The sequence below is a fragment of the Protopterus annectens genome, chromosome 1.part1 (genome assembly GCF_019279795.1).
Source record: "Protopterus annectens isolate FY-2018-M chromosome 1.part1, PAN1.0, whole genome shotgun sequence".
NCBI lineage: Eukaryota > Metazoa > Chordata > Ceratodontiformes > Protopteridae > Protopterus > Protopterus annectens.
Genome location: NC_056726.1, coordinates 1,394,066,713 through 1,394,138,801, shown reverse-complemented (window position 1 = coordinate 1,394,138,801; position 72,089 = coordinate 1,394,066,713).

Here is a 72,089-nt window from a genome sequence, read left to right as displayed (position 1 = left end):
CATCACCAACATTCCTAAGGTTACATATAGGAAACTGTACTAAGACCTGTAGGGTATATATATCTGCAGCTACTAGAGATGTACAGCATATGTATAGGTAGTTGAAGTTGTTAATGAAATATTTCTTCACCCTACCCTATATTCACAAATAATGCCATTCCACAACAAACTGGGTATGTGTATTCACAATTAATACCTATGGACATTTGTCCTGTTGGTTCAAACATATTTACACATACGTTGATGTATGTGCCCTGTTCACATATCCAAACCTGATGGCCTGTTGCCATCAATCAACCCTGCATGCTGTTGGATTGTGTACTGTTGTTCAAAATATGCATGTGTTATGCTTGCTGTTCATTGTTTGGAATTCATGGGTGTTTGGTTAATGGGAATACTGATGCATGCTGTTACAACTAATTTTGAATGGTATTGTTTGTTACTAACCCAAAATGTCATAAAATATTGCTAAACATAGGACAACAGGGAAGGCGGGTTCCAGCGGACCCACCTCTCCCACCTCAGCTGGCGAGTGCACCTGGCACTAGTGCCCAGGCCGGAACCTCCTCCGGTGGCCCTGTGCCACCTTCGGGTGGAAGCGCTGCAGGGGATGGGACTCGTCCCCCCTCTGCAAGCATGGCTGGAGGAGACCGTCCACTCACCCTCCAAAGTGTCCGGTCTGTGGTCCGTAGCGAGATCAGGCATTCTGTGCTTGAACCCCTACGCCAGCTTGAGGCTCGGGTGGCGCAACTCACAGGTGTGCCTGCTGCTCATCCTACACAGCCCCCAGCACAGCCCCGTCCTGGGCTGTGAAGGCGCAGTGGCAACTGCCCATGGGTGGGGATCTCAGTTCCACTATTGCCATCTGTGGACTCATGGGCTCGCGATATCCAAACATCTGTCCCCGTCAATTGTGTTTTCCTCCCACATGTGTCATACTCAGCCCCTGTATGCATCTTGTTTGTCTTGTCTGTTAACCTCCCCTACCTACCTCCCCAAATATACCTACTTCCTGTACCTCACATTCCACTCTCACCTGAAAAAAAAAAAAAGGGCACTCTGTTCCCGCAAAAAATTATGCCCCATACATAGCTGCCCATTTTGCAGACATGTCTGCTGGACATGTGAACTGGTAATTACAATTGGCTGTACAACATATTTTGTTGTCCTCACCCCTCTCTCAGGGGTGGAAAGTTTCAAATTTTACACCAAATTACACACATATGCACAGCTGTTGCTGATAAAGAAATGGGCAGCTATGGGCCTTTCCTACATCCTTCCTGCAAATCCCGAGCTTGTTTTCCTACTATCCTACCCTCTTTGTGCCCCCTTTTTCACCACTTTCCTATCTCCCCATTTTCTTTTCTTTCAAAGAAATTAACGCGGGTGTGCACGAGAGTAAGCACTTTTAAGCAGTAGTAAGCAGGTGTGCGCTTGTGTGTGCTTAGCTAAGCATGTGTGCACGAAGCTAAGCGACAGTGCGCATGCGTGAGGTCCGCGCAAACCAGCGCTAACCCGCTTACAACTGCTTAAAAGTGCCTTAGTCACTCTGAATGACAAGGCCTGTAGTCTGCTCAGCAGCAAAATAAAATTCCTCTGTCAGTCTCGAACCCAGGACCTTGGAGACACTAGTCTACATGACTTATCACTAAGCCATGACTGATATACAAGAACTTTGTGCTAAAAGCAATATATCATGAAATAGTAGGACTGAATGTAAAGGGAATATAGGAAGGCTATTACACAAAGCTTTTCTTGTATCTTTACTGGCAATTCTTGTGGATTTGTATAACATTAGAGTGAGAAGAGAAACAGCCATGCTAGTCGGTAGCTAGTAGGTAATAATGTGACAGTAGCACCTTGCAAACCACACACACTATCAGAGCAGGATAAACACTGCCATATTTGAATAGGTAAGAGGCCAGACCTCGCAACTGTGACTGATTTACAGGGATGTCCCTGATTTGAAAACAAATGTTAACTGTGCCCCACTGACTCCCTGTGAAATGTACTAACAGTAGGCAGAAAGGTGTTTTATCCCACATAATGGTAACTGTCAATTACTGAAAGTATGCACTACTTGCATGTCAGAAATGGTGTAGTAATACATATGCTCAAAATATCCCACAGTCACAACTGCAGAATATCTGAAATATATCATGGGTTTATCCCACTGATATGTACCATTCCCTGAGGCTGATAAAAGATACAACTGAGAGTATCTGAGGCCTGCAAGTGTCACAAACTCACAGGCATATCATTCTGCCTGCTGTCACACACTCTGTGAATAGCTGTAGAACAGCTTTCACAAGCACACCCACATGTAGGTGTACAACCCACAAATATCAAAGGATGTAGCCAACTAATAAAATAAGGACAGTATAGCAGTTTACAAGCGCTGCATGTGCCTGCTATCCATAACTGTTAGTACAAAGTACAAGGCCCCACTACTGTTCAGCAGCAAAATAAAATACCCTTGTAGGTGTCAAGCCCCACACCTTGGCCAGACCAGACTACATGCAGTACCGCCAAACCACAACAAACATATAAGGAATTGCTGCTGAAAGAAATATAGCAAGCATTACAAGGAGTGAATGTAAATGGAAAATAGGAAAGCCATAGCAACACATTCCAGTAAAGACACCTAGCAGGCATTCATGGAGTGAATGTAAAGGCCAAATAGTGAAACCATAGCAACAAATTGCAACAGCCACTGCTGTATACCAGTTACTCCACAAGTCCCACAGGAAAGCACATACTCCCATTTAAACAGTATTACTATTATTAGGTGTCAGTTAACATACACACTGAGAAGAATAAACTGGAGGAAGCAATAGTCAGGTTTCAGTACAACATGCATTTCAGTGCCTACAACACAGCCTGAAATATGAGAGACATACCAACCTTTACACTCACAGAACAATGTCCACAGCATACCAGCATGGTCCCCACCTTGAAAATCTGAAAGGGCTACGGCTACCTAACCTAACATTTTATAGCACTGTCCTGAAATTACAGTGAGAACTGCAACTACCACACAGCAGGCTGCATGCAATTAGTAAATGCTGGCTAACAATTGGTGCAGAGGCCATCACATGCACATGTGCATATACCTACAAAAGCAGCCTGTACTCCCAGTCCACACATGTAATACTTTCATTGCAACATCCGGAGGGAGAGACAGAGAGAGAGAGATACAAAGAGACAAAGAGACAAAGAGACACAGAGAGAGGCACCAAAAAAAAAAAACAATAAAACCAGCAAGCTAACCAGCAGCAGGCCACCAAGCAGCAAGCCATCACAAACAGCAGTGACAAACAAAGGTAATGTAAACTAATAATCTAATAGTCTACATACTGTGAACCCTCCATATGTGTTAGCAGTCTGTATCTATATACATATGAAGATGTGCATAGGGCAGGGGACATACTGCAACTGTTAGTGAAGGCTGGACATACATATGTATTTGAAGGTTGCTATGTACACATATCAATGTAGGTTGTAGTGCAACGTACAATGTAGGTTGTACAGTAATGGATGTTTAGCAGTATGTTAGTGTGTGTATTCGTATGTGTAAATAAAAAGGTATAAATATATATATATATATATATATATATATATATATATATATATATACATATATGTATACTTAGATAGAGAGGGATGTATAAATAGATAGACATATATAGATAGATAGATAGAATATGTATATACATATATATGTAATGGACACATACATATATAGATATATATATAGATACATACACATATACAGACAGATATGAATGTCTAGAGATATGTATGTATATGAATATCTCTCTCTCTCTCTCTCTCCCCCTCTCCCCCCTCTCTCTCTCTCTATATATATATATATATATATATATATATATATATATATATATATCTACTGAAAGAGGCACATGTGTGCAGATGTATTGCAACAGGTACCTGGTGACAAAGGCATGGACTGAACACCAGTGTGGATACTGGAGTACCATACCCCATTCCAAAACACTTACACCACTAACCACCACAAAGGTGGTTGCCTGCCTACTACTGGATGTGTCAGGAGGGAACATGGGAAACAAGTGTACAATAGCCTCCCTTTTGATATTCACAGTGGCACATTAGTCTTGTAATACCTGTACATGGTACGTGTCAGCACAAATAGCATGTCAGCTAGGGAAATGTAGGTCACTGTACCCCTGTACACCTCACAATGTCCTACACGGTATGTACCTCCCATGACAACTACAGAAAGGGAGAAGGACACAGTCATAAAAATTGTGTTTTGCTTTTTTAAATTGTCTCATGATGTATATTACGCTTGCTATTTTTTATGAATGTATAAATCTTACTCTTGTATTTCATCTCATTCATTATGTAACCTTCTTTGTATTTTGTAACCTTTATTGTACTGTATTGCACATGGAGCTTTTCTTCCCGGGCCTCCACTGAAAATGGGCACTTCTTGGCCCAGTGGACTTCCCCGGTAATCAAACTGAAAATAAAAAATAAAATAAATAAAATAATACCTAACAAACAGTGATAATGCCCTCAAACACATTACCTATGCAGAGTGACTGACAAAACCACAGATAGAATGCCTTTCATACTACCTACACAGAGGTTACCACTGCTGGCTATACATAGTTAAGTCACACCCATAACAGTTGTCTAACAACCATGGTAACACCTCACAATATCCCCAGCCTAAATGACCTATGTCTGTCATCCTTGGCACCGCAGTAAAGAGCACATGGTGGAGGTACAGGTTCCTACCCACAAATAAGCCATACCCTGGAGTAAACCACCCAGCATTAAGAAGCAAGGCTCCTCATTAGTAGATGTCAGACATACCCCTGTTGAATGTTATGCAGATAGGTAATATGCCATCTGAGTCACCCTGTGTAACTGTTTGACAAGGGGTAGGGTAGCATAACAGTATGCTGCTGTAGGCCCAGGGCCAATAGCATACTACCTACCTATGACACAATGCACACACACATGTACTCATTGCAATACCAACTATGTGAGGTGGAATGAGTGTGCCACTGACTGTGTGCAAGGTCTGTAATGGTGTGATTGCTCAGCATGACTTTGTGTCTGTCATGGTAGTGTGTGTCCTTGGTGTGAGGCCAGAGAAAGATGTGTCAGGTATTGGGATACAAACATACTACATTGCCATATGTTGTGCTGTGGTTCCCTGTATGTGACTGCGGTGTAGGTAGGGGTATAGCAACAAAAACTAGGGTGCATTACCAGTGAAATTTTTACTGTGCATTGCATGCATTGCATGGGTTGACAATGTTCCCCATCCATTACCTTGATACAAACCCCCAGTGTGAGGTTGTGCATTGGACCTCAAACAGTGTGCCGACTGCTGGAGTATACTAGTTTGTTGTATGGAGTGTGCCAGGCACTGTCACACAGTTGTTGGCTGAGCACTGTTATGTGGTCATTTACATGTGTATCCCCCAATAGACAGGCAGATGCTATATATGGCATTTCAATGATATCACTACAGTAGAGTATTATGTGTGCCATATCACTTGCTCACATATTTTTCTTTTCCTTCCAGGGTGATGGTGCATCAGCGCAACCCCACGTACTCTGCTGCAGAGGAAGAGGAGATACACCAGAGCCTGGTGCGGGATTTTGCCACACTCTTTTCCCACACCAGCCAGAACCAGCAGGAAAGGTCTGCACTGTGGGAAGACCTTGTCCGTCGGGTAAATGACATAGGCATGCATAACCGGAGATATGAGCAGGTATGCCATCACTGCAGTGATTTAATTAGAAATGTCCGTCAGCGTGCGTCTGATATCCACAGGCAACAGCTTGCCACAGGTGGTGGGGTGGCTATACACCCCCCCTCACCAGACTGGAGGGGCTCCTCCTAAGTTTTGTGGCTCCAGTCCAACAACAACAACATCCGCAGACATGTGTAATGATGGAGGCTGGAGCCACCCAGCATGTGGACTTGGAGCGTGCAGGTAACATGCCATATCTATAGTTGACTGTTCTCTACACTGGTAGTTTATGCATGTGTGAGGTGTGTACTGTGTTTGTAGCTGTTATCCTGGTAATTATTGTGCAAGAGTGATGTTCTCAATATCAGCAGTAGACCTGTGAAAGCCAACTGTTGTACTACTGAACTGTATCATACTCACAGTATCAATGGCACAGTTGTGCCCACTAACAATAAATGTGTTATTTGTGCAGGTCCCTCTGGTGTAACAGCAAGGCAGCCAATCCATGCTGGTGAGTGTGCAATAACAATACTTTTAATACTAATGATAATAATAGTAATAATACCCTCAAACAGTATTGCTATGTGTTTGATTGCAGATGTTTTGTGTCTGTGTGTTTGTATCTCATGTACTGAGGAGTGTGCATGTGTGCATGTGCCCATGTGTGCATGTATGCATGTGCCCATGTGTGCATGTGTGCATGTGCCCATGTGCATGTGTGCATGTGCCCATGTGCCCATGTGTGCATGTGTGCATGTGCCCATGTGTGCATGTGTGCATGTGTGCATGTGCCCGTGTGCATCTGTGGTAACATTGTGTACACATTGTAAACTGTGTTTCCTGTCTTCCTCTCACAGGTTCTGGTGTTGCTCTGGTGGTGTGCAGCAGGGAACCTGAATCCACTGCTGGGGATAGTGATAATGATGATACCTGTGTAATAGCACAGGGAGGTGTGCCAGGGTCTGTTGTTGGTCAGCCAATCGACAGTACACAGCAGTCAACCCCATCAATGCGCACAGTCATCCTGCCAATACATCCATTGTCACCAATGTCCCTAGGTGATGGACAGCATACAGTGGGCATTGACCAGGGTAATGTAGTATCAGTGGCACATGCATCCCCTCACAGCAGCCAGAGCCAGAGTCCTGACATGGTAATACACAGGCAGATGTCCAGGGGTTCTCGTGGGAGCATCCGTGGTCGTACTGCCCCTGTCAGACGTGCCCACAGAGGTTTTTCAACCTCAGCTATGTTCCGGGCTGTAATGCAGGCACAGTCACGTATGGAATGGTACACCAGACAGGGTCTGAGGGAGCTGAGAGCACATCGCACTGCTATAAATGACACTGTGCGTGACGTTGCGGCTGCCATCCGTAATTTCACCGAGGTCATTGACAGACGTTGGGGGGACACATTAGATCTGTTCCACAACTACATGTCCATGAGCCAGGGCAATGCAGGCTGGTTGAGGCGTCAACGTGGACGTATGCCAGCAACATCAGCAGCTGGCAATCATCGTGGACGACAACAAACCTGCGGCCGCTCCCATAGTGCCAGTACCAGCCCCAGCAATGCTGGGTCTGTGCTGTCATCAGACCGCCCTAGGAGACCACGTGCACATGGCTCTGGACAGTCCCAGCAGGGACATGTCTCCAGTCATCAACCAACTACTTCTGATGACAGTACCCAGTCTGGCTTAGTACCTGATACTGTCCGTAGCACCCCTGCCAGGCACAGGTACCGTGTCTGTGGCCAGAGACAGTGATCTGTATGACCTGGCAGGTACAGTCTGTGGCTGTCCACAAACACCCGTATATGGCAGCCACGAGGTGGAACTGTGTGCATGCATAAACACATGCATAATGCTAACACCTAGGGCTAACACATACACGCACACACCGCATCAACATTGCCCCATCTTGTACTGTTGTCCCTCACTAACACACACACACATACATGTCGATTGGTTGTATCAGTGGCAGACTCAGGCATACCAAGTATACACCCTGTGCATATGATGAAAGTGTGCCACCTCCTGCAATCTGTAACACTGATGCAGGAACAGGTTAACATGGTGCTGATGCACAGGGTGACTACATAGAAGTGTAGTAATATTATCATGTTGTCAACAGTACAGTGTAATGATATAATTGTGGGTATATCCCAGCATGCCGTGGTATACATTTTTTTGTGTAATGTCTTTATTAACAATATGTCTATCTGTCTTGCTTATGTTATGTGTGGAGCTTTTCTCCCCAGGCCTCTACTGAAAATGGACATATATCCAGCTAGACTAGCCCGGTCAACAAATGTAAAATAAAATAAAATAAATAAAATAAATAATGCCTGATGCATTAACAGTATGATTGTCATTGTATTGTTTGGTACACCCCTATTAATTACCACAGTGTAATGTCTGCACATCTTTGCATTCTGGTGGTAAGGCTGAAAACAGAAGGCCACCTATATAGGTAGCACAGGGGATAAGAAAATGGAAGTAATGATACTCAATGATGGACATGTAAACCGCAAGATGCATGCAGTCCAAACTCTACTCTGCATGGAGAATGTTGATATCTGTGCAGTAATAGGCAACAGGTTCAAGACTCCCAAGAGCACCCTAGCACTACCAGGTTACACCTCATACCATGCTTGACAGCCCCAAAACACAGAACTAACTATGACAGGAGGGTGAGTCTCATTAAATGTCAAGGATACTGTGGTGGTAGGACAGGAAGCTTACATCCTACTAAGTTGGGAACTGCTGATTGAGGGCTCAGTGTCTGTTATTATAAATGTGTATTAGTTCTGGTTTAAGCACTTGGGCTTCAGACCAGTTATTTTACATTATGATGGTTCATGGTCTGCACTCTTGTAGGAGGAGAGGCTGGACTCTACCTTTCTGAGCTGGGAATTTCTGGCTAAAGGCTTATAGTGCCTGCATATTTGAACTGTTTCTTACTGAAATTGGTACACCTTGTTTGCTGTAGCATAGACTAGATCCAGGCCTGCTGAATGTAGCTTTGTTTGTATGCTTGTTTGCTTGTTATTTCCCTGAAACACTAATTCCACCTGAAACCCAGTTTTACAGCACCTCTGTGGATCCCTAGTGACATCTGCATTGCTTACTGTACTTATTTCCTTGTTTCACTTGAAAGAAAGTTACTGTTTGTCATTTTTGCATTTAAGTTACCTGTAACACATTGCATTTGAGTTACCTGGCACTTGCTCACTAAAGCATTTATATATGCCAGTACTAACAAATTAAAAGCACTACACCCTTACAAACTCACCTTGAGTACCTTGTTCCCCATTGGCCCTTTTTGTTGTCAATTATAAAGGAATTCCCAATACTATTCTAGCATGTCCAAAGGTCAGTTGTCAATCTCCTCTCTGGTCCAGCTGGTGAATCTGGGAATCTTGAGGCAATGTTACAACTGCCTCATGTACACAGACAACCCTCTCCTCCTCCCAACAAATTCCAACACATGTGAGAGATGCAACCATATAGCCAAACTGGAGGCTAAGCTCTCTCAACTCAGTACTGGCGAAACCTGTCAGGAGGAGAAAGAAACCATAGTCACTACAATTCCAGTCTCACATAGACCTACCACGACAGCAATCCAAACACATAAACACACAAAAACATACTCGGAGTCTCTAAATAAAAATCTGCCTAAGCAGCAGACACCTCCAAAGCAGACACATAAGCAACCGCTACCCCAGAACAGAACACGTGCAACACATAGCTCACAAAGCCAGTGTGCCGAACAGTCACAGCCCTTAAGGCTAAACAACACACCTGATACACTTGTAATAGGTGCCTCTATCATCAGGCACACTGACGTCCCGCTCACCAGGCTGAACAAGGAGAAGGTCACGGTGAGATGCCTGTCGGGCGCTATGATCCGCCATATAACACAAGCACACAGGTCACTCCAAGGCATGTACAAATATGACTCAGTCATTGTCCATGCCAGTGTGAATGACCTGAGATGTACCTCCCTGGACTACATGATAAGAGACATAGAGGAGCTCTCTGAGCATGTGGCCCAGGCTGGGATGACCCTGACCTTGAGTAGCATCTTACCCTCACCAAGAATGATACCACAATATGAAGACAAGATGATCAATTTCAACAATTGGCTTAAGTTTTGGTGTCATTCAAAGGGGATCCAATGCCTGTCAGCCTGGGATGACATGCTCGACAAGCCACGATGCTTTGCTAGGGATGGCTTGCACCTGTCACCCCTGGGTTTTCGGATATTGGAAAAGGCTCTTGCTACCCCCATAGTGCCTTTTTTAGGCAAGGCTCAAAAGACAAAACCACCTCCATAGGTATCACAAGGGATAGGAAACTAATAGTAATGCTATTCAATGCCAGCAGTGTAAACCTCAAGATGCATGCACTGGAAACTGTCCTTAGCATGGAGAACATCAATATCTGTGCAGTAACAGAATCCTGGTTCAAGGCTCCTGAGAGCACCCCAGCACTGCCAGGTTATACCTCATACCATGCTTGTCGGCCCCAAAACTTGCACCAAACCAGAACAGGAGGGGGAGTATCAATATTCGTCAAAGATACACACCTCCAGGTTGGTGGCACAGCACGAAGGATCAGAGACTATCCATGTGCAACTAACAGTGGGTAAAACTGCATTCCAGTTCATAGCCTGGCACACACCACCCTCTCAAACCCAGGAACCCCACTTGGCCTTCCTGAGAACACTGGAAATATGAAGGTCTCTCCAAACACCATTATACTGGTGGACTGCAACTACCCAAACATAGACTGGGAGCATTACTCTAGCTCCAACACCCTAGCTCAAAGGTTCCTAGCATTTATACACTCAAATGCTATGGAACAACTTCTTACCACTCCCACAAGAGGGGGAAACATACAGGACCTGTTCATCACCAACATGGGGACTCTATGCTCCAGACCAGAAGTGTACCCCTCACTGGTAAGATCAGACCATAAACTAATCTCACTGGATATTCACATCCTAACCCTATCCCCTGCCCACAAAAGCACAGTGTAAAACTTCTCTACAGCAAATTCCGCACCCCTCAAAACTGAGGTGGAATCCTTCAAAGCCCCCGGGCCTGTGGAAAATACGGCCCAGACCACAGAATCCTTTATAAATGCATTCTATGAACACCTTCAGGAATGCATGGATCATGCAATCCCAAATAAAAACAAGACCCAATCCTACAAAGGCAAACGTCCTGTCTGGTGGACCACAGCCATAAACAAACTATACAATAGAAGGAGGAAGCTACTACAGCTACTACATGATAGAGCAAAATCCCAAAAAGGGGAGGCATCTCTGTTCAGTGTTAGCAAAATACTACGGGTACTCATAAAATCGTCTAAGGCCAGCTTCGAGAGAAGAAATGCACAGGACACTAAGGATAATCACAAGGCTTTCTTTAGTTATGTTAGGAACATGGGTGGGAATTCCCAGATATGCTCAGAATTAGTCCAAAATGACAAAAAACTACACCGAACCCACAGACATTGCCAACATCCTAGCTGACAGGTTCAGCACAAACTCCCCCCCCCCACCAGAAGGGCAAATATCTATCCCAGCAGAGTGCTGCCCCCCTGACATCTCAGATGCTCAGATAAGAGCCGCCCTCTCCAAAGCAAATAACACAGCATCAATGGGACCAGACTGTGCCAGGTTATGTTTTATACCATGCTTCGTGACCAGAGGACCTGTAACACACAACACAACCAGTTCAGACCACCCCTCCCATATCCAGGAAACACACTTTGCTTCCCTGGGAACAGTGTAGGATATGAAGGTGTTCACATACACCATTACAGTGATTAACTTCAGGTACAGGTATATTGTGTGGGGTAACTACTCAGGCCTCAACAACATCTCCCTACAGCCACTACAATTTGTGAATCCATGTGCTATGGCAGGACCACTCACCACAGCCACAAGGAGGAATACATATTGGACCTGACCATCTGCAACATGGGGACTCTATGTTCCACACCAGAGGTAGACCACCATTGTTAATATCTGACCATACCCAACTTTCCCTGGACATCCATATCCCATCCCCACCCCCAGGCAAGAAAGTCACTGCAAACAAAGTATTTATCAAAAGCAGACTTTGCACTTGTGAAGACTGGGGTGGAAGACTTCAAAGGACCCATGCTGGGGGATTATACAGGCCACTCTGCATAATCCCTGACAATTGCATTCTATGAGCATCTGGAAGGTTTGCATTGATCATGCTATACCAAATAAACCCAAGACTCCTCCACAACAGGAGACCTGTCTGGTGTACACCAGTCATATATAAGCTGTACAACAGAAGGAGGGAGCTAATACATTACAGAGCAATATCCCACAGAGGGAGGACGTCTCTGAACAGTATTGGCACGACACTTCAATCCCTCAAAATCATCACGTCAAAGTGTTGACAGTGAAATTGTCCAGACACTGCAGATAAGGCTCCCCTCAGTCTGTAATTGACGCCCAATTACTGTTATGCGTCCTCGCCAACCCTCTTCCAGCAAACACCAGCCACATGGATGTGACATTGCAAATTCAACCCCTGGGATCTCCACTGTGTCCCTGCTTGACGGAGGCACAGCACACTAGCCTTAAACAGTGCCTTCTGTGACCTACTTTACAGAGGCACAGTAGCCTACTGTACTGGGGAGGCAGATGCCAAGCACACTCTGGCTAAGCTTGTATTCCCTAGGGCAAACAGCCTAGTATTGACCTCTACACCCATATGTTTAATTTTCAGATGCACAATATTTGTTGCTGATAAACTGTTTGCAGGTCTTTATTGCCATAGCTTTCCCTGTTTCTATGAACAACTTGTGTATCTGTGGAAGATGTTTGAATATGAGAGGGATCCACTATTTAACTTATGTCTCTGTAGTCATTTAACCGTGTGCACTGGGCAGATTGCTGTATTGTGGGAGGTTCCTGGATTAACACATACAAATACCAGATATGTGTGGCCAACTGCTAAACTGAGACATGGCCTAAGTGTGTTAGCATGCCCAGCTCAGGCTTTCCATGGCTTGTTACCTGACATATGTCTCATTTATCAAAGTGTGCGAGCATGCCCAGTGTGAGCTTTCCATATGTTGAAATCTGCAGTCCACCACATTTGTGGTTGTGTGTGAACTTCAACAATATTTCACATTTATAGTTGTGTGTTGGGAGTCATGTTGTGTACTTACTGCCCTACTGCTTTATGTCTAAACCCAGCAGGGATTATACCGTGCCTGCAGGGTTTCCATGGCATAGTTTGCATACAGTTGTCAACATCCTTTCATACCGACCAAACACTATAATATCATATAGTGTACTGGTTCAGTACTTTCACTGTGGTGGACAGTATCCTGGGTTTCAGTCCTATCACTGCTTTAAATATTCATAGTGAGCACACCAGACTGGTTAAGGGCCAGTTGTGCACATATGACCATGTTGTATTTTGTTCAGATATGGACTACTTAAACCAGGCTTGTCCAACATTGGTAGTGCATTCTGCAACTTGGGTGGACATTGACAAACACTAGCTATGTGCCCTAGGCCATTTCTAATGCTAGTCAGAGAGTGTGTTTGTCATTCAACACACATTGTAACTGGATTTTGCCATGACATATTTCAAGGTTAGTATACTGTGCCTCTGTCTACCCATGACATATCAGTGATACCCAGGGTAAACCTACCATTTCCCATCCACTCATCAAGATTCCTCTTGAGGAGAGTCAATGAGGGACTCCCTGGCTAACCTGTACTGGGAGTTTACTCAAGAGTGGAGGGAGCTTCTGGGTTATGGATCAATCACTACAGCATGTCCTATGTATGTCAGTGCTGGGGTTCAGGTCTCTCATGTGCATAGCTCACTGGCATTCAGATTTTACAAGGTGCTGCATGTTCATTGATTCCAGCTTGGACATGGCTTTATACATCAGGCACAGATTGCCTCTGGGCAGGCAATATGGCACTGTGTGGAGCTGCAGTTTGTTTAATCAGGCAACGCATGGCATCTGTTCGAGCTCTTTGATCCTCCTGGTGAGGTACTTTTGGGATCTTTCCAGCTGATGGAGGTGTCTGCTGAGGTACATCCCACAGGGGCCATTGTACTCAATTGTGAGGCTGATGAAGGATGACTGAAGAGGCACGATGACCTCCCCTGATCTAGATCTGACTACCTTCATGATTAGGTGGGTATATGGTATGTTTCTGTAACCACTACAGCCACATGGTTGTCAAATGTAAGATATCTATCAACTTGTGTCCCCAGGTATCTTATTACTTCTAAAGTACTTAATGGGTTAACACCTATGTGGTAATTGGTGGGCACTTACTGTTTATCCACAGGGGATGACTATGCACTTTTCTGCAATTATTTTGATGACATGGCTCTGGCACCAGTTGTCTGTTTCTATGTGGCCCTTTTGTAGGATGCTTGTGTCAGCTGGAGGGTCAGATATGGTGCCCAGTTTGTAGTCCTCTGCAAACTTGTTCAGACACAGTCCTTCCATGTTGGCCTGTACCTATGGGAAATATATACCAAACAAGGGAGGTCCTAGGACCGAGCCTTGTGGGATGCCAGTTGTAGCTGGTTTGTAGTCTGACATGGCTGCAGCAATTCTGACCATGTCAATTCTGTCCTTGGGCTGGTTTGCAACCCATCTACTGACATAGGGGTTTATATAGAGCTTATCTATAATGAACATGTGGGGTATTGTATGGAAGGCTTTTGCAAGGTCCAGATAGGCTGTGTGGACCACATTCCCCTCATCAATGGTCTTGATGGCTGTTTCAAATGAGTCAAACATGTTTAAGGGGCAGGATCTGCCCTTAGGAAAGCCACGCTGGGTAGGGTCCAGTGTCTGTAGGTCCCCAATATCTTTATTTCTGAGGTCCATGATGATCCTTTCCATAGCTTTGCAGACCAAGCTTGTCAGGATTCTGGGGTGATAGTTTCCAGTATCCATTCAGGTACCACCTTTGTGGAGAGGGACCACTGTTGCTGTACACTGCTCTTTGGGTACATATCCTGTGGTAAGGCTGAAATTGAGCAGTAGTGTTATTTGGCGTTCCATTCTTCTTGGAGTTCATGTTGGACACAGCCCAGGACACCATCTCGTACCATTGATGCTATGTGTTTTGCTTTGAAGATGCTGGCTGTTACCTCAGCATCTGCAATATCAGGGGACCAGCACTCTGCTGTGATAGATATTTGGCATTTTGGTGGGGGGGGGGGAGTTTGCACTGAACCTGTCAGGTTGGATGTTGGCAATGTTTGTGGGTTTGGTGTATTGTTTGTAATATTTGAGTAATTCAGAGCATATCTGTGAATTCCCACCAAGGTTCCTACCATCAGTTAAGAAAGCCTTGTGATTATCCTTAGTGTCCTGTACAATTTGTATCTTCATAGGTTCATAGGTTCATACTAGGCTATCTGCCCTAGGGCATTTATAAGCCTAGCCAGAGTGTGTGTGGCTTTTGCCACCCCTTGCTATGTGAATATTATGCCCATTTAGTGTTTACTTTACTGTGCCTCTGTCTAGATGTGACACAGTGATGACCCCAAGTGTAAATCTATGATCACCCATCCACTTGGCAAGATTCCTGTTGAAGAGAGTCAGTGAGGGGCTCTGCCTAACATGGACTGAGATTCTGTTCCAGAGTGTAGGGAGCCTCTGGGTTATGAATCTGTCCCTCCAGCACATCCTATTTATTTATGTGTTGAGGTTGACATCTCTCGCGCCTCTGATGGATTTGGATTTTCTGAGGTGGAGCATGTCCATTAATTCTGTATTGGACATGGCCTTGTACGTCGGGCATACATCGCCTCTGAGTAGGCAGTATGTGACTGCATACAGCTGGGGTGTCTTCAGCCAGGCAGCATATGACAAATGTTTGAGACCCTTTATCCTCTTGGTGAGGTGCTTTTGAGGTCTTTCTAACTGCTGCAGGTGTCGGGTAAGGTACATCCCAAATGGGGCATTGTACTCAATTATGGGCCTGATAAGGGAAGAGTATAGGGGCACAATGACCTCTCTTGATGTAGATGTGAATCCTTTCATGATAAGGTGGCCAATATAGAAGGTCTTCCTAGCCACATTGGCAATGTGAGTGTCACATGAGAGGTTACTGGCCACTTGTGTCCCTAGGTCCCTGATTACTTCTTCCATACGTAATGGATTACCACCTGTGTGGTAATTTGTGAGTACCTTGTTTGGTATTTGGAGAGACATTCATACTCTCCAGTGTCTTCAGGAAGGCTGAGTGGGGTTCCTGGGTTTGAGAGTGTGGTCTGTAGCATGCTACAAACTGTACAGCAGTTTTGCCTACGGTTAGTTGCACATGGATGGTCTCCGATGCTTCGTGCATTGTCAGTAACCTGAACGTGTGGGTATCTTTGCTGAATATGGATATTCCCCCTCCTTTTGTGGTTTGGTCCAGGTTTTGGGGCCGAAAAGCATGATATGAGGTATAACCTGGTAGTGCTGGGGTGCTCTCAGGAGCCTTGATGCAGGTTTCCATCACTGCACAGACATCAATATTCTCCATACTGGGGAGGGCCTTGAGAGCGTGCATCTTGAGGTTTAGACTTCTGGCATTGAGCAGCATTACCCTTATGTTTTTTTCACTTATGTTTTCTAGGGAGGTGGGTTTGTCTTTTCAGCCTTGCCTACAAAAGGCACTATGGAGGTGGCAAGAGCCTTAGCCAATATCCAGATGCCCAGGGGTGACAGGTGCAAGCCATCCCTGGCAAAGCAGCGTGGCTTGTCAAGCATGTCATCCCAAGCAGACAGACATTGGATCCCCTTGGAATGACACCAGTAATTGAGCCAATTGTTAAAGCTGATCATTCTGTGTTTGTACTGTGGCATCATTCTTGGTGAGGGTAGGATGCTGCTCAGGGTCAGAGTCATACCGGCCTGGGCTACATAATCGGAGAGCTCCTCTATGTCTCTTCTCATGTAGTCCAGGGAGGTATGTCTCAGGTCATTCACACCAAAATGGACAATGACTGAGTCATATTTGTACTTGCTTTGAAGTGACCTGCATGCTTGTGTTATGTGGCGGATTGTAGCAGTCTACAGGCAGCTTACTGTACCCTTTTCCTTGTTCAGTCTGGTGAGCGGGACATCAGTGTGTCTGACTATGGAGTCACCTATTACAAGTGTATCAGGCATGTTGTTTGTCCTTAAGGGCTGTGACTGTTTGGCACACCGACTTTGTGAACTATGTGTTGCATGTGCTATGTTTGGAGGTAGTGGTTGCTTGGGTGTCTGCTTTGGAGGCCTCTGTTCATTTGGTGGATTTTTAATTAGAGCCTCCGGGAATGTTTTTGTGTGTTTATGTCTTTGGTTTGCAGTTGTGATAGGTCTATGTGAGACTGGGTTTGTGGTGTGTGTGGTTACCTTCTCCTCCTCACTAGTTTTGACAGTACTGAGTTGAGAGAGATCAGCCTCCAGTTTGGATAAATGGTTGCATCTCTCACATATATTTGTATTTCTTGGGGGGAGGAGGGGGTTGTCTGTGTACATGGGGCAGGTGTAACATTGCCTCAAGATTCACAGATTCAACATGTTGTAGCTGGCCTTAGTGGATTTTATGAGTGGCCATATTTTATTGCCATAATACTGATCAGAGATTACTTCCCTTTTTAAGTTTGCTCTATCATGTAGTAGCTTCCTCATTCTCTTGCATGGTTTGTAATGGCTGAGGTCCACCATGCCAGATGCCTGCGTGTATGGAATTGGGTCTTGGTTTTATTTGGGATTGCATAATCCATGCATTCCTGAAAGTGTTCATAGAATGCATTTATAAAGGGTTCTGAGGTGTGGCCCATATTTTCCACAGGCACAGGGCGTTTAATGGATTCCACATCAGTTTGGAGGAGTGCAACATTTGCTTTACACATGTTTTTCACTGTGGTTTTCTGGCCAGGGACTGTGGTCAGGATGTGAATATCCAGTGTGATTACTCTATGGTCTGATCTTACCAGTGAGGGATACACTTCTCATCTGGCCATAGAGTACCCATGTTGCTGATTATCACATCCAGTATGCTTACCCCTCTTGTGGGAGTGGTAAGTTGTTCCTGAGCATTTTGGTTTATGAATTCTAGGAACCTTTGGCCTAGGGTGCTGGAGCTAGAATAATGCTCCCAGTCTATGTTTGAGTATTTTCAGTCACCCAATATAATGTTGTTTGGAGAGCTTGATATTTTCATGTGTTTCAACATAGGCCAAGTGCAGTTCCTGGCATCAGGAGGGTAGTCTGTAGCAGGCTACAAACTGGGAGGCAGTTTTAGCCACTGTTACTTGACCATGGATAGTCCATGCTGCTTCTTGCTGTGGTACCAACATGGGGGTGTGGTTATCCTTGACAATTATTGCTGGTCACCCTCCTTTTGTAGTTTGTTTCATGTTTTGGGGCTGTAAAGCATGGTATGAGGTGTAACCTAGTAGTGTTAGGTTGCTCTTGTGAGCCTTGACCCAGTTTTCTGTTACAGAACAGATATCAACATTCTCCATGCTGAGAGGAGTTTAGACTGCATGCATCTTGCAGTTTAGAATTCTGGCATTGTGTAGCATTATGTCTAGGTTCTTATCCCTTGTGATACCTATGGAGGTAGGTTTGTGTTTTGCGCCTTACCTATTCAGGGCACGGTGGGGGTGACAACAGCCTTTGCCAGTATCCAAAAGGCCAGGACTGATAGGTGCATGCCATCCCTAGCAGGTGTTTTGCTCAGCATGTCATCCCAGGCTGGCACGCATTGGATCCCCTTTGACTAACAGAAATACTTAAGCCAATTATTGTAATTGATCATCTCGTCTTCATATTGTGGCATCATGCTTGGTGAGGGTAGGATGTTAGTCAGGGTCATCAAGTTTGCATATACTACATGGTGTTACATTGCTTAACACATGGCAATCATGCCTCAGGTGGTGCTGCAGGGCTGTCTATGTTGGATGCACATACTACACTCCCTGTACATGTTTGAAAGCAGGTTGTGTCAACTTAGGCATCCCTTTTACTATATGTGTGAGTCAGAGAGAGGTATCATTTCCAGGGTTTCCTACTGAGCCAGTGTATGTGCTATGCGTTGCCACTTTGCCAAGGCCAAGGCATACTGGGCACGCCTCCTTATGCCTACTGGGGCAGGCTCAGGTTGTTCCTCCTCTGAGTCACGCTCTGCCTGTGATTGGCTTGGCAATGGTGGGGGGCTGTTTGGCCCAGCCCTATGCTGGTCCTGCTTCAGCTGTTTTCGCAGAATTATATTATGTAGCATAGCACATACCATGACAATTTGGGTACATGCAGTTGGTGAGTATTGCAAGGCTCCACCAGATGTGTCCACGCATCGGAACCATGACTTGAGCAGCCCAAACACACGCTCGATTACATTTCGTGTTTGTGTGTGTGCCTCATTATGGCGTTCTTGTTCAGGTGTGTGTGCATTTCTGATGGGTGTCATCAGCCACGGCTCCAGTGCGTAGCCAGCATCCCCCACTAAGTGACCATGTGGGATGTCCCCATTGGCAAATGTCTGGTACAGCTGCGTCAAATGCCAGATATGGGAATCATGGTAGCCTCCAGGGCAGTCAGCACACACATTCATTATTATGCCCTGGGCATCACAAACGACCTGGCAGTTGGAGGAGGAGCCCTTGCAGTTAATATAGGCCCTACCCCGCTCACCAGCTGGTGCTTTGATGCGTATATGCGTGCAGTCTATTGCACCCACTACCTTAGGGTATTCCGCTATTTGCTGGAAGAGACGCATATTGCTGGCCAATACCTCACGGGAATTGGGGAAATATACATGATCACCGACATGTGCTGACATGGCATCCAGGAACTGGTGCAGTACCCTGGATGCTGATGCCTGTGATATCCCCATCATATTACCAGCTGGTCTCTGGAAGGTACCTGTTGCTAGTATTCTTAGGCCAACACATACCTTGGTTTCCACTGGGATGGGTTCCCCTCTGTTGGTTCTGTGTGTGAGGCGTGGCCTGCACAGCTCAACAATTTGCTGTAGGAGGTCTCTGTCCACTCTATAGCGCTCCACTATCTCCAGCACCTGGTAGGTGACCCTGGGCCTGTACACTCTTCTCCGTCTCCTCACTGTGGGTTATCCAGCAGCATTTGCATAGTCAGCACCCTCAGCAAGTTGCATATGTCTCCTTATAACAGCTATGGCAGCCCCTAGCATTTTTGGTCTGAGTGAAGCTTTTTCAGTTTTCACTTCTAATAGCTTACTCCTCTGTTGCAGTGTCTCTTGAGAGAAACATTCTGCACTGTTGTTTGCAGAGTTTTAAGTGCTGGGCTGGGCTACTGTTCTGCCTGTGTAATTGCCTTCTTCTGATTGTTTTCACCTGCTAGCTCTGCCAGTAATCCCTGCTAGCTTCCTACTATTTCTCATGCTTCCTTTTTCCCTTCTGTTTCCTCAGGGGGGAGCGACACGCATACCAGCAAAAACACGCTCACAGCGGCTAACACACGTGCACACATGCTTAGACGGACTAGAATCTGCTTATTCGGGTTAAAACGCCGCACACCAGCACAAACAAGTTTACAGGTGTTTAAACAGGCTCCTACATGCTTACTCTGCCCTAAACATGTGCACTCACACTTACAAGTGTGCACTCTAGCTTACTCGTGCCTACCAGCGCCCACACGCACGCATGCACGCCCTGCAAGAAACTTTGGTGTTATCCATAGTGTACACCTTCCATTTCTTGGCTTTCCCATGCCTACTTGTTGACACTCCTCTTTCCATGATGTGTGACTGACATCTTTCACATGCCACTGTGCTCCAATGAGCTGCATTTCTCTCATACATTCCCCCCTGTGATGTCACCTATCTCCTACTCTGCTACTCCCCCTTATCCTACTCCTACACTGCACGGAATGTGCTCATTTCCTATGTAACAGTACGATTCACTATCCTACCACTCATTTACATAGGATTGCCTACTAATGCTTAGTTACATGTCTTACACTCAGCTTCCCCACTCAGCAACCCCTACTCGGTGGCCATGTTGTTTTAGCCTGCTATTCCCTTCCATTGTAAATTCATGCTTTGCATAAACCCACGTTTGTGGGTTTAATTTTTTTATTTTTCTGTTTTTTTATAGCGCAGCCCGTTTGCGCGGCGCTGCGCTACGTTGCCAAAAAAAAAAAAATTATTTTATGTTTGCATCGGGGTACATTGCCAGTGTCCACATATTTGGCCATTGGCATGCTGCCTGGGACATTTGCAACCTTTATTTGGAGCTGACAAGGCTCCATTTTGTTATTTGCAGAATGGTACTCAGTTATCAACTGAGTACATTTCTGCAGATAACACGGCTCTTACACGGGCAGGTTTCTGCTTCCTGGATCGCGAAATTACCTCATTTGCATGCCTTTCGGCTGCAAGTGAGGTAATTAGCATATCCACGCCCTGTCCGTGTAGGAGCCGTTTTAGGTGCTCTCTTACACGCACATACAGGCTGTTCCTGGATCGCGATGGCTGCATGGAGTCTTACACTACTCTTAGACTCCGTGCAAGCCATCGTGAATCCTGCCGTATGTTTATACTAAGTTGTATATGTATGTAATGAGTCATTGGAGCTTTTCTCCCCGGGCCTCCACTGAAAATGGGCTCTTCTTGGCCCAGTGGATTTCCCTGGTCATAAAAACTGAAATAAATAAATTAACATTAAGGATACAGCAGATATTAATGTTTGCAGAAGCAGCAGTGATGAAGATTCTGTTGTTGCAAAGTGAAAAAAATGAAGGATGCATTAAGTTAAGGCTTCAATGAGTTGTGATTCAATGAGTCAAAGGGATGTCAAAATAACTTATTTTCATCCTGAAATGTCCTGATGTCACTCCTGTCTTGAAGTGTATAATGGTATGTGCATGCTGTGTGAGAAGCTTCTGGAAGATTTGTTTCATTTGTTTTTGCATTTAATTTAATTTCTCAGTTTGCTTTATTTATTTAATGGGAAAGACCAACTTGGCACAAAGCCAATTTTCAGCAGAGGCCTGGGGATAAATGCTCTCGATACATGTCTTTGAATTGTGGGAGAAAACTTACATGAACATAAGGAGGACATGCAGAGGTCACATAGAAGGCACCCCACCCGAGAATTGAACCAGAAAACCTCTTACTGTGAGGCAACAACCCTACTACTGCACCACTGTGCCATCTGTTTTTGTTATTATATTGCACATTTTTTCTGCCCTCTAGTTTTATCTGATAGTCTTTGCACTTTGAAATACCAGAAATGAACTGTCTTGCTGTCTGTATCTACAAAAATGGTGATATTGCTATATCAACCTTATTAATAAGTCTTACTGCAGCAACGCTGATGTTGTTATGTGCACAGATCTATAAAGAACACATGACCTGTGCCTCCACTTCTTAAGCTGTGTGACTTATTTCAGTTTGCTTTCTCTCATTTGTGTAGCCCACAGAAGTGCTGAATAAAGAGATGCAGGAAATATGGATGCATGCATGTACTATGACGATGCTACTATCATAGCAGAAAACCACCTAAAGAAGGAGATCATATGACATTTACTGCATGCCATTACCTTGCAAGATGCTTAAAAATATATTACTGAATTATATATAACAGTACTAAAGGACCATTTGATAAAATACTATAAAAACGAAAAAGATGAGTTACCGTTTGTCTTCTTGTATTAAGTATTAATCTCACAGACTTCTTTAACTTGGTGATAATACAATACAATGTGTTGTGGCTTTGATGCATGACCATAGCAAGGCTTTTGGCATGGTGCTACACAAATAAATAATATGGCAGTTGGATTCCCTCCAACTCTGTGCAAAGTGGTAGCCTGGAAAAGGGTCTTGCTCATATATTATAAGTGGTAGTAAAGGGGGCTTACAAGTGGGGTCCCAGTGGGCCATTGCTGGCACTAAGTTACTTTAATATATATTAGTGACATTGTAATAGAGTAACAAAGAATTGTAGGTCTCTGCAAATAATGCTAAAATCTACAAAAGAGTGCATATGCAGGAAAAAGTGGGCAGGTTGAACAAGATTTGTTAAAACTGAAGAAAATAGTCAGGTGACTGTGGCAAAGAATTCAGGTCATAAAAGATTACAAGCCCACTTCTTCTCAGTGTGAGGACAACACTGAATTCCTGAACAAGCTCAACATATATTTCAGCAGGTTTGAAGAAGGAAACAGCATGAAACCAATGAAGCTTCAACAAGCCAGAACAAAAAAGTGCTCAGCCTAAATTCAACTGATGTCCATAGAACCCTGAGGAAGATAAATCTGAGAAAAGCATCTGGTCCTGGTAGCATTCTGGGAAGGTCCTAAGAGATTTTGCTGGGCAACTGACAAATGTACTCACAGACATATTTAATACCTCATTGGAACAGGTCATTGTTCCCAGGTGCTTCAAGAACACCACCATAATACCTCTGCCTAGAAAGTCTCCACCAAAGGACCTTAATGATTACTGCTCGGTGGCTTGCACCTCCATAATAATGAAGTGCCTAGAAAGGCTGGTCAAGGACCACTTAACATCCAGCCTTCCATCATCCTTGGACCCACTCCAATTTATGTGCAAACCAAATCAATCCAAGGTAGATGCTATTTCACTGGCACTCCATCTATCATTAGACCACCTGGAAAGCAACAACAGCTATGTGTGCATGCTACTCATTGATTTCAATTCATCATTCAGCACAGTCATACCTCAGCAATTGAGAGAGAAGCTAACTCAACTAGGTGTCAGAAATCCAGTGTGCAATTGAATTCTGGACTTCCTTACTGAAAGGCCACAAACAGCATGTGCATTAAAGAACACTTCAAATACTATCACCTTGAGCACAGGTGTACCTCAAGGCTGTGCTCTGAGCCCTCTGCTATTCACTCTGCTAAGATATAACTGCACTGCCAAGTACAGCTCTAATCATATAATCATGTTTGCAGATGATACCACAGTTTTGGGTCTCGTCAGCAATGAGCAGGAAAAAGCCTATAGAGAGAAGGTGAGACAACTGATAGCTTGGTGTGGTAACAACAATCTGGCACTCAATGTGAACAAGACCAAGGAGGTAATTGTGGATTTCAGAAGAAACCATAAGAAATATTCGCCACTCACAATCAATGGAGAAACAGTGGAAAGGGTAAAAAGCACCATGTTTCTAGAGGTGCACATCTCAGAAGACTTGTTTTGGTCTGTGAACACAAATGCCATTGTCAAGAAAGCACAGCAATACCTACACTTTCTGCGAAGGTTGAAAACAGCAAATCTACCAGCCTCTGTTCTCACAACCTTCTACAGGGGCACAATTGAAAGGATCCTGACAAACAGTTTTACAGCTTGGTATGACAACTGCTCCACCACAGACTTCAAGTCCTTCCAAAGAGTGGTGAAAGCAGCAGAAAAGACTACCATGACCACTCAACCATCTATTCAAGACTTGTACCAGACTTGCTGTCTCAACAGAGCCAGGAAAATAGTCATGGACTGCACTCATCCTACATATAGACTGTTCCTGCACCTAACATCTGGGAGGCATTATCGTAGCATAAATTGCAAAATGGCCAGATTCAGCAGAAGTTTTTATCCCCTGACCATCAGGCTACTGAACTCCAATGCCAAGTTACATCTCACTTGACATCAGGGACAGTATGCGACGAGTATGAAACATATTTGCTTGCAATAACCTTAAAAGGTCTTAAATACACTGTACAATTAATCTAACAGAGTATAATCTTATTTCTGTGCAACATCCACTGATGCTAGAACAAAATCCTGTGCAATAAGAAGTAGCTGTGGAATTCTGTACAATAAATACCATGTCTCTTTAGCTTAGTTAATGTTTGTTAATATGTAAAACAGTAAATATTATGTTGTAGGAATGTCTAAATGTAGTAATGTGAATTGTTGTATATGCTAGATGTTTGCACATAGAGCCTGGAGTAACATAATTTTGGTCAGTTGCACTTGTGGAGTCTGAATGACAATAATGTTTACTTTGACTTTGACTTTTGACTTTGACATAACTTAGTTTAGATTTCATACAAATCCAGGAACCTACCTCATGTAGAGCATTGCCAGTGACAATTGGAGAAGAGCCTTCAGGAATTTAATTCAGATGACTTACTAGCAGAAAATCATTGCTATGAAATAGTAAAAAATGCAGTGGTGTGGTGCATTTTCGTCCTCCATCAGAAATTACTTAGCAATGCACAGACAGCAGGCTGCATGTCATTAAGCACTCATTGCCCAATTCCATATCTAGCCATTCTCCAGCTACCTGTTTTATTAGATTCTGAGTTGAGAGGGAGCAAGAGTCTATGCCTGCATTCGGTGGGTGCAAGACAGACAGAAACAAATCCTTTGTGCAGCACCATCCTATCTCGGGATGCTGACAGGCACAGTCACACAAAGTACACATATTTACAGACAATATGAATGATTAACAGTTCACCTATTGCATTTCTTTGGGATGTAGGAGGAAACCAGAGCATCTGTAAAAGCCCATGTAGACAAAAGGAGGATGTGTTGCAGACCAAATGCTGTGAGCCAACAATGCTAATAGCTGAAGTACTGTGTTGCCCCTGAGTTCACTGCCTTATCTCTTGCTTACAGTTTGCCTGACCTTGTTAGCTTACTCTAGATTATGTTTTCTTACAACTCAGGCAACTCTTAGAGCCTACCTGAACCTTGCCAACAAATTTATCCTCCAAATGACCACTTTGCCCTTATCACACCTTATAAGCGCAATTCAGCAGTGGTTAGTCTCCAATGAATTTGGCAAAGCTTGTAGACTTTATTTATTTAATTACTTGTCTGTAACTATGCAAATGAGCTGGTCTTAGACCCATTTGTCAGCATCCAGGCCAGAAGCAGGCAACATGTAAGATGATGTGACCTTGAAGGGTGATGGGGAGGATGGCCTAATGGTTAAGGTGTTTGCCTTCCAAGCACAAGGTGCAGGGTTTGAGTCTTACAAGAGATCCTTGGCTAGTCTTAAAATGGCTTGCAAGGGCAGTTATCCTAATACAAATCTATGAGCCTATGTTCAAAAATGCACAGACATTCTCAAATGTCACTTTATAGCCCCAGTAAAAGCTGTCTCTCTCTCTCTCTCACACACACACACACACACACAAAACAGAATAGGCAAGCAGGAGATTAACTATCAGATTATTGGGATGGAAGAGCTCTGAAAATAGTTAATGGGTAATAACATTAAAATGGAAGAGGAGAAATGGTGTTTGAAAACAATTAAAACATATTTAATGTGATCAAAGCTGAAAGTATTCAGTTAACAGACATCAAAGGGGCCGGAAAAAGATACAAAGAAATACTTCTTCCTGAATCAGGTACAGACTGCTTGGCCAGATAACTCTCACAGTAACTTATCCCCAAAAGGCATGTAACTTCATAAGCCCTTAATATCAGCAGTTAAAGAGTTCCTTTTACTTGGGTAAAACATAGAAATGGCTATTTTCTGCCAGATATTATGGAGAATTTAAATATTAACAAGGCAGTGGCATATTTGTAGTGAGTCCTCCTATTCAAAACAGTATAAGTGATTGGAACTGGTATAGTAAATTGAAATTGTAGAGCACAAATGTCAGAAAAAAGGTAGACCTTTCGAGAAATGGAGGCCAATCTGCCTGGATGCAGTGGTTCTTGCTAAGCTACACAGAGATAAACTGAAATTGCATTCAGATTTGCAGCCATTTTTTATCTGAGTGAGAGACCAGTGTAAAAAGCAGAACAAAGTACTGACATTTTAGAATGAATATATATTCTTGCTGATAGTTACTTGGCTTCATTTTGGAGTGATCTGCTAAACTATTTTAAATGACTCTTGCATTCTTTACTATCCATTTTGTGGCAACCAAAAGAAAGAAAAGAGCTGAGACAGGATACTTAAAACATACAATCTGTGACAAAGACATGTAATTAGGGAGAAGGATAGAAGGGAAGAGCAGTTTGATAATGATGGGGTTAAAGTCACAGATGGTGATATAAGTAACAGCAAAACTATACAGGCACTTAAGGCATTGAAGGAAAGTAAAGCACGTGTGACATTAAGCATTTTGCTTGGATATTGGTAGGTCCTCCAATGAAACTGTTCACAAATCCTCTTAGGAAAGGAATGGTACCATAAGACCTGAGGAAGGTCACACTGACCTTTTTAAGGATGGGATTCATTCCAGCCAAGTAATTACTTGCCAGCTAACTGGTCTCTGTAGACAGTATAGTTATGAAAAAGACCTAAAAGTGGCTACTTTATTTCCTGGGGAAAATAACTGTCATGGTGTTTGTCAACATGATTATACAGCTGAGTGGTACTACCAAGAAAATTAGATACAGTTCTATGACAGACTGGGAGTCAACTAAAGTAGCAGGGCATATAGGGCAGATGTGCATCTCTTAGATTTTAGCAAGATTTTTGTACCTCTCAGGAGACTGTTACAGAGGCTTAAATGAACAGGTGAATTGTCTTCTTTGTTAGAAATGAGAAAGAGATATGGCTGGAAAGAAGGGCTCAAATAGTGATGGTAAGGATGTACTTTTTAAGGACAGGAAAAGACAGATATAAGTGGGCTACCACATGGGTTGGTGTTGGGTCTTGTTTCATTTATCACCTATACATCTAATATTGTTTAAGAAACAGAGGGCAAAGTGAAATTGTTGTGGATGAGTATAAACTAGAAATATGGTGGAAGAGAGCAGAATAGGTCTGAAAGATGACTTGGGAGACAAAAGGACTGGTTTAATAAATACTAAGTAAAGTTTAGTCATATGAGATGAAGGGTACTACATTTGAAATGTGGTATATGATGATCATGTATTTGGAAAGGAGCAAATTCCTACTACAGAAAAAGAAAAGGGTTTCTAGGTTTTGGCTGTAGAGCAGCGAGAAAATATAATGGCAAAAACCAACAAAATGCTGGCTTAAATAATAAAGAGGTTGATAACAGGGAAAGAAACTTCACAATGCCATTGTATACATCACTAGGGACACCTCCACTGACTTAAAGTGTGCAGTTCATTTAGATCCCATGTGCAGACAGAATTGCTAATTGGTGAAGGTAAGCAGAGAATAACAATTTGGTTAACCAGGGAGATGGGGGAGGGGATAAAGGGACCACTTGAGTACTCTAGGGTTAGTTTCATATATTGACAGATCAGATTTGTTCCAGCTACATAAGACAGTTAAAGATGAATTTAATGGAATACAACTGAAAATAAAACATGTAGGGGTATATCATTTTCAGATAGAGGGCACACTTAAGTATCATTTGTTAACTCTGTTAAGTGTGATTGTCTCTGAGCTATTTTTCACTTGTTTCCCAAGCCACAAGCATGAGGGGTACAGTAATAATTTAGTGTAGCCAATGAACCCATGCTACAGTACAAGGAAAGCCCACAAAGACTCAGGGAGACAGACAAACTCAACACAGACCAGGACCAGAAGAAAAGATTGAACTTCAGACTCTGAAGCCTGATGAAATGTATTTTTTTGGCAGAAAGAGTAGTGAATATGTGGAATGAAGCATGCAAATCAGCAGTCATTTAAAAGTGGATTGGATTAATGGAGTGATGGTATATGGGGACAGGTCAGAGTGCATGCAGAGTGAAGTAGCTGTAGAATGCTGACATCAGCAGTGGGGCAGACATGCCAGATGTTGCTTTTCTTCTACCTACAATGGCTAGCTGGGTATGTATGTACAACAGAAAGAAAATGAGTATATGGATGTAGAGGGGAGGAGAAAATATTAGCTTCTTGATGTTAGTAAATAACTCAGACTGCATTGTCTTAGTGTTCATATGAAGCTTATTTGTCTAGTACCAGTCCCAGAACATATGAAAATTGCCTTATATACAGTCTTTGATGATTAAGGAACCTTCAACTGTTAATGTCAAATCTGGACTGATAACACTGTTAAGACCTGTAAGAGCAGTAAAGAGATTGCTAATAAAAGATGAAAATAAAGAGGGCATAGGGATAATCTTAGGAGGCCATCCAAGTGAAGCAGGCCAATAAAAGACTTACCCCGGGATTCATGAAGCTTGCGCCAGGCGCACGCATAGCGTAGGCGTTATAACGCCAAATATGGCCGCCGAGCGATTCAGGTACAATCTAATTCCATGTGCACTACCGGCATACGCCAGATCTGCGCAGCCCCCGGTGTAGGTATGCAAATCACCCCATGTGCAGTGTTGCACCATGCAAATGAAGGCATATAGCGATTCATGAAGTGGTGCAGGCGTAGCGTAAGCCCACGGAAATGTAAACCAAAAAACACGGTTTACATTTTCCCAAACATAACATCGGAGCTATGGAAGAGGGCCAGACCCAGGTATCACAACGTGAACATATGCCAATGGCGAAATACACAGCCAATGGCATAAGAAAAGATGCACAACACGTAAATAACAACATTTAATGTCATGTCCACAGTAACGCACAGCAGAACCGCGGGGCATGTGCGGAAGCTGTAACATAAAGAAATAATATAAAAATGTCATAAAATCGCAACGTAATAGAAATCAGGTTTACAGCATAACACACAATGGAAGGCATGGAACACCACAACCAAGGTGCAAGGGTTGCTAAGGGCTTGCGATAGTGTTCGGCGCGGTAACTATGAATTAGTAGTCAATGCCATGCAAATGAGGCAGATAATACTGAATCGCAAATGTCCCGCCAGAGGAAGGTTGTACCATACGGCGCAGCGGTATAACACCGAGGAGTGGCTCAGAGGAGATACATGACATCAGCAGAGGGGTGTGCCACTGTAGCACTAAGCACATTGGAGCATTGCAAATCTGGCCTGTCCGTTGCTAAGCAAAGCTGCAGGATGGGGGTGGGGAGGAATCATTTAGCTGAGAGCACACATGGTGGCCAAAAGCACATGTGTACGAGGATGAAAACGTGCCCAAAATCCAGTAATCGGACACACACGCTGCAAACAATAGCAGAAACAGGAAGGTCAGGGGAAGAAAAGGAAATGCGGAAGTAGGGTAATTGGAGTACTAATGAGCAATTAACACCAATCAACCCACGAAGGCCAGGCGACGGCAGCTGACAAGTCCGCTTGCAGAAACCTGCAAAACAGGATAGGGGAGGCATGTGAATGCAAAGAAAGGAGGGGAGGTATTGGATTGCAAAGATAGGAGACCTGACACAGCAGAGCAAAGCAAACTGACAGCAGACTGGCAGTAGCACACATAACGCAAGATACGCCAGGTCCAGGAAAGCACAAATGAAAGTAGGCTGCAGGATGCACGCCAGAAAATGGTAGGTACAACATGCAGAAATGTAAAGGGAAGGTCAAGAGGTAATCCACGACAGGCAAATGTAATTCAACACCAAAGGCACCACAATAGTAGTTCCGGCAGTAAAACATATAACATAACCTGTAGCTACGAACGTACATACACACCCTATGACATCATCGGTGTTCACAGCACAATAGTATAAAGTGTGTAAGCACCCAACACACACCTGTGTATTCCCAAACACCGCACCATAGGTGTAAACACACGGGGAACTTTTAAAATGTACATGTTGGGAGCTGCCATAGCTGTGATTCATCAGCATGTGTTAGAGACTGACGGTGTTGTGGAGGATGATGCCGACAACCAGCGCAGGCCTCGGAGGAGAAGGAGAGTGTTCAGACCAAGGGTAACCTACCAGGGGCTACATGACCTGGAGATAGTAGAGCATTACAGGGTGGACAGGGACATCTTACAGCAAATAGTGGAGCTGTGCCGGCCACGCCTGAGAACCAGAAACAACAGAGGGGAACCCATACCAGTGGACATGAAGGTATGTGCAAGCCTGAGAATACATGCCACAGGTACCTTTCAAAGGCCAACTGGAGATATAATGGGTATCTCACAGGCATCAGCATCCAGGGTACTACACCAGTTCCTGGATGCCATGTTACCACATGCCAATGAGCAGATATACTTCCCCAGAACTCAGGAGGAGTTGGCCAGCAATATGCGTCACTTCCACCATGTGGCACAATACCTGGAGGTACTGGGTGCAATAGACTGCACGCACATACAAATCAAGTCACCACCCGGTGAGCAGGGTATGCGCTACATAAACCGCAAGAGATTTCACTCCATCAACTGCCAGGTCGTGTGCAATGCCCAGGACATTATCATGGATGTGTGTGCTGGCAGCCCTGGAAGCTACCATGACTCCCATATCTGGCATGCCTCACAGCTGTATCAGGTATTTGTCAGGGGGGACATCCCACATGGCCATCTCGTGGGGGATGCTGGCTATGCACTGGAGCCGTGAATGATGACTCCCATCAGAAATGCACACACACCCATGCAAGAACGCCATATGAGGCACACGCACAAACCAGAATCATCATAGAGCGTGTGTTCGGGATGCTGAAATCACGGTTCCGGTGCTTGGATACATCTGGTGGAGCCTTGCAGTACTCTCCAGGCACGTGTGCCTACATCGGCATAGTATGTGCCATGCTACATAATATGATCCTGCGGAAGCAGCTGCAGCAGGGACAAAATGGTGAAGGCCCTCATAGCCCACCGCAATTGCCAAGGCCAGTACAGGCACAGAGGGATTCAGACCATGAACACACTGTGCCAGCCCCAGTAGGCAGACGGAGGTGTGCCCAATATGCCTACGCCTTGGCAAAGAGGGAACGTATAGCACATACACTGACCGTGTAGGCCCCTACAGACTGACACCTCTCCACCTGCACACACAGTAAAATGGATGGCACACAAACATGACCACCTGTAAATTGTAATGTATAGGTGGCCCAATGTGTGACTCCTACATAGGCAGCCCTCAAACATTGTAAACACAACAGCCATTGCAACACGGAATGCCAACACCTGAACAGTAGATGAGTCTTACAGCATATGGTGGTGCTGTGTGCCTGTCACATTCCCCGCCATATATATATATATATATATATATATATATATATATATATATATATATATATATATATATAGATATATGTACACATATGCATATATATAATACAGATAGAAAGGGCAATAGAGGGATACATGGTGATATAGATGGATTCAGCGATATCTGCAAATATGATAGATAGTTCAACGACATTCATAACATCTTGGAGGTACAAATAAATAGGATACCGCCAACCATGGAATGTGTAACATACCGACATGCATAACCATGAGGCTGAAAGACCGATAGAACACAGTACCGGAACAGTACATCCGCGAGTAATAGTATGATGATATGAAGGGACGGTTAGTCACCGCTGACGGTGTCGCAGTCCACGTAGGTACTGTGTTCAACTGTGTCTGTGAGTGCCATAGTCTGTGTAAGTGTGCGTTGAGGGTGCCATGTGCATTTCTGTGTGACTGTACCGTGTGTGTGTGTCCGCAACATGTGTATGTTGGTGCCAAGTTAGAGGCAGACCAGTATGGTAGGTGTGGGTATAGCTAGCCGTAGGCATACGGTTACTACCTGTACCACAGTAGGAGGGACATCCCCACCCTGGGCAGGTGTGTCCTGACATAAAACAGTACAAAGGGCAAATGTCCGAGATGGTAGGACATAAATATGTCCCATATATAATGTAATAGTCGTATTTAATAGTTATGCCTGTATGTAAGAAACTTAAATGTTACATGCAATATGATAAGTATCCAAAGTCACAACAATAGGTATGTAGTGAGGATAAAAGTATGTGCTACCTGTGTACTGACTGTGGCTACGTGTTGGCCTGTAAACACTGCTTTGTGTCCCACAAGTGTCCAACAATGACCATATGATAAGGTGTCAACCCATGGCAAACAGGCTCTTTTAACAACACAACCACAATGACTGCAAATATCTGGGACAGAAATACATGGGATAGCTGTCGCCTACACATATCCCCTGATATATCGCTGCAATTACGGAGGTATACAAGTAGCAAGCTCACCTGCAGATGATATAGAAACCAATTAACAATGGCCCAACGTACAATCCCGTAACATAAGTCTACTAACTGTTAGCTCTCTAATCAGGGACGGAGCCCACACACATATATACGGATTATGTAGAAATGCAAGGCCAACAAACCGTATATGTTACGTACAACCACCGACATCCCCCACACTAGAAACTAAAGCAATACAAACTGTAATAGCAGCACAAACATCCAGTCAGTCAATTACATCTGCAGAACCCTCAACATACCGTGTGAGAGACACAATTAAAGGCGACATGCAAAATTGCAGGCGTTGTATAATGGAACAAACAGCCATGTTACAGGTATTGATTGCAATACTCCATTAACAGACGTCGGGATGACAGGTACACCCACATGTTGAACCAAATACTCTACCTGTCACACACAATCCATGGGGGACATGAATCCAAACTATACTTGTCTCCATGCATAGCAGTTGCAGTTACTCCTAACAAAACACAATACAGACCGTCTCCCCGAAGGTAGGGCAAATAGGCAACGCCCAAGTGGAGAATCCAATTATACCCCACTGTCGCCGCGTAATTGGTGAATGGAGTAGCTGCACAGCTGATATGCAAGTAATTAGTCACTCAGGAACACCAATTGGCGGGAAGAATCCACATGTTTCAGGTATCGATGTATATAAGGATGACTTGCCAGACATTCAAACTGTATGCTCATACCGAAAAACAGTTGAAACACTGTGAGAGAGATAGAAACGAAACGCCATAACGCCAACAAGGTATGTAGAACGCCCGATATGTAAGGCTATGTATAGCATGATCTGTATTAATTAGTATTACTGTATGTATAGCCTGGTTTGCATTAAGTAAACGTGTCCGCAATGCATAAAGTGGGGAAAGGTATTGATGTAGTGATGTCTTGCTGAGCATACTAACGCTTGTAGAATCTGTGCGTCCAGCAGTGGGACACAAGGTACACAGCACAGACACAAGAAGGGATGCTACATGAGGCCATTAAACAGAACGATGCCATACAACCCGCCGTCAATGGTAGGGTATGTCCAACAAGGACGTGCCATAGCAGGGGATAGTATATGTTGATATACTGTCACAGCACGCATGTGTATGGGTAAATAACATTAATGACATATGTAAGGTGGTCCTGCTGAGCAAGTATGCTTTGCATTATGGGATACTATGTGAAATATGTGTAATGTATAGTATTATAGGTAGATATGACAGATATTCTACACAGCATAACAGGCATATCATGCATACCACAGGTATCGTCTATTGGTATGTACAATAACAGGATACATATGGCCTGTAGGTATGGGACATAGTAATAGCATGATAGCTAATCTAAATGGAAGGGCTACCAAGTAACCATGCACAAAGGACATGTAATAGCTGCACAGGTGCATAGTGGGGTACGATGCAGTCTGTCAAGTCCATGTGTAAGCACAACTACAGTGTTCACACTAGTGGCACCTCTCCAGGGTAGTGTCCTGTGAAGAGCAGAGCCAGGTGTCACCTGCACCACTGCACAGTACAGCCACTGCAGTGATCCCAGGCCTACATGTGTCTCCCAACCACCAAGGGAGGTATCACATGAACAGTGCTACTGAGTGTCCCTGCGTGATGTACAGAGGACATATGTTCCACAACATGGTGAGTGTCCTGTTTGGGAATGTAACCAGAAGCACATCCCACTCATTGTGGCGTGTGTGCACATATCCATGAGCATGTTGCTCACAGTGGCCTCTGCTTATGTTGCGTATGAGGAGTATATCCATCAATAATGTTGTGGACATGGGCCCTGTCTGATCAGCAGAGGTCACCCCTGAGTATGTAGTATGCAAATGTGTACAGATATGGTGTCCGTAGTGCAGCCGCATATTTAAACTGTCGGAGCTCAGTAAACGTCATGGCGTGTTAATGTTGTGGCATGTAAAGCTGTAGCTGTTATGTAAGGTACACCCTAAATGGGGTGGTGTACCCTTGAATGTGTGTATATGTCTTGAGTTCAGAGGTACAATGGGTGCCTATGTACCAGTTACACACCCAGTACAGATAGGTGTAGCCACGTAGGAGGATATCCACGCCACAGTGGCAATACGGTAACCACAGGAGTGGGTGCGACATATGTGTGTACTGCAAACATGTACAATGTGATATGTATGTAGGGGACTACCATCCATGTGATAGTCAGTGGGTGAATGGTGTAATGCAAAGGTGATGTGCATGCACCTTGTGTCATGCAGCTTGATGCCATGATAGTCATATTATGTATCTGTCACAGCGACACCCGTATGGTTGGAGTCAGTATCAGCTGGTGGAGCAATCATGGTGCTTGGTATGTAGGGGTTCTAAAGCTAGGCAGGGAAAGTCCCCTGTGCCAGCCTGTTCTGCAGGGAAGCATATACTTAACATGAGGGGCCCTATGACTGAGGACTGTGGTATGCCAAAGTACCTGACATGTAGTAGGTACTATGGTATGCTGGCCTCACTGTGTGTCCTGTCCATGAGCCACACAGCATAACATCCTGAGACACAGGGTACGATGTGCAGGTGGATGTGTATGTTGTCAATATCAGAATGGGGAATGGTGCTGAAAGGCAATGAGAGGACAATGTAGGATGTGTGGACTCCCGCACCATCAGCAACTGCCCTGGTAACTGTATGAAAGGAGTCCACCATGTGTAGGGGCCATGCTCTGGCCTTAACAAGCCCAACCCGGGTGGCAGCAGAGGACGGGAGACCAACAATGTCTCTGAGAATGACGTCCTTGATGATGTGCCCCATAGCCACGCAGAACAGTCCAGTCAGGTGTGTAGGACTATAGTCCCACTCGTGCAATGCGGTGCCACCTGTGTGTAATGTGATAAATGCTGCTGTGTGCCATTCAGGGTCTACAATGTCTGAAACAAGGCTATTACTGAATATGGTGGCCTAGTGGGGAGACAAGTAATTCAGAGGTTGGTGGACATCACAGCCTGGGATGTTGGAAGGTGACATGGGGCCAGTGTCCCAGGACACATAGAGTGTAGGTCAGTACTGTGTAGGTGTGACCACAGGGACACCACAATGTTCATGTATGGATTGGCCCTGTAGTGAGTGAGAGGGTGTACTGTCAGCATTGAATCCATCCTCCAGCATGTTGCCAACAATACCTGGGTCTGCAATGTTCCTGAGTGACTGTTGTATGTGACAGCAGATGTGGGTGTTGCCATTGAATACTGACATACTACCATAATGCCTGGTGGTACACCCCGGAATGTGTGGCAGTCATGTTTACGTAGCTAGTCTTGGAGTATGTGATGAGGGACCCTGTGGCCCCACCACGGCTGACCAGTGAGCCACCCCACACATGGGAATGTACACCACTGTGCAACAGCCTACACCTGCTGTTGTACATCATATGTCCATGGAACATGACCACCAGAGTGGCGTCTGTTATCTGGTGTGTACCATCATGGCTCTGTGTGGAATAGCATAATCCATGCAGTTGTGTACATGCTAATTAAGTGCACTGGGGTATGTGTCAGCATTTGTATGTGCATTGTCCATCTGCACGGGTGTCATGTTGTTAACAACCGCTGTCAGCAGATGTCTGTAGTAGGTGTAGTAGTACACATGTACTGTGTATGCTGTGATGGGTGTGTTTCCGGGATGTGGCTAACATGGTAGATTAGCATATGTTCAGAATCCACCAATGAGGGGATAACCCCAGGTGTGTAATGCCAGTCACATGGTGGTAGTGTTCATGCCAAGGGTAATGTAGGTCTTGGAGGTGGTGTGTATGTGTTGAACCAGCAGAGTGGAGGGTCTGACTCATGGATGTGTCGGTACATGAGTGGCTATCCCAGTGAAGTGTGGGGTAGTGTCAGTCACACAACAGTAGTAGCTGAGGCCCACTGTCCACTATACCACCATAGAAGGTATGTTACCCGTGGGGTATGATGTTGACTCTGTCGCTTGTTACAATGTGTATAGCGGTCCTGGACACAGTTAGTTGCACGTGGAGCACCTCTGATGCATTGTGCTAAGCAACTTGCCAGGATGTGTGCAAAACATAGTGGGATATGGGAACCCCTCAGCTGTGGGTGTGCCGGCCCAAGTATGTGCCTGGAAGGTATACTCCGTCTATAACCTGTCATTGCAGGTGTACTCTACAGAGCCTACAGGCAGGTCCCAGTCACTGCAGAGATGTTGGAGTGGTGCATTATAAGGTGTGCCTTGCCTGCATGCGTCACAGGGGAAGATGCAAGCAATGTGTCACATGACCCCATGTCGCGCATGCCAGTTACCACCCTGCCGGTGACAGTTATTGGAAACTGTGCAGGACAGGCAGTATAGCAGCAGCAAGAGCCTAGCATGTGAGCTGTACTCCCAGGGCTGACAGGTGCAAGTCATCTGTGCCACAGCATTGTGTTTGACCAGGACAGTCATAGCGGACAGATACCACATGCCTGTGGAATGACAATAGGAGCATAGGCAACTGCTGAAGTGACACAGTCGGTCATTGTACAGTGGTATCATGTCTGGACAAATGCAAAATGCTCCCCAGGGCTAGGCCCACACCCTCAGGGCTATAAGACTGGTGAGCTATTGCATGTCCCTGCACACGTAGTCTGTGAAGTGGCATCACAGGGCAGTCACACTAACATGGCGAATGACAGACATATCATACCTGGTGAGGTGTAGCATGGGTGCATAGGTTATGTTGCAGACGCATTTACCCGACAGCAAGATGTAAGCGACTAACGCCTTGTGTAGCCTGCTGTGTGGAACTGCAGTGCGACACCCTACAGAGTCAGCTATGACTGGTGTGTTGTGAATGTTATGACACACTATTGGCTGTATGTGGTGGGCACACATGAGTCTGTGGGCTATAAGCTGGTGATGTTGTCTTCCATGATGGGGGCTACCTCTGGTGCCTACAGTGAGTATGGAGACGTACTGCACAGGTTGTCCTCGTAGGTGTGGCCAGTGGTGTAGATTATGTGAGACTATGTGATGGGTGGGGTGTGTTGCGAATGTTACAGATCCCCAAATGACTGTCAGGTGCAGTCAGGGTTGGCGACAGCATTACCCCCAGCCATAGCTGTCTGCCTCCTGTCCCCAAAATAAGGAACATTAGCCCTCATACAGTGTGACAAATGGGCGAAACATGGAACACTTACAACTGGCTTACTAACAGCGTCAACTAGGAAGGGCATATGATGGCTAAAATAGGCTGGTCTTACGTATAAAACAGATATTCCAATGAATTACTATGATTCTCATCTATCTAGCCATGGCTAGCAGGTAAACTATGTACAACAATGAATGTGTGACAGACCCTTCCAACGTGGAACCTTGAGGAACATGCACCTTTTAGAACCCCAAATTAAGCACGTTCCCTGTAATGAGGTACACCTGAGAGCTATGGGCCCAGCACGGCTGCAGACGTGCATCCCCCACAGGCTGTAGTGCCGTATGTTGGGAAGTGAGCATTGAATGTGTACACGAGACAATTGCTCTATTGCCACATGTACGACATATCCCTCATATAGACAGGCAGTAGCACTGGTACGTGACAGTTGTACATGCCTGCATATACAACCATGTCCCACAGGATATGTGCGTTACGTGTGTACAACAGCTGTCGTACCTTAAGCAAGCTGGGAAGTGTAGGACAGCCAGTGTACCTGTGGGAAATGGTGTGGAATGGGCGCTATAGTAATCATTAGCTCATGACATGCTCACATGTTCTGAACAAGTGCCTAGCATGACCATACAATACAGATAGGGTGTTGGATAATATCAACCCACAAGTGGTGATGACAGTCATTTAGGGTGGCACCGCACTATAACCCTGCTGAGTCTGGTGTGCATGTCCATGAACCATTAGCTCTGTAGATGTTAGCAGTACAGATGTACAAGATAGCATGGATATTTGATTACAAATACCTTTGCATGTCACAGGTGTGTTCCATCAGTGGCCTGCTGACAGACCCACAACTACAAAAGGTGCAAGAGTGACATGTGCACATCACATCTGTGCCAGATAGAGTACAACAGGGTTAATGTGTTGTGCCCCACCCTCATTGTAGCCCATACCACACACACAAATGTTAGGCATCTGTGTATGTAAGGCTGTGAATGGCCATGACCTATCAGTTTAGCTGTGTCAGTGTTGTGAACAACATACAGAATGGGCTGTGTGTGTGAGGTGTGTGACATATGTGGATGATACCAGCAGTGTCACCGCTAAGTGAACATCCCTGTACCCATAAACTGCTACCTACGCTGTGGTCAAAAATATGGACACTGTGTAAGGGATGGTGCTGTGCCATGCACCCCCGACATGGTGACGTCTCCAGGCCCCTTAGGTAGTCATCTGAGGTACCCATGTCATGTCAGGGTGCCATCCATGAGCACGGAGATCAGTGGCCAGGCATATACAGCACTGTGGTGACCAATATTGGATCACATACCACCTGTAAGAGGTAATGGCTATGCATGGATGCGCGATAACAGCCTTCACAATCCACACCCCCACTATGCAGCATGCCGTCTACCTTGCAGAAGGACATTTGCTACACCATGATGATGGACATGCTACATGTCCATATTCTGATCTATATGACATATGTCATGGACAGCCACCGTCCTAATACTAGGATCGCCACAGGCTGGACAGATCCCTGTGCCATATATGTGACATACTCCCGCCATATCATGCAACCCTGTCCATCAAAGCTGCAGATGTCATCCCAGTCATACATGGTGTGATGGCCGCATGGTAGATGTACTATCAGTAATGTGACACTGATGCAGCTTGCGGTGGCACAATGGCAGTCTGTAACAGCATGGAAACCGTGCCCGCACATGCTATGGTTGATGACCATCCCTGCGAATGTCGTCTGACTATCCTTTGTCCCATGTCTATCACACGTGTAATACAGGCGATCCGTGTCAGGATGTTGAACAGTTGTACAGTGCTGTGTAGATGTATATGGCAAAACACATGCATGTACAGGTGTCCATGCGTATGTGTGCATTATCACTGCTCAAGTCCATTCCGGCTGTGTCTGTGTTGATATGTGACATATACACGGCATCCAGGTCAACAGTAGTACAGTGGACACATCGAGGCATGTGCAGATAGGTAAGAACACAAGTGCAGGCAAATAGACATGCCCACAGCAAGACAGCATTTACATGGAGTATGAACACTGTAATGAGGTGACACACATATATGGTGATGATATCCAATGCATAATGGGTGTGACATGTGTGACACAAACACATCAGTCGTGTCAGTGTCATGGTGCTTTGTAAAGATAACTGTGCAGATGCAGTAGATGTCATAGAAATGTATGTGCAGCATTATCTCTGTACATCTCTGAAACTGTGACCTGTCACCATCATTATGTTTTACAGATAATGCCCCGTACACACCTCCCAGCATACACCCACCAGGAGGATGATGTCCTCATCCCACAGCTCCATGACAACTATGACTTGTTGTTTAGCCATGTGCCACAGCATGCCCAGCAGCAGGATGACCTGTGGCAGGATCTACGCAGGAGAATGAACGATGTGGGTGGCCATAACCGCACCTACCAGCAGGTGCGCAGACACTGCACGGACCTGATATGACATGCAAAACAGCGTGCCACTGCAATCGCCAGGGAACAAGGTGGAACAGGTGGTGGGCCACCAACCCAGCCCCCACTCACACACACCAAGGAGCTACTGGCCAGTCTGGGGACACCCAGGGGAACAGCATCCAGAAACACTAGCTGCCACCGTGGAGGTGGGTGTCTCCCAACCAATGAGCCTGGAATTGCCTGGTAAGTCAGTAATGCACATATGGCTATTATATCCCATGTAGTTGTATGTGTCACTGTACATAATGTAAAGTAACAACATATGCCAGGTATGTGGACACACATGCTGCATACTACAGTATGCTACGTTGTGTATGCACACATGTGCATACTATATGCTATTACACAGGTGAATGTGTGCACATGCACAGTGCAACCTGTGGCTGTCATACAGTCATGGATAATGTTCATACTGGTGTGTCACCCCTATACAGGTACCTCTGGCGTGCCGCACAAACATGGGTCCGTTGCAGGTGAGACTGTCAGAAGTATCAGGCATGTTACAGTGTAGATCTATTTGCCATGTGGCCAGTTAACACTTGCACACCTGATGTTTGTTCCAGTCACGATATGCAGGTCGCACCACCATGCATTCACACATGCCACCCATGTGCAATATATTCACACGTAATGATACACAGACTTGAAACCACAGTACTTGTCATTGCAACATGTGTGGTCAGCTGTGCATACAAAGGTGGAGGTGTTCTACAATGGGGGCATATGTAGTATGCATTGGAACAACATGTGTGGTACGCACACAGTACCACACAGTGAGCTGTGATATGGGCAGCCCACAAGTGTCACCATTGTGTCATATGCCCCTGCATCGGGTGCACACATTGTGATGTGCCACCTGACATGTTCCAGACATGTAGTGTTCTGTCTGCAATATTGTCACACTATCACATGACCTATACCCCACATACCAAACATACAACCTGTTGTCTGCATAGACCTGTGGAATGTGACATATCTGACATGTATGGGTGCATGTCATATGGGACCACACAGACATGTGGAGAAGATGCCCATCACACACAATTGGCCACCACATGTGCACACATGGCCATGGGGGATGGCCAGAGACATGTAACCACACAGTACATGGGATGTGTATACACCCTGTTGCACATTGTCCACACATGGTCCAATTATAGCCTTAGTTGACCGATTATACAGTTGATGTGGTACAGTGGACAACCTAAAAGCCTGTGCACAGCTACTGGAGGTGTCACTGAAGTCTACTATATACGATCTGTCGAACATCACGACTGTGTTGCAGTTATGGCTATGCAATGTGTACATATTATGCATCCTACAGCAACATACATGCCTCATGTTGCCATGCAATGGCACAGTGTCTGTACTTCACACTGTATAGCAATGTAGACGGCTCACACTACCCTCCCGTGCTCATGCACATTTGCTAAACATGCATTCTATCTGTAGGGCATACACATAACACTGCAATGTGAAGCCCATTATGATGCTGTACATGTGTCAGGACACCATTGTGTCAAACATGTATGCATGTTAATGCACATGTCAGCAAATTACATGTCAAGGTCACGCCAGCCATGTGTACTGTTATCCTGTTCTGGGCCACATGGTGTATCATGGGGATGCATGCATACTACCATGATTGTGTGAACTGCATGGCTACTGATATGACACCTGCTTGCTGTAGTGTGCACCCCAGGGAGGTATGCTTACTAACACTATTAATGTCTGAGCTGCATGCCCTCTGCTCTATCGCAGGCATGCTGCATGCCATCTGACAAATCACATGCATGGTGTGTCTGTGTGTCTGTGTGTGTCTGTGTGTGTGTCTGTGTGTGTATGTCTGTGCCTATTGTACTTTACAGTATTTCTTTGCATTCACAGGTGATGTAGGTGCGTTACCCTCCTGCGGTCCATCTGATGTTAGTGTCCCCACAGATACTAGCGGTGATGAACATATGCATGAGGTACAGGCAGGGTTGTCAGGGGCTGAATCTGTGCCAATGGTTACCATCCCAGCTATGTCCCCCTCTTCCCCGCACACAGTTCTGCTGCCAACACATACCGCATCACTAGTGGCCATAGAGGAAGGACAGTCAGCGTCTGTTGGCGTGGAACAGGAACGGGTGGTGGCTACAGAAGGTGTGTCTACACACCATGGTGTCAGTGTAATGACTGCAGATGTGCCACACAGGCATGTGGCCGGTGCTGCTCGTAGGAGGACCTCTGGCAGACATGCACCTGCAGGACAGAGCGCAGCAGCTGGTATCACCAGACGCATGTTCCAGACTGTAATGGCGGCACAGGCACGTGCTGAACGGCAGAACAGAGAAGGGCAGAGGCTGCAGAGGGCTGCTATCCATACCCTAAATGACAACATCCAGGCACTGGCAAATGCTCAACAGCAGATTGCTAATGTTCTGGATAGGCGACTAGATGAAATGGTCAGAATCCTTGACCGAGGCATGGCAATCCACGAGCGGGAGCTGTCTGTGCTGGAACACCTGGTAGGAGTGAGGCGTAGGCCACATGGATGTAGGCCAGCAACACCACCTAGTGTAGGTTGACGTGAGCGTGCCACCTCACATGCCCACTCCCATAGTGCTGGTAGCAGTAGCAGTGCAGCTGCTGCTGCGCTGTCAACACCAGGACACAGCAGGCCACGTGGACGTGGCCCTGGACAGTCTCAGCGGGGACACGTTTCCAGTGGACATGTGTCGTCGGACAGTAGCCACTCTGTACCTTCACCTGATAGTGCCCGTGCAACCCCCAGGCAGGCACAGGTCATGTGGCCGTGGACGGACACAGTGAGCTGTACAACCTGCACTGTACAATCTGGGGCTGTCAATTATACCCCGTGTAGGCATCACAAATGGCAGAACTGTGTACACACATACACGCACACAGCAAACACAACTGTAGGGCTCCACAACATCCACATGCATTCTGCACAGACATGTCCAGTCAACTCACTGGCCCTTACACACACACATGATGTTATCCATTGGTGCAGCCTATGCCCCTGGCAAACATATCACCCTGTGCATATGATGAAGCCTGTGCCACATCCCTGTCATCCACACCATCGGTGCAGGGTTATGCACAAATATTCTGATGCACAGGGTGAACAGCATAGTGAGAGGTGTATGTAATACCTGTGTATGCATAGTGAGGGATGTGTATGTTGCAGTGGTTGTGTGCAGCCTATGCCCCTGGCAAACATATCACCCTGTGCATATGATGACACCTGTGCCGCATCCCCGTCATCCACACCATTGGTGCAGGGTTATGCACAAATATTCTGATGCACAGGGTGAACAGCATAGTGAGAGGTGTATGTAATACCTGTGTATGCATAGTGAGGGATGTGTATGTTGCAGTGGTCGTGTGTGAATACTGAGTTGTGTATGTGACATAGGTTGTGTACTGTCGACATGCACCAGTCACACCATGTAGTGCAGGTGCAGCATGCATTGTGATGTGTTCACGGTATGTGTCTCGGTTACATCTGCAGCACCATGTTGGTTGTGATACCCTGGTTCCCTCCTATGGTGTACTTGCATGTGCCTACAGGTAGCAGTGTTTGCAGTCCCCCACGTGTAACTGTGGAGTACACAGAGGCACGTCTGGCAATATCAGCATGCTACATGTACCTTCATCCTGACTGTTGGACACACAAACATGACACAGATGTCCGCACATATAGTGCACCTGACGCATGTGGTCGGTGCCACAGGCTACACTGGACAGAGACATGACATACATAGCAGGACACATTACAGGTATTGTGACATGGTGCAGGGGTTGTACACAGCGGCCTGGCCAATGATGATGTGAGGTGTCACTTGGTAGCTGGAGGCCACACTGTGCAGCAGTAGGACCCTGTAACAGTACGTGAACATGGCCGCAGTCACGGGGTGTACACCACTATAACGCACACCCCATAGTGTGCAGCTGGGGACCCTTGCCTTTGTGGTCATCACCCTCACAGTACTATGCACCCACACGACATGTCACAGAGAAGGGACATGCACAGGTAGCCAGTATGGCTGGGACCTATGGCATCAACAGGGTTGTGCAATGCATCACCATCATGGGTTAGTCAACACGTGGGGCCAGTGATAATTTCCCACCGTATATTAGCATACACACTCACACCAAGCACCAGACATACATACAGACACACACACACTGTGGTGACCACACATGTGTATATGGACAGCCGATGTGTGTGATGCACCTCACCGGTGAACGTCATGCTTCCCACACTGACGTATGTACAGTTCTCTACAATGGTGTACAGGGATTTGTAGCAACTGGGACATATTCCCCGCGATATGTGGCATCCCTGGTCACACATTCGGACACACATGGCAGTGCTGGGAATGATACACCAGCCATATGATGACACGTTTGATGGACATGCAGCGGTATTGATTGCATTATGTGTACCAACACTATATATGGCAAATGTGCTGCTATATACACACGAGAGGTTGTAGGTGTTACAGGTGCCATATGACATATAGTTGTTAACACCTGACCGCTGTGTATGCATTATGTCAGCACCGTCACGTAACAGCGACATAGCGTACAGTTAGCACATGGCATGATAGGATGGTGTGTGACACAACTGAGAGCCACCCCCTGCACACATACATCTAGACAGGTGGTTCACCACGTTATGTACACACATCCCTCCATACGTGCTGTTTGTATGTCACCGTATACAGATGTCAATGATGGGTCTGCATTGCGTCTGCATGTCGAGGTAGGTGCAACTATGTTACGGACATTGGCCACTGCACATGCATGTTTGCTGCATGCACAGTACAGATGTCACATGTGTCTCCTGTTGCCATGTTTGTATGCATTGCTATTGTTGGACATGTGTGTTGACATACATAACACATGGACTGCGGTATGATATCACGGGTGTCACAGGCGACCAGTAAAAGGGTATGTGTCCCGTCAACACTGCTACCCCCTGTAGTGTGAGCATTCAACAGAAATGGGCCCACCTTCAATTCATGTAGCATTGATTAGGCCAGTGTTATGCACGAGGTACATCAAAGGCCATGTATGTATGTGTTGTGTGTGCAGTCCATGCACACATCCACACAATCACATGTATGACATACCCAGATGTGTGTTCATTGGTGTACAGCAACAGTCAGGTGTCACAGCTGTGTAAGGGCCATGGTATGTCTTGAGCCGACCTGTTCATGTATACTGGTATCATTGCAATGCATAACACCTGTTGGATCCCTGTTGGTACGTGTGTACTCTGCACAGCTGGTGTACACCGCTGTACAGCCCAGTGGTCATGTGTCACATGGTGTTGTTGGACCGTAAGGCTGTGTAGTGCTGCACCAACGACATGGTGCTGACTTGACAGCTACAGTGTACACTGCAGTGTGTACATGTGTGACCTGCACCTGTGACAGCTGTGATGGCAGCTGTGTGTGTACAGGTCACTGCATGTGTGACCACCCTGTGCGTGGGGGCAGTTATACCTTACTGTGTCCTTCTGTGTGTACACTCCATCTGCATGCAAGATCGCCCTTTGCAACAGCTAAGTGTGTGAGCATGCCCAGTATGCCATTGTGTAGATGGACACACAGTACATTCCACACTGTGCCCCTCCATGATTATACTCCGTGTGCATGCAAGATGGCCCTTTGCAACAGCTAAGTGTGTGAGCATGCCCAGTACGCCGTTGTGTAGATGGATGCACAGTACATTCCACACTGCGCCCCTCCGTGATTAGACTCCGTGTGCATGCAAGATGGCCCTTTGCAACAGCTAAGTGTGTGAGCATGCCCAGTATGCCGTTGTGTAGATGGACGCACAGTACATTCCACACTGCGCCCCTCCGTGATTAGACTCTGTGTGCATGCAAGATGGCCCTTTGCAACTGCTAAGTGTGTGAGCATGCCCAGTACGCCGTTGTGTAGATGGACACAGTACATTCCACACTGCGCCCTTCCATGATTAGACTCCGTGTGCATGCAAGTTGGCCCTTTGCAACAGCTAAGTGTGTGAGCATGCCCAGTACACCATTGTGTAGATGGACACACAGTACATTCCAAACAGACGTGTGATACTAAGCATGTGGGCATGGCCATTGACATCCTGTATAGCCATGGTGGTCATGCAGGCACCAGATGTCCAATTTCAATGTCACGATGGATGCCTACATTGAACACACTTGTTGCTCTCTCGAAGGGTGTACTGTCTGTGGCGCATCCCATATCTATTCAGTGTTGTTGTGCTCCGTAGATATTTAGTTGGCCCGTTGACAGCACTGGCGTGTTTGTGTATGTCTACTTTGGGACGGTAATATGCTTTCAGACTGCTCACTCTCTAAACATTCCCTATCGGCATCTTTGCCTTTGCGGATGATGTCACCCACCTAGAAGTATGCCTCTGGGAGTGCTGTGCTCAGTAATCTCGGTAGCACGTTCTGTTAATGTGTAATACTGTAGTGTGTTAGAGTAGGTAGGTGTGTGTTCAACTCCTGGCCCTTCCAAGTGTGTGTGTGTGTGTGTGTGTGTGTTTCCAGCTGCCTGGGGACACACTAAAGCTTTTAGATGCCTCACAACACATACATTCCCTACCGGCGTCTTTGCCTTTGCGGATGATGTCACCCACCTAGAAGTATGCCTCTGGGAGTGCTGTGTTCAGTAATCTCGGTAGCGCATTCTGTAAATGCGTAATGCTGCAGTATGTTAGAGTAGGTAGTTGTGTGTTCAACTACTGGCCCTTCCAAGTGTGTGTGTGTGTGTGTGTGTGTGTGTGTGTGTGTGTGTGTGTTTCCAGCTGCCTGGGGACACAGTAAAGCTTTTAGATGCCTCACAACACATACATTCCCTACCAGCGTCTTTGCCTTTGCGGATGATGTCACCCACCTAGAAGTATGCCTCTGGGAGTGCTGTGCTCAGTAATCTCGCTAGCGTGTTCTGTAAATGCGTAATGCTGTAGTGTGTTAGAGTAGGTAGGTGTGTGTTCAACTCCCGGCCCTTCCAAGTGTGTGTGTGTTTCCAGCTGCCTGGGGACACACTAAAGCTTTTAGATGCCTCACAACACATACATTCCCTACCGGCGTCTTTGCCTTTGTGGATGATGTCACCCACCTAGAAGTATGCCTCTGGGAGTGCTGTGCTCAGTAATCTCGCTAGCGCGTTCTGTAAATGCGTAATGCTGTAGTGTGTTAAAGTAGGTAGGTGTGTGTTCAACTCCCGGCCCTTCCAAGTGTGTGTGTGTTTCCAGCTGCCTGGGGACACAGTAAAGCTTTTAGATGCCTCACAACACATACATTCCCTATCGGCGTCTTTGCCTTTGCGGATGATGTCACCCACCTAGAAGTATGCCTCTGGGAGTGCTGTGTTCAGTAATCTCGTAGCGCTGCTCTGTAAATGCGTCATGCTGTAGTGTGATAGGGTAGTTAGGTGTAAGTTCGATTCCCAGGCCTGCCAGATGTGTGTGTGTGTGTGTGTGTGTGTGTGTGTGTGTGTGTGTGTGTGCATGCTCCCATCCGCCTGGGGACTCAGGTTATGCTTTTAGACGCATCGCAACACAGATGTATCCTGCTGACATCTTTGTCTTTGCGGATGTTGACACGCACCTAGTAGAATGCCTGTGTGTCTGCTGTGTTTAGTAATCTCGGTAGCGTGTTCTGTAAATGCGTCATGCTGTAGTGTGATAGGGTAGTTAGGTGTAAGTTCGATTCCCAGGCCTGCCAGATGTGCATGTGTGCATGCTCCTGTCCACCTGGGGACTCAGGTTATGCTTTTAGATGCTTCACAACACAGATGTATCCTGCTGATGTCTTTGTCTTTGCGGATGTTGACACGCACGTAGTAGAATGCCTGTGTGTCTGCTGTGTTTAATAATCTCAGTAGCATGTTCTGTAAATGCGTCATGCTGTAGTGTGATAGGGTAGTCATGTGTAGATTCGATTACCAGCCCTGCCACGTGTGTGTGTATGTCTGTATCTATCTCTCTCTCTCTCTATATATATATCTATGTATATATAATCTATTTTCTGCTCTTGCATGGACAGCTGACTGTTTCATGTATCGCATATTTGCATAGCTTTCACATACCAATGGGGTATATTGCAACTCCCAACATTGTCCATGCAACATCCGTGTTACGGGCGGTGTTACACGCCCTTACAGGCGTTTGCTGTATATCTTGGCAGACATCTATCCTCGCTGTACTCTCACTGTACTCATGACACGGAGGCTTCATGTATCATGGCCTAGTTTTGATGTGTGTATGTCTATTTGTGCTGTGTGCATGGCTCTGGGTATGTCCTACTATCATCATTTGTAAAGGTGACAGCCCTATAGGTTCTTCATGTAGCCTGCTGTGTCATTTGATGTCAGCACATACCTGCGGACAGTACTGCACGTCCTACTGCAGTGCATTTCATACCTTCTGCGTTATCTTGCAGTCGATATTGCTGTTTCCTCACACATGGATCTGTTTCTGTTCATACCACTCCACCTCCTAGAGCAAGTTGATGGACAAGGCCTTATCTGATAGTGGGACACATAGGGGCAGTATTGACATGTTGCTCTTACAAATGTAGATAGTTGACACAATAATAGGTTTTGCATTAGTATGGCTTTTCTGTCAGATTTGGTGTCTTACTCACATGTGTGTCATTATTTCATGTCTTCAGTTATCATGAAAGTGCCAGAATGTTACTGTTGTTACGTGGAACACACCAAACATATGAGGCAGAACTCTGCACATTCTGCGTAAATCTGTACAGTTGCGGAGTATGTGTCTGTAACAAACTATCAACTTTCTGACACCAATACACACACTGTATGGCGGCATCACAGGCCACATGCCATTACATTTATATTGCAGGACACACCCACCCAGACAGTTGTATTCCTCACACAGGCCAACAGCTGCTTATCCACACTAATTGGTCTATAATGTACCGTATGCGTGTGCCAGTATTTGCGCTTTCCGTCAGTGGCAGAGCTCATGTACGTGTCTGGGGGACTGGACATTGTTACGGTGACACTGCATGACACCCTGAGGGACACATTACTTTTGTGTCTATTAACCTTCCACATTGACATTCACAGGGCATATGTTGTCATTCACATTTGTCGGAGTACATGTGTGTGTCTTGTACATGTTTTCTCATTTGTCCTGATGTCTTTCTTCTCACCTGTCCACCTAGTATCACTAGTTCTGTACATGTATTTTGGACAGGTTACCTTCATACCCCTAACCTGTACACATTATGGGTAAATGCCCTGACGTTTGACCTTGTTACATTTGTCATAGTGATGTGCCTTTCTGGTAAATTGCTGGCAAGGCATTACAGACTGTGCGGTAGATAATAGTGACTGACATTTCCATTACATGATTAGTAACACTCATAACATCCGTATTCATGGGTACGCCAGTATTCTCACAACATTCTGACTTTGTCTGGGGTATATCTAATATAGTCCCTATTTGTATTTCATGTACTATGCCTTAGTGCAGCTGTGTTATTCTGACAGTTTGCCAGTTATGGGTACCATCTTGGTCGTACGCATGTCCATCCATGATAATCGCCTACATGATACTGATATAGGGCCCTACATATTGCCAAAATGGTTTCCGCGAATATCCAGTGGATGGTTTGCCCCATTATTGGGAATATAGGCATGTGCTATACCCACATCACTCCCATGGGCGGGCCTCAAATCCCTGCCAAACAACACCTAGGCCCATTTCTGCATACCCATGATTCCCATACCTGACAACCCTCTACAGTACCCATTACACATGTTTAATGTGTGTACTGAAGTGTGGAGACACTTATATGCACTCCCACTCTCCAGATATCAGTTCGCACGTCATACATTCTATCGACACATGTGCCACCCTTGCACCTGATACTGTTGCATGTACAGCTATTTCGTATTTGCTGCAGTCACTTGATTTGCGTCAATGTCGGTTGACACTACATAAGATTCAATTTTTGGAGTCCTGCAATGGACACCTATCTGCATGTTTAAAGTGTAGAACTTGCTGGACTGTCACTTTCCGGCCAATGGTTTGGAATGCTTTGGTTTATTCACCTTTCCTGCATGTCTGTTTGTCTACCCATATTAGATATAACGTCGCCTATTTATGTACATATGTCATATCTATGGGACATAAGTCTATTGTGTATACATATATACATGTACAATCCTCATTTCATAACTTGCTTTGGTTTACGGCTGTGGATTATGTGTATACACATATATCTATATCCATAGCATACCTTTGCACTATACAGATTGTCGAGAGTGTACAGCTGCTTGCCCTTTATCTTCGCTGTGTTTTAAATAAACCTGTGTCTATCTGGCAATGTCGTGGCATTTCATTTGAGACTTACAGTGGGGATTTCTGGCAAGCAGTTCAGGTTACGACTGCATACCCTTCAGATAATCCATGCTACTGACACACCCGTTATTCTATCCACTTTCTATGTTTGTTCTGGCACATATCTGGTGATTGTCCCTATTTGTACCGGTAGTTTGCATGGCTTTGTCCGGTTTCATACTTTACGAGGTTAACAGGTGTGAGCCATGTATAACTAACATGGGGGAAACAGCATTCATTTACTATGCTGTGAGTGGATCACACACGCACAGCGCACTTGCATTTCCTTATTGCGGGTTACGCACAGGCACGCATGCATATCCTCACTGTGGGTTACATATGTTTACTAAGTCTTCGTGCTTACATGGGCTTTATTACTTGTGACAGTACCAGTAATTATCTGTAATACGGTTAATGGACGCCATAAACACACGCTCACCTTTACATATTTAACTGTCTGTACAGCACAGACGCATTCATTACACTTTCACATTATATGTGCTGTAGTCGTTGTTCAACCGGGACTGCATTCACGTTGGCCGGATGCTGTAACCACTATACGTTTGGTGTTCTGACTCATTTATATGCATACCAATAGTACATAGCTACATTAACATATGCCTCACCGCTTCACTTACGTCACAGGTATCCATTCTCCTGCTGGGGAAGATGCGGTACTACATGTTACACATTCCCTATTCCCTACTGCTCTGGACCCACGCTGCATATTTCATCACTGCAGGGATATTCAGAACCCAAAGGCTAATAGTCCTGACACATACAGGTCTTTAATTGTCAGGGTGTTCATGTGGTGATCTGGGTTTAGGCTTGTCCGCCTGGTGAACGGAACTGCCCTGACCGTGTTCAAATGTCAGACAAAGCACATGGACAGGGTTTGTCCATTTTAAACATTTAATCTGTGTTTACAGACACAGGTGTTTGGGCACCTAACAGCAGCTTATGATGTTGGCAATACATAATATGGGTGGGGGCGGTTACAATACATAATCCACGGTGAGTGGTGTTCCCATTCACATTTGACTATTTCCTGTATTCATTCTTACGAGGGTTATTATTTTGCACATGACTTCACTATGAATTGACTACAGGTATGCAGTAGTACAGTCAACATATGTGACGGCTTGTTACAGTATATATGTACGGACCTCTGTAATACTGGGGACTACCCCACATCCTTCACAACATTTCCTGCTTAATGCGTCATGCTGTAGTGTGATAGGGTAGTCATGTGTAGATTCGATTACCAGCCCTGCCACGTGTGTGTGTATGTCTGTATCTATCTCTCTCTCTCTCTCTATATATATATCTATGTATATATAATCTATTTTCTGCTCTTGCATGGACAGCTGACTGTTTCATGTATCGCATATTTGCATAGCTTTCACATACCAATGGGGTATATTGCAACTCCCAACATTGTCCATGCAACATCCGTGTTACAGGCGGTGTTACACGCCCTTACAGGCGTTTGCTGTATATCTTGGCAGACATCTATCCTTGCTGTACTCTCACTGTACTCGTACACGCCGGAGGCTTCATGTATCATGGCCTAGTTTTGATGTGTGTATGTCTATTTGTGCTGTGTGCATGGCTCTGGGTATGTCCTACTATCATCATTTGTAAAGGTGACAGCCCTATAGGTTCTTCATGTAGCCTGCTGTGTCATTTGATGTCAGCACATACCTGCGGACAGTACTGCACGTCCTACTGCAGTGCATTTCATACCTTCTGCGTTATCTTGCAGTCGATATTGCTGTTTCCTCACACATGGATCTGTTTCTGTTCATACCACTCCACCTCCTAGAGCAAGTTGATGGACAAGGCCTTATCTGATAGTGGGACACATAGGGGCAGTATTGACATGTTGCTCTTACAAATGTAGATAGTTGACACAATAATAGGTTTTGCATTAGTATGGCTTTTCTGTCAGATTTGGTGTCTTACTCACATGTGTGTCATTATTTCATGTCTTCAGTTATCATGAAAGTGCCAGAATGTTACTGTTGTTACGTGGAACACACCAAACATATGAGGCAGAACTCTGCACATTCTGCGTAAATCTGTACAGTTGCGGAGTATGTGTCTGTAACAAACTATCAACTTTCTGACACCAATACACACACTGTATGGCGGCATCACAGGCCACATGCCATTACATTTATATTGCAGGACACACCCACCCAGACAGTTGTATTCCTCACACAGGCCAACAGCTGCTTATCCACACTAATTGGTCTATCATGTACCGTATGCGTGTGCCAGTATTTGCGCTTTCCGTCAGTGGCAGAGCTCATATGCGTGTCTGGGGACTGGACATTGTTACGGTGACACTGCATGACACCCTGAGGGACACATTACTTTTGTGTCTATTAACCTTCCACATTGACATTCACAGGGCATATGTTGTCATTCACATTTGTCGGAGTACATGTGTGTGTCTTGTACATGTTTTCTCATTTGTCCTGATGTCTTTCTTCTCACCTGTCCACCTAGTATCACTAGTTCTGTACATGTATTTTGGACAGGTTACCTTCATACCCCTAACCTGTACACATTATGGGTAAATGCCCTGACGTTTGACCTTGTTACATTTGTCATAGTGATGTGCCTTTCTGGTAAATTGCTGGCAAGGCATTACAGACTGTGCGGTAGATAATAGTGACTGACATTTCCATTACATGATTAGTAACACTCATAACATCCGTATTCATGGGTACGCCAGTATTCTCACAACATTCTGACTTTGTCTGGGGTATATCTAATATAGTCCCTATTTGTATTTCATGTACTATGCCTTAGTGCAGCTGTGTTATTCTGACAGTTTGCCAGTTATGGGTACCATCTTGGTCGTACGCATGTCCATCCATGATAATCGCCTACATGATACTGATATAGGGCCCTACATATTGCCAAAATGGTTTCCGCAATATCCAGTGGATGGTTTGCCCCATTATTGGGAATATAGGCATGTGCTATACCCACATCACTCCCATGGGGCGGGCCTACGAAATCCCTGCCAAACAACACCTAGGCCCATTTCTGCATACCCATGATTCCCATACCTGACAACCCTCTACAGTACCCATTACACATGTTTAATGTGTGTGGTACTGAAGTGTGGAGACACTTATATGCACTCCCCACTCTCCAGATATCAGTTCGTACGTCATACATTCTATCGACACATGTGCCGTCACCCTTGCACCTGATACTGTTGCATGTACAGCTATTTCGTATTTGCTGCAGTCACTTGATTTGCGTCAATGTCGGTTGACACTACATAAGATTCAATTTTTGGAGTCCTGCAATGGACACCTATCTGCATGTTTAAAGTGTAGAACTTGCTGGACTGTCACTTTCCGGCCAATGGTTTGGAATGCTTTGGTTTATTCACCTTTCCTGCATGTCTGTTTGTCTACCCATATTAGATATAACGTCGCCTATTTATGTACATATGTCATATCTATGGGACATAAGTCTATTGTGTATACATATATACATGTACAATCCTCATTTCATAACTTGCTTTGGTTTACGTCTGTGGATTATGTGTATACACATATATCTATATCCATACCATACCTTTCCACTATACAGATTGTCGCAGAGTGTACAGCTGCTTGCCCCTTTATCTTCGCTGTGTTTTAAATAAACCTGTGTCTATCTGGCAATGTCGTGGCATTTCATTTGAGACTTACAGTGGGGATTTCTGGCAAGCAGTTCAGGTTACGACTGCATACCCTTCAGATAATCCATGCTACTGACACACCCGTTATTCTATCCACTTTCTATGTTTGTTCTGGCACATATCTGGTGATTGTCCCTATTTGTACCGGTAGTTTGCATGGCTTTGTCCGGTTTCATACTTTACGAGGTTAACAGGTGTGAGCCATGTATAACTAACATGGGGGAAACAGCATTCATTTACTATGCTGTGAGTGGATCACACACGCACAGGCGCACTTGCATTTCCTTATTGCGGGTTACGCACAGGCACGCATGCATATCCTCACTGTGGGTTACATATGTTTACTAAGTCTTCGTGCTTACATGGGCTTTATTACTTGTGACAGTACCAGTAATTATCTGTAATACGGTTAATGGACGTTTGCGAAACACATGTTCACCTTTACATATTTAACTGTCTGTACAGCACAGACGCATTCATTACACTTTCACATTATATGTGCTGTAGTCGTTGTTCAACCGGGACTGCATTCACGTTGGCCGGATGCTGTAACCACTATACGTTTGGTGTTCTGACTCATTTATATGCATACCAATAGTACATAGCTACATTAACATATGCCTCACCGCTTCACTTACGTCACAGGTATCCATTCTCCTGCTGGGGAAGATGCGGTACTACATGTTACACATTCCCTATTCCCTACTGCTCTGGACCCACGCTGCATATTTCATCACTGCAGGGATATTCAGAACCCAAAGGCTAATAGTCCTGACACATACAGGTCTTTAATTGTCAGGGTGTTCATGTGGTGATCTGGGTTTAGGCTTGTCCGCCTGGTGAACGGAACTGCCCTGACCGTGTTCAAATGTCAGACAAAGCACATGGACAGGGTTTGTCCATTTTAAACATTTAATCTGTGTTTACAGACACAGGTGTTTGGGCACCTAACAGCAGCTTATGATGTTGGCAATACATAATATGGGTGGGGGCGGTTACAATACATAATCCACGGTGAGTGGTGTTCCCATTCACATTTGACTATTTCCTGTATTCATTCTTACGAGGGTTATTATTTTGCACATGACTTCACTATGAATTGACTACAGGTATGCAGTAGTACAGTCAACATATGTGACGGCTTGTTACAGTATATATGTACGGACCTCTGTAATACTGGGGACTACCCCACATCCTTCACAACATTTCCTGCTTATGTACATACTATTATTCCGTGAACTTTCGAAGCTTGTGAGAGCAGTAATTACATCTGTCCCTATTTGTCCACCCATCCTTTTAGGCTTTGTCCAGGTTTTGTTGCTGTAGTAGGTTGAGAGGTGGTGTCGGTATGTGATTGAGTTGAATATATACTGTCGATAATTCAGTGGGGAGTAGGGTTACCACTTGTTCCTCTTTGCGAGGGGAGGTCCCACTTTGGACAGTTGTGTCCTGCGATGACACCTAAGACATGGCAAATGTCCTGTGATTTTATGACAATAATATATTTCTTCATTTCTGTACTAGTTGCATGATACAGGTATTTTGTATCTGGTACACATAACTATTATTTGGGATAGCATAAGCTATTCAAATGCTATGGCATTAGCTTTTATCTTGGCATACACGTGTAATTCTGTACTTTGCACAGGCTGGGGGTATGTTTTATCCTGCAAATTCTCACATTTCTACAAGGGATGTCCCACCTTGGCCATCTGAACAGGTGGCAACCCTAGTGGGGTGACCTGCATGGTGGACAGCTGTTCCATCCTGCGTAGTATGAATTGCATGTCTGTGTAGAAACTGAACAGTACCGTGACTACACATACATGTTTTGTCCAGATGTGTACAGTAATGGACACCATGGCGTGTAAACAACTCTGAGGTTTCAACAGGTTACTTTTCCCACGCGGGATGTACACACATTTTGCCGTAACATTAACGTGCGGGCATTTGGATTTACGTACCTGTGATGGGATGTTTACAAACGTGGGATACATATTTGCAATCCGGACACTGCCTAGGACGATGCTTCCTACTACATATGGGGAATACCCACTATGTGTAGGTGTACGGATGCGCAAGGCTGGTAGCTGGATTTCGGACATGGGTGCGGGTTATGTGCTATACAGGGGTTGTTGTGTATTGCATTTGCATGCATGGGTTCTACTTTTGGATATCCCGGTTCCGCATATAGCATCCTATGTGTATGTGACGGTTACGTTCCTGTTCATGTGTATAGCACATTTTAATATACATATGTTTGTGTGTGTTTGGTATACAATATGGACTGTCAGGTTTCTTTACGGTTGTTATATGGCCACAACTGCCCTGCTGTGTACTATCACTACCACTGTGGGACTGCTGGTGACCATACCCATGGGGCTAGACGTGTGTATTGGTGGCGCGCTGACATGATGCGCTTCACTTTCACTGGGTATAACTTCTGACAGTGCAGTACATTACGGACACACAATTTTAAATGTCATTTGTTCCATGGACGGAAACTCATATTATGTTGCGTGCATTTCTGTTTGATTCTCCATTTTGTGTGGCCGGGACCTGTCTTGCATGCTTTGCATACGTTTCATTATCCACGGACACTGATAGGTGCGATTACTATTGCAGGCAGGCTATAATATTCAGCAGTTTAGGTTGCTCATCACCAGCTGACATTGACACGCCTCCGGGCACAGCTTAGTAACGCCCCATGCACTTGTGCACGAGTCCTATGCACGTGGATGTGGTAGCGGCGCACCTTCATTAATATGCATATGGTGCTACTACACCATTTATATGCTGCACGGCTGGCGCAGGCCTTACACCAGCCTTGCGCCGAGCTTCATGAATCCGGGGGTTAGTTTGCTTATAGGAAACTCTCTTATGAACCTGAAAATAGGCTATCATTATAGGGAAATGTCTTTACCCAGGCAAGTAACAGATTGCTCTACTAAGTAAGATGTAATTATTAATTCTACAAAGAGCATTTCAGCAAAACAACCATAGACCCTTTTGGTAGTTGGTAGATATATATATATATATATATATATATATATATATATATATACACATATATATATATATATATATATATATATATATATATATATATATATATATATTTATATATATATATATATATATACATGGGTCCTTGTTAGATTGTCAAAACACAAATTAGCGAATTTGTGTTTCGGCAATCACAATTTCGCTAAATAGAAAACACATATAAAGCATGCAGTCTGCATGCATCGTTAGATGTAAATCAACGTATACTGTTGATTTACAACTAACGGAACTATTGCTGACATTGTACTACAGTGGGGATAAAGGAATATTTCCTTTTCCCCACTGTAGTGCGATCTCGGAGTGAGAATAATAAAGTAGGAGTGTGTGGGGGGGGGGTGCAGGGGGCTTGCCCCCCTGCATAAAAATGTTTAATGTTTTGGGTTTTTTTTTTTTTGTTTTTGTTTTTTGTGGTTATTTTGGGTTTAGCAAAAGTGCAAAGTCGATATTTTGCACTTTCGACAAGATGCACTTTCGCTAAATTTAATTATCGGAAACACATTTCGATGGATTGTGTTTTCGATAATTCAACAGTGACCCAAATACATACATATATATATATATATATATATATATATATATATATATATATATATATATATACACCCCCGAAAGTATAGAAAGACCAAATGGTCGAAGAAAAATCATTGAGATGACATCATCGAATCTTGAAAACAGTAAAAAGACAGACCATCAATAACTAACTCTGGGAACAGAACCACTCAGCCACCATAGTGAACACTGCCTTTCCTCCACTGTAGTGGAATCTGAGTCGGTATATTTAGTTAGGGTGGTAGGGGAGCAAAGTCTCACCACTTTGGAGGGTTTTACATGCTTTGTTATCTGTTTATATATCCTATTGTCCAAGTTTTTGTCTCAAGGATTCCATGTTCAATGATGTGGTATTTTGATTTTTTGAAGTAGACCCATATATATATATATATATATATATATATATATATATATATATATCTACGGATCGACTGAAGTTGGTCGAGTCTATCTTTGGCTGACATCTGTTTAGCCAGCAAAATTTAATCAACTAAACAGATGATCAATAAGTTTATGAGATCGCACACTTCTTAGGATTGGGAAATATGCTCTTTCCAGAGATTTTGCAATGTCATACTTAGGATTTATAATTAGTCTGGGTTGTTTGGGTTGAGGAGCACTTGATGACTGCAAAAAACACTCCCCCGGATTCACAAATCCTCTGTGTAAGACTAAATAAGTCTTACTCAGAGGCTGCAGTTGAATGGTATGATGTCAGCTTGCCATGTATATTCATGAGGGCACACTGACCCAACTGCAAGTCTAACACGGACCATGCAGGAAAGCAGGGGGCGTGTCCAACTGCCAAGCAGTCTAAATGTCCATGCCCCTGCAAGTGTCCAAAATGCAAAATGTAAACACACAAGAGCGAGTCCGCTCAAATGTCCATGTACCCAACACAACACTCCCTGACATTGTAAACCCCCAGCACAGTTATAAAAAGTAAAACATTAATTTTATTTTGTCTAATTCCTGAAATAGCTGCCCGTATTTGCACGTGTGTGCGCGGGTGTGCCCATTGCTTAGCTGCAGTTAGCAATCCCGACATGGAAGAGCATAAGAAGGAATGTTTATGCAAATTGCGCCAAATAGCTATAGCGTAGTGGTAGAGCGTTTGCACAAAGAGGAGGCATTCACGGTTCGAGTCCAACCACTCCCCTTCCTATTTATGTTTTAAATCAGTTATATGAAATAATACCCAACATATATGATTACAATTTTACTAAAAAGCAGTGAAATGGCCTATGTATCAGTGAACAAAATATATATTTATAAAGGATCCTGATATATAATTGCCTGCAGTTAAGCAGCGCTTTACCCAGCGCAATGTAGTTGCCCATAGCTAAATAGCACTTTACCCAGTGCAATGTAGTTGCCCATAGCTAAATAGCGCTTTACCCAGCGCAATGTAGTTGCCCATAGCTAAATAGCGCTTTACCCAGCGCAATTGGTTTGCGCGGAGGTGCGCGCCGTGCCAACCAGTGCACAGTAGGGCAACGTGGAGCAACGAATGGCAAAGTTGCTTAAACACAGCCACACCCCCTAGCCTGTCTGGACAGTAGTAAAATAAAATGCAATGACAAGGTTCGAACCCAGGATTCTGTGCACCATAATCAAAGTACTGAACCACTAAGCCATGACAGCTTAGGATAAATAGCCACTGTTAACATACATATACTCATAAATGGTAGATTAACCATTACGAAGCAGGTCTGCAGTCAGCCAAGAATGTGCAAAAACGGCCAATCACAAAAAAGTGCGGGAAATGCGGCATTTTTAAGCCCCATAGGCGGGAATACTCACCATAACTGATTGTAGCTCACATCTGCAGTTAGATTGGCTGGTGCTGGAGAAGGTACACACTTCCGAGCGCAACGTTGGGGCATCGAGGAGTCAAAATACATGGTTTGGCTCCTTGTCCACCATCATGAGTCAAGACTCCTGCAGGGCCAGTTCCAAGGGACGGAGTACAAGGCAGAGGCTTGGAACCGGTTAGCTCATGACCTCACTAGTGTCACAGGCATTCCTCGGACTGGTGAGCAGGTCCATCACCACCATGCAAACTTGAAGAGACGGAAGCAGGACCTACTGAACCAATGGATACAGGAGGCCCGTGGGATGCAAGATGCCCTACAACTGAGTAGGTAGCCATGGAATGCAGTATGTAAGAAATGATAATTGATTCTGTATAATGGATAGGTATGTCTCAATATCCCTTAATTTACTTCACAGCTGCAGGTGACCATGCTGCAAATCAGCAAGTCTATGCAGATAGGCTGCTAAGGCTGCACCACAGGGCAGGTTAGTGATTATTCTGTATGTATTGTTATATAAAATAGGGAAGAGAGCCTGAAAGAAAGTGTTGTAGTCCAATAATACAGCCATAAAATGCCCTGAATAAGTCCTCTGCATGTACTGTTATATGAAATAAGTCAGAGAGCCAGAAAAAGAGCGTAGTAACCCATTAAGAAAGGTAAAATATGTCCGGAATAATATCTCTGCAGGTACTGTCATATAAAATAAGTGAGCGAGCCTGAAAAAGAGTGTTCTAACCTATTAATAAAGGTATAATATGTCTTGAATATGTCTTCCATATGCACTGTAATATCAAATAAAGGAGTGAGCCTGTGGAAAAGTGTGTAATGTAATTAATAAAGGTATAAAACCTGGAGTGTGTCTGTGTCACTTACTTTGAAATGTTGTTGTACCCTTGCATTATACAAATAGTACTGTTTTAATAAGTGCTGGCAACACACAGTTGGGCAGTCCCATCTAAAGTGGGTGATGGAAGTGCTACTAGCTGTGAAGCATATATACAGTCCTCAACATTCAGTTACTGGCTGGCATGCATAAGTAAATCTGGCACAGGAGTAGCTTGTTAATTTGTTCCCCAGAAATGTGAGTGTGCTACAAGAAATGCAGGGTTCTGTACAAATTGAACTGAAAATGTCACGTGAACACATCCAGATATGTAGATAAAGAAATATAAATACAACAATAAATATGTAGCAGTAACATCTGCATCCTGGACAGTTAGTATGTCAGATATAGGTCAGGTATATAATGAACTAGCCAAACCCATTGCACAATCTAATGCATGCTGCCAAGTGTAATAATACAAGTAGGGGATATACACCTGCAGTCAATAGGAATGTAGTGTAGACTAAAAGTACTTATAAGATGTTAACTGAGGTTTCTTTCTACATCCTACTGTATGTGCATAAACAATGCAATTCCACAACTCAATGGGTATGTGTAATCTCAAAAATTTTTTGGGACATATCTCCTATTGTTCTATAAATATCTGCATTCACTTTGATGCATGTGCCCTGTTCAAACACCACAATCATGGTGGCCTGTTGCCACCAATCATCCCTGCATGCTGTTGGAATGTCCACTGTCATTCAATTTATGCATGTGTTATGCTTGCTGTTCAACTGTTGGAACCTTGGTGTGTTGGGTTAATGGGAATATTACTGCATGCTGTTACAACTAATTTGGAATGCTGTTGTTTATGTTGTAATTAAACACACCTAATCACAGAACGTATGGGAAGGCCAGTCCCAGCGGACCCACCTGTCCCTCCTCAGCTGGCGAGTGCACCTGGCACCAGCAGGTCTGGTGCCCAGCTCAGGCTCCCCTCCTCCGTTGGTCCTGTGCCACCTTCAGGTGGAAGCTCTACAGGGGATGGGGCTCGTCCCCCCCATGCAAGCGTGGGCAGAGAAGGACCACCTGTCACCCTTCGAAGGGTCCAGGCTGTGGTGTGTAGGGAGATCCAGCGTTCAGTCACTGATCCCGTACGCCAGCTCGAGGCGAGAGTGGCACATCTCATGGGTGAGCCTGCCCGTCCTATGCAGCCCCCAGCACAGCCACCCTCAGGGCTGTGAAGGTGCAGTGGTGACTGCCCATGGGTGGGGATCTCAGTTCCACTGTTACCATCTGTGGGCTCATGGGCTTGCGATTTCCAAACATCCATCCCCGTCAATTGTGTTCACCCACCCCATGTGTCATACTCCGCCCCTGTATGCATCCTGTCTGTCTTGTCTGTTTACTTCCCCAACCTTCCTCCCCAAATATACCTACTTCCTCAACCTCACTTTCCACTCTCACCTGAAAAAAAAAAAAAAATGGCAATCTGTACCCACAAAAAAATTACGCCCCATACATAGCTGCCAATTTCACACACATGTCCGCTGGACATGTAAACTGATAATTATAATTGGCAGTACAACATACTTTGTTGTCCTCACCCCTCTCCCAGGGGGTGGAAGGTTTCAAATTTCACTCCAAATTTATTGCATATGCACAGCTGTTGCTGATAAAGAAATGGGCAGCTATGGACCTTCCCTACACCCATCCTGCACATCCCGAGCTTGTTTTCCTACTGTCTTTCCCTCTTTGTGCCCCCTTTTTCACCACTTTCCTATCTCCCCATTTTCTTTTCTTTCAAAGAAATTAGCGCGGGGGTTAGCGGGAGTAAGCACTTTTAAGCAGTAGTAAGCGGGATTAAGCGAGGGTGCGCATGTGTGCGCTTAGCTTAGTATTGCTAAGCATCACGCAAACCTGCTTACAACTGCTTAAAAGTGCCTTAGTCACTCTATGTCAGGGCCCTTGTTCTGCTCAGCAGCAAAATAAAATACCTCTGCCAGTCTCAAACCCCAAACCATTGACACAATAGACTGCATGAATTACTACTAAGCCACAGCAGATTTGCAATAACCTGCTGCTCAAATAAATATATCATGCATTTCAATGACTGAATGTAAAGGAAAAATAGGAAGGCCATAACACAAAGCTTGTTTTGTGGATCTTTACCAGCAATTGTTGTGAAATGCATTACATGAATGTGATATGAGAAGCAGCCATTCTAGCAGCAAATAAAGTTACAGAGGCACTTTACAACCCCCACACAGTATCATAGCAGGACAAACAGTGGCAATCTGATTAGGGCAGAGGCCATGCTACCCAAATGTGACTACTTAACAGGGATGTCCCTGATTGTGAAACATATTTAAGCTGTGCCCCTCTGAATCCCTCTGAAAAGTACTGACGTCAGTCAGAAAGGTGGGGTATTACACAATGAATACTGACAATAATAACAGTAGACACTGCTTGTACTTCATAAAAGGAGTATGTATCCATATGCACTGCTTCACACAAGTCTAGACTTTTACTGTCTTTATTATGCGTAAGGTGTACTTCACATTTAACTACCTATCCCTGACTCCATGCAAAGATGTATCTGAGTGTTTCATAGGCTTGGCAGAGGCACAAACACACAGGCATAGCAGCTATCCTGCTGTTACACAAACTGCAAATAGCTGTGGTAGGCAGTGGCGGCTGGTGACTTCAAATCACAGGGGGGCTGCAGGAGACAGCTGAATGGGTGGGGTCAAGGGGGTGTGGTCAACCAGAAAGGGGAGGAGCTATGCACAAAACCACAAAAAACTAACTTTAATTAAATACGCTGCCCTGGGTGGCAAACCATCATTATGAAAGTCCAATCAAGACAAAATTAAGTGTAGAAGAATAAAAATATTTCAATGCATTGGCTGCATGACAGCTTACTTAATATCTAGATGGAAACAAAAGGTTGTGAGGCATGAAAAAATAAATTACTTTTTAAATACATTACTGGAATGCCAGTCAAAATCAAGTATAAGAAAACCAGAAGCACTCAACTCAAACCACTTCTCCTTGCACTGCAGTCCTAATTATAATATATTCAGCTTTATTAAAGTACCAAGTAACATGCTGAAAGTAGAAATCTATGTGATGCCCCACTTGTAAAAATGTTTCTTATCCAAAAAGACCTGCTGCCTGACAACTTGTTTCATGGGAAAACATGATAAAAGTAAAAAATGAAAAGCAAACAAGAAACAAGCTCAAGATACATTGCTTAAAGGATTACTGTACAGGTTATGGACCACACATGATTGGCATTCTGTTTAGTTTACGGGTAAAGTCTGTAGAGATGACTGGAAGTCTCCAACAAGTGTAATGAGCTTTTTAAAATAATGGAATCCTGTCCTTTAATACCCAAGGCTTATACATTATCTAGTCAAGTATTCTCTGCATGGCAACAACAGAAAGGCTTTCAATGTTGGCAATTCTTTAACAGTATGCTTATTAAAGCTTACTTGCATCTTACGATCTCAGACAAGCTTACCTTATGGTCATTAAAGCATTGTTACCTAAAACACAGAGCAACAGGCACTGAGTAATACGCATAAATCAACAGTACAACAATATGACAGAAACCAAACCATTCTGCAAAATCAAGGACAGATGAAAAGCCACTGTAGTACTTATGCAGTGTGTCCTCCCCATCCAAGGTAGATACAACTACTCCTTGCCTTGCTTGGACACATCCAGAGTCACTACATGGGGAGTGGGGTGCAACAAGCATGTCACAATTTGAAATCTCACTGGCTGACTGTGATGGCCCTGACACATTTGTCATACCTCTCAACCTCAAGAGCAAGAAATCTGGACAAAGCCATACACAGAAGTGGGACAAAGGCCCAACAATAAGGACAATTTTTAAATATTGCTCTAATAAACTTAGAAAGATAATAGAATAGGTCTTGCATTAGTATGAATTTTCTGAAGGGTATAAAATCTGAAACTCAAATGTCTGTCATTTTCTAACTTCAGTCTTTAGTGATGTCACTAATTTGCCAAAAACACAATTTTATGAAAAATGGACAAAAGCGTGATGCAAAAATATAAAATAGACACACAATACAGCTGCTACCTGTCAAAGGGACACTTTAATATTAGTACTGCTACCTTGAGCAGCTGACAAAATATAAAAGAATCTACATGCATTTCAAGTAATCTATAACTTTGATTATTACAGTTATTTCTTAATTGTAAACCCTCCATGTTTTCTTCCAAAATTGCTATTTTGCGGAGGGATTATAAGGGGGAAGAGCAACATTTTGAGCCAAAAATTGGGGACAGTTGAGAGGTTGGCTATGCCTAATTCTATAAAGCAATTTATTTGCATGTACCTCTCAACCTGTTAATGCAGTAAATCTGAACAAGGCCAAATATATTGGGGGCACATATAAACAGTACTAAAATTGCTCTTGTATAAATTGAGACAGTTGATAGAACAGCTCTTACTTTAACATGCATTTTTCTGAAGGTTATGAAGTCTGAAACTTAGAGTGACTTCTGGCAAATCATTTAGGAATTAAAACTACAAATTTTATGAACAAACCAAAAATAAGAAGCAAAAATATATTCATTCTTTGAAAATCTGGACAGTTGGGAGGTATAGTTCAGCTGGGCCTGTCTGAGTTTGCTGCCCTTCCCCCCTGACAAAATAATGGTTGAATGGAGCCTCTGCAGCCATTCCAATGAACCATTATACTTGGCTATTTCACTCCATTTACCATAAACACTAATGTGCATACTGCTTTACTTCTATGATGAGTTGGACTTCATTTGAAAGTTTTATTTTGTATTTTACAGCACAAACACTAAACAAAGCAATGCAGTCTCACAATGAAAACTTAGCATTAAAACTTCTCTGCCCTTGAAACTCACATTCATTGAAACAGCATTGAAACCCACATTCAAAGAAAATACATTTTGCCAGTGGCAGATAAAGATTAATTTTGGGCTGTTTTCGAATCATAGGCTCATTGCATATGAAACATACATGTGCTCTTTGATACACCTTCCTCATTGTACTAAAATTATATTCCTTGTACAATACAGTACACTTGTTACAGGATGTTTTAAATTTGTTTTGAACATTTTTTCCAGTAAGCAATGAAACAAACCATATGCACCCATAATGGCAAAACTGCCCAGTTGAGAACATTTATCATAAAAAGTCTACTCAGACTTCCACAGTCCACCATTATTAGTAAATATACACAATTCCACAGTCCACCATTATTAGTAAATATGCACAATTCCACAGTCCGCCATTATCAGCAAATATGCACAATTCTACAGTCCACCTTTATCAGTAAATATGCACAATTCTACAGTCCATTATCAGTAAATATGCACAATCTCTGAAGTCAGTCATCTAAATAATTCCACATTAAAGAAATCTGTAACTAATGAAGTGGTTGCTGCTAGCAATCACCTTTATATTTCATGGTTTCATCGAAAAATAAAGTGTCTGTTGCCCCGCAGGAATAAATTGTCTATATTACATTAAAAATGATAAGCTAGTAATAATATTGCAAGAGGAAATGGATGGCAAACTGATAACGAACTCATAGTTAGTATCTTCACCAAGGAGAACATTCTCAGTATGGCAGCATCTACCCCTTGTGGGCGTAGAACCCACAACCTTCTGCATCAAAAGCAAGTACACAGCCTGTTGTGCTATAGTATTAACTTGGCAAAGCACTAAACTTCTATTCCCCTGCAGCTCTCAGTTCCTTGTAAAATCTACTCAATACTCAACTGCATCTCAACTGCAGCTCAAGAAAACTGGAAAAAGCCAAAATGTATTGGGGGGGGGTCAAAAGCCCAAAAACAGGGACACATTAAACATTGCTTGTATAATCTTGGAAAGTTGCTAGAATAAAATGTTGTGTTGCCACCATATATTTTACTGCCAAGGTCCCTGAGCAAAAACAGTCAGAGTAACATACCACTACGCCACATCAGCTGCTTTGTAAAAAGAGGAAGACTGAAACTTAAATGGCTATCATTTAGTGAATTCAGTTCTCACCATAGCTGTCAACCTCTTAGTACAAAACACCTGGACAAACCCAGTAATGAGGGAATACAGCCCTCAAACATATTCAGTGAATTCAGTTCTTGCCATAGCTGTCAACCTTAGCACAAAAACCTGGACGAAGCCACTAATGGGGCACTACCGTCCCAAAAATAGGGTCAAATTTAAAATATTCATCTTATAAACTTGAAATATGCTAAAAAGAAAAAAAAGGTTGTGCTACTATGTATTCTGAAGAACATGAAGTTGGAAATTCAAATGCCGGTCAATTTTACTGCGGACAGAACAAAAACAATTTTCAGCAGAGACGCAGGGATTAAAACTGCAGACACATCTTTGTAAAATGGCAGGGCACCAGAGCAAATCCACACTAACACAGGCAGGAGATGCACACTCCACACAGAAGCCACCCCAACCAAGAATCAAACCAGAAAACCTATAGCTGTGAGGCAACAATACTACCACCGCACCATCAATTATGCAAGGAATTAAACATTCAGAAACCTGAAGTCTGAAATTCAAATGCCTGTCAATTTTACTGCGGACAGAACAAAAACAATTTTCAGCAGAGACGCAGGGATTAATACTGCAGACCCGTCTTTGTAAAATGGCAGGGCACCAGAGCAAATCCACACAAATACAGGGAGGAGATGCAGACAGAAGCCACCCCAACCAAGAATCAAACCAGAAAACCTATAGCTGTGAGGCAACAATACTATCACTACACCATCAATTATGCAAGGAATTAAACATTCAGAAACCTGAAGTCTGAAATTCAAATGCCTGTCAATTTTACTGCGGACAGAACAAAAACAATTTTCAGCAGAGACGCAGGGATTAATACTGCAGACACGTCTTTGTAAAATGGCAGGGCACCAGAGCAAATCCACACAAATACAGGGAGGAGATGCAGACAGAAGCCACCCCAACCAAGAATCAAACCAAAAAACCTATAGTTGTGAGGTAACAATACTATCACTGCACCATCAATTATACAAGGAATTAAACATTCAGAAACCTGAAGTCTGAAATTCAAATGCCTGTCAATTTTACTGCGGACAGAACAAAAACAATTTTCAGCAGAGACGCAGGGATTAAAACTGCAGACACATCTTTGTAAAATGGCAGGGCACCAGAGCAAATCCACACAAACACAGGCAGGAGATGCACACTCCACACAGAAGCCACCCCAACCAAGAATCAAACCAGAAAACCTATAGCTGTGAGGCAACAATACTAACACTGCACCATCAAATACGCAAGGAATTAAACATTCAGAAACCCTCAAGTCTGAAATTCAAATGCCTGTCAATTTTATTTAACATTTTTTAAATCAGGACAGTCTGACTTGGAACAAATAAACAATTTTCAGCAGAGGCCCAGGAAGAAATAATGCAGACATGTCTTTGTAACATGGGAGGACACAAAAGCAAACCCACACAAACACAGGGAGAAGATACAGACCCCACAAAGAAGGAACCCCAGCCAAGAATCAAACCCAAGAACCTGCAGCTGTGAGGCAACAATGCTACTACTACACTATCAAATACCAAGCATTGCAACATTTACAAACCACAGATATTATGAGGAACAGATCAGATTGAATATGAGGCAAAAATCTGAAATTTTTTTACAAATGGTGGTGGGTAGGGAACTCAAGTCTTTAACACCTGCATACAGGGTACAGGGTTCAAGCCTGAGGCATTCCCTACCTCACCACCAAACTCAGTAAAGCACAAGCACCATACACAAACTCAGTAAAGCACAAGCACCATACACAAACTCAGTAAAGCACAAGCACCATACACAAACTCAGTAAAGCACAAGCACCATACACAAACTCCAGTAAAGCACAAGCACCATACACAAACTCCAGTAAAGCACAAGCACCATACACAAATAAACATTGTAAATTAGGCACCTTACCTGAATACATCCAGCTAACGTACATCCTTCCCGCGCAATACTGAAGACCCGCGAGATCCCAATGCTCCTTCCCGACGCGATACTGAAGACCTGCGAGATCCCAATGCTCCTTCCCGACGCGAGATCCCTCCTTGTGTCCCCCTATGGGGACGGCCGGACTGCCTTGAGCATGCGCATAGACCGACAGTAGTCGGGACTCGGTCTATGCGCATGCGCGAAGTCCGCGAATTTTGAAAGAAATATTTTTTTTATTTTTCAGTTTTCTTTCTTATTTTTCTTTCTTTTCTTATTTTTGAGGGGGCTGCAGTCCGGCAGCCCTATGTCACGAGCCGCCCCTGGTGGTAGGACTTCCACAAGCATGCCCTTATGTAGGAGTACAACACAGAAATACCAAAGGATGTAGCCATGTACTGGTAGCAACTGACTGTAACAATGCCATTGTACTAGTGATGAAAACACATGTGGGTTGCACAGACAAAGAATAACAGTGTAACATTTGACTACCATCTGGATAGGTTCTCAGTTAGGAACTATGCAGACAGACCACCTGCCTTGATAAACCAACAGGTACACACCAATCCTTTAAGTCCAGTAAGATAACATTCACACAATAATACATAATGCTCTCTGTATGTCAGCAACCCCCCCCCACACACTTTAAATACACTTGTGTGTTTAGGGTCTACCAAGGATGTAGGTAGGCATACACAGTACTGGAATTGTCCAGTTGTCCTGTGAACCCTGTGCTAATGTCAACAATAAAACCACAAACCCTGCAGAAGTGAGTACATTAATATTCACAGTATAACAGTTCACAAACAGTTCATGTGCCAAAAGAATACTTCTCAATAACTATGTTTGTATGGCAGTCAATTATATGAGTAGAAAAGAAACTACATAGTCACATAAATGTTGTGTAAGCATTTGTAGGGGTGAGTTAAACTCTACACTGATAGCTCTGTACTGCAAGTGGCAAAAGTCAGGCCTGAGTACAACATGTATATCACTGTCTACACCTCTGGCTTCAGATATAAGAAGTATACCAACCTTCTGACTTACACAACAGTGTCCACAGCAAACAAGCATGTGCCCCACTCTGGAAATCTGAAAGAGCTACTCCTACATACCTTAGCAATTTATAGCATTGGGTTGCTATGACAGTGAGTACTGCAATTACCACACAGCAGGCTGTATGCATTTACCAAATGCTGGGCACCAATTGGTGCAGAGGGCATCACATGCACATGGCCAGATACCTATAAAAACAGATTGTACTTGTTATCCCCACATGCAATCATTACATTGCATGTGTCAGCAACTACTGACAAACTTTATTACCTAATAAAGAAACCTTATTTAAGTAAATATTATATTTACTCCTGTAAAACCGAAAAATATTAATTAAGAAAAAAAACTTAATTAATAACCAATAATAACAAATAAGTAAAACACTTTACTTAATAAATAAAACAAAACCTTGAAAAGCATACACAGACGGACCTAACAGTGAGTAACAGGTATGTAACAGATTTGTAGTTACCGGCAAGTAGTAGATGTTTATGAATAGTACTGTACATACTCAGAAACATGCATAAGTAGCAGCAGTAGGTATGTATGCAGTGATGCCATGCATAACTAATGCCATGGACAAATTAGTGTGTAGCTGTTTGCAGTGGGACATAACTGTGACATATGTCTCTCAGCATTATATGTCGAACATCTGAACATGTTATCTATGGTCTGTACAGTACTGAGTATGACAGTTTGGGGGAGTAGTGCAAACACCTATATAAACTTGGATGTGACAGAGTATGACATGCATGATAGTAATATAATTTGTAGCTTAGCATTGGCAACTGCTGTACCAGGCTAGTATAGTAATGTTAGCATTTGCAGCTATATATACTCCCTGTACTATTACTGCATGCACACATGTGACAACTGTCCATGTTGTTGCAAGGCCCAACAGGTCATCCGTGAGGTGTATGGACTTACAACATTGTGGACCCTGTGTGTGTATGGCACACACATATGGAGAGATATGTATGTGTCTGATAAATTAGCATCTGAACATGTGCATAGAGCAAGGGACATACTGCAACTGTTTGTGAAGGGTGGACAATTATATGTTGTTGCACGTTGTTATGTGCAGTTTCATATGTAGGTGGTAGTGTGTAGCAAACAAGACAGCATACAGTGCTGGCATATGACATGTGGCGTTTAAACGCCGTGGGTATGAGTCCTCAGGTTTTAGTCTTCCAGATAGGGAGTCCTGCTAAAGGTACATGGACTGAGAATACCTTCCATGCATTCTGCACAAGACTGTGCAATATCATTACATAACTGCATCCTTCTCAACCTTTGCATAATTGATATTCCCACCATGAAAGGTAGACTGTATATGTGCCTATATGTATATCTATATGCACACCAATGGATGTTCATATATACGCCCAAGCTCAATGTTGTAAACGTATTGCCAACCCTCTTGTTAAAAACCCTGTACCCATGAACTACCACATAGGTGGTAGTCTACTCAACGCTGAAAGTGTGATGAGAGACTATGGGACAAAGGTGGACAGTAGTATCCCTATTGATAATCACAGTGCCACACTAGTCGTGTAAACTGAGTACGGTCCACATGTCTTCAGAAAAGGTGTGTCATCCATGGAATAAGAAGTCAGTATTCCACTGTACTCATCAGTCATAACACCCATCATAGTGTACATTGGCCCTGTCGGTATGTACCTCGGAAGACATCCACAGCGACAGTAGATGCCAGGCACATACCTCACAAAGAGTATTACCAGACTCAAACAGATGCCCTATGCAGACTGTCTTACAAAACCACAGCTAGACTGTGTCACATACTGGCTACCCAGAGGCAACCTCTGCCTAACATACAAAGCTATGCCAAACCCACAGGTGTTGGACATGCTCCATATATACAGATTAAACTCCATACAAGCTACACACTGTACTGATCTAAACCCTGTAATGTGAAAAAGCAGAACATGCTGGAGTGGTACATTATCATCTCAGATACATACCATACTCTGGAACTAACCACCTATCAATAGCAAATGAAGGTCCTCATTAGCAGTTGTCATGAATAATCATGATGAGTGGGTGTGAGATAGGAAACACAACCCGGGAGTCACCATTGTGGCTCTGCATGACAGGGGCACATGAACCTACATTACATGGGTGTGGAAGGGCAGGGTACCATATGGCTAGGCTTCCATAGGTCCTACGGATAATAGCCTATTAGCTACCTAGGACCCGATACATACACGCATGTACTTGTTGCATTACTTGCTATGTGAGGTTGAGTAGGTGTGATG